We start from the raw sequence: 72,089 nt of genomic DNA on the forward strand, positions 1-72,089 counted from the left end.
TCTCCCGATAAAAATGGTACCTCACATGTGTGGGTAGGCCTAGCGCCCGCGACAGGAAACGCCCCAAAGCGCAACGTGGACACATCCACATTTTTGGAAGAAAACAGAGGTGTTTTTTGCGAAGTGCCTACCTGTAGATTTTGGCCTCTAGCTCAGCCGGCACCTAGGGAAACCTACCAAACCTGTGCATTTCTGAAAACTAGAGACCTAGGGGAATCCAAGGAGGGGTGACTTGCTGGGCTCGGACCACGTTCTGTTACCCAGAATCCTTTGCAAACCTCAAAATTTGGCTAAATAAACACATGTTCCTCACATTTCTGTTGCAGAAAGTTCTGGAATCTGAGAGGAGTCACAAATTTCCTTCCACCCAGCGTTCCCCCAAGTCTCTCGATAAAAATGATACCTCACTTGTGTGGGTAGGCCTAGCGCCCGCGACAGGAAACACCCCAAAGCGCAACGTTGACACATCCAAAATTTTGGAAGAAAACAGAGGTGTTTTTTGCGAAGTGCCTACCTGTAGATTTTGGCCTCTAGCTCAGCCGGCACCTAGGGAAACCTACCAAACCTGTGCATTTCTGAAAACTAGAGACCTAGGGGAATCCAAGATGGGGTGACTTGCGGGGCTCGGACCAGGTTCTGTTACCCAGAATCCTTTGCAAACCTCAAAATTTGGCTAAAAAAACACATGGTCCTCACATTTCTGTGGCAGAAAGTTCTGGAATCTGAGAGGAGCCACAAATTTCCTTCCACCCAGCGTTCCCCCAAGTCTCCCGATAAAAATGATACCTCACTTGTGTGGGTAGGCCTAGCGCCCGCGACAGGAAACACCCCAAAGTGCAACGTGGACACATCCAATTTTGGAAGAAAACAGAGGTGTTTTTTGCGAAGTGCCTACCTGTAGATTTTGGCCTCTAGCTCAGCCGGCACCTAGGGAAACCTACCAAACCTGTGCATTTCTGAAAACTAGAGACCTAGGGGAATCCAAGATGGGGTGACTTGCGGGGCTCGGACCAGGTTCTGTTACCCAGAATCCTTTGCAAACCTCAAAATTTTGCTAAAAAAACACATGTTCCTCATATTTCTGTGGCAGAAAGTTCTGGAATCTGAGAGGAGCCACAAATTTCCTTCCACCCAGCGTTCCCCCAAGTCTCCCGATAAAAATGACACCTCACTTGTGGGGGTAGGCCTAGCGCCCGCGACAGGAAACGCCCCAAAGCGCAACGTGGACACATCTACTTTTTTTAAAGAAAACAGAGGGGTTTTTTGCGAAGTGCCTACCTGTAGATTTTGGCCTCTAGCTCAGCCGGCACCTAGGGAAACCTACCAAACCTGTGCATTTCTGAAAACTAGACACCTAGGGGAATCCAAGATGGGGTGACTTGCGGGGCTCGGACCAGGTTCTGTTACCCAGAATCCTTTGCAAACCTCAAAATTTGGCTAAAAAAACACATGTTCCTCATATTTCTGTGGCAGAAAGTTCTGGAATCTGAGAGGAGCCACAAATTTCCTTCCACCCAGCGTTCCCCCAAGTCTCCCGATAAAAATGATACCTCACTTGTGTGGGTAGGCCTAGCGCCCGCGACAGGAAATGCCCCAACGCGCAACATGGACACATCCAAATTTTGGGAAGAAAACAGAGGTGTTTTTTGCGAAGTGCCTACCTGTAGATTTTGGCCTCTAGCTCAGCCGGCACCTAGGGAAACCTACCAAACCTGTGCATTTCTGAAAACTAGAGACCTAGGGGAATCCAAGATGGGGTGACTTGCGGGGCTCGGACCAGGTTCTGTTACCCACAATCCTTTGCAAACCTCAAAATTTGGCTAAAAAAACACATGGTCCTCACATTTCTGTGGCAGAAAGTTCTGGAATCTGAGAGGAGCCACAAATGTCCTTCCACCCAGCGTTCCCCCAAGTCTCCCGATAAAAATGATACCTCACTTGTGTGGGTAGGCCTAGCGCCCGCGACAGGAAACACCCCAAAGCGCAACGTGGACACATCCAAAATTTTGGAAGAAAACAGAGGTGTTTTTTGCGAAGTGCCTACCTGTAGATTTTGGCCTCTAGCTCAGCCGGCACCTAGGGAAACCTACCAAACTCGTGCATTTCTGAAAACTAGAGACCTAGGGGAATCCAAAGAGGGGTGACTTGCGGGGCTCGGACCAGTTTCTGTTACCCAGAATCCTTTGCAAACCTCAAAATTTGGCTAAAAAAACACATGTTCCTCACATTTATGTGGCAGAAAGTTCTGGAATCTGAGAGGAGCCACAAATTTCCTTCCACCCAGCGTTCCCCCAAGTCTCCCGATAAAAATGATACCTCACTTGTGTGGGTAGGCCTAGCGCCAGCGACAGGAAACACCCCAAAGCGCAACGTGGACACATCCAAAATTTGGGAAGAAAACAGAGGTGTTTTTTGCGAAGTGCCTACCTGTAGATTTTGGCCTCTAGCTCAGCCGGCACCTAGGGAAACCTACCAAACCTGTGCATTTCTGAAAACTAGAGACCTAGGGGAATCCAAGATGGGGTGACTTGCGGGGCTCGGACCAGGTTCTGTTACCCAGAATCCTTTGCAAACCTCAAAATTTGGCTAAAAAAACACATGGCCCTCACATTTCTGTGGCAGAAAGTTCTGGAATCTGAGAGGAGCCACAAATTTCCTTCCACCCAGCGTTCCCCCAAGTCTCCCGATAAAAATGATACCTCACTTGTGTGGGTAGGCCTAGCGCCCGCGACAGGAAACGCCCCAAAGCGCAACGTGGACACATCCACATTTTTGGAAGAAAACAGAGGTGTTTTTTGCGAAGTGCCTACCTGTAGATTTTGGCCTCTAGCTCAGCCGCCACCTAGGGAAACCTACCAAACCTGTGCATTTCTGAAAACTAGAGACCTAGGGGAATCCAAGGAGGGCTGACTTGCTGGGCTCGGACCACGTTCTGTTACCCAGAATCCTTTGCAAACCTCAAAATTTGGCTAAAAAAACACATGTTCCTCACATTTCTGTTGCAGAAAGTTCTGGAATCTGAGAGGAGTCACAAATTTCCTTCCACCCAGCGTTCCCCCAAGTCTCCCGATAAAAATGATACCTCACTTGTGTGGGTAGGCCTAGCGCCCGCGACAGGAAACACCCCAAAGCGCAATGTTGACACATCCAAAATTTTGGAAGAAAACAGAGGTGTTTTTTGCGAAGTGCCTACCTGTAGATTTTGGCCTCTAGCTCAGCCGGCACCTAGGGAAACCTACCAAACCTGTGCATTTCTGAAAACTAGAGACCTAGGGGAATCCAAGATGGGGTGACTTGCGGGGCTCGGACCAGGTTCTGTTACCCAGAATCCTTTGCAAACCTCAAAATTTGGCTAAAAAAACACATGGTCCTCACATTTCTGTGGCAGAAAGTTCTGGAATCTGAGAGGAGCCACAAATTTCCTTCCACCCAGCGTTCCCCCAAGTCTCCCGATAAAAATGATACCTCACTTGTGTGGGTAGGCCTAGCGCCCGCGACAGGAAACACCCCAAAGTGCAACGTGGACACATCCAAAATTTTGGAAGAAAACAGAGGTGTTTTTTGCGAAGTGCCTACCTGTAGATTTTGGCCTCTAGCTCAGCCGGCACCTAGGGAAACCTACCAAACCTGTGCATTTCTGAAAACTAGAGACCTAGGGGAATCCAAGATGGGGTGACTTGCGGGGCTCGGACCAGGTTCTGTTACCCAGAATCCTTTGCAAACCTCAAAATTTGGCTAAAAAAACACATGTTCCTCATATTTCTGTGGCAGAAAGTTCTGGAATCTGAGAGGAGCCACAAATTTCCTTCCACCCAGCGTTCCCCCAAGTCTCCCGATAAAAATGATACCTCACTTGTGGGGGTAGGCCTAGCGACCGCGACAGGAAACGCCCCAAAGCGCAACGTGGACACATCTACTTTTTTTAAAGAAAACAGAGGGGTTTTTTGCGAAGTGCCTACCTGTAGATTTTGGCCTCTAGCTCAGCCGGCACCTAGGGAAACCTACCAAACCTGTGCATTTCTGAAAACTAGACACCTAGGGGAATCCAAGATGGGGTGACTTGCGGGGCTCGGACCAGGTTCTGTTACCCAGAATCCTTTGCAAACCTCAAAATTTGGCTAAAAAAACACATGTTCCTCACATTTCTGTGGCAGAAAGTTCTGGAATCTGAGAGGAGCCACAAATTTCCTTCCACCCAGTGTTCCCCCAAGTCTCCCGATAAAAATGATACCTCACTTCTGTAGGTAGGCCTAGCGCCAGCGACAGGAAACGCCCCAAAGCGCAACGTGGACACATCCAAATTTTTGGAAGAAAACAGAGGTGTTTTTTGCAAAGTGCCTACCTGTAGATTGTGGCCTCTAGCTCAGCCGGCACCTAGGGAAACCTACCAAACCTGTGCATTTCTGAAAACTAGAGACCTAGGGGAATCCAAGATGGGGTGACTTGCGGGGCTCGGACCAGGTTCTGTTACCCAGAATCCTTTGCAAACCTCAAAATTTGGCTAAAAAAACACATGTTCCTCATATTTCTGTGGCAGAAAGTTCTGGAATCTGAGAGGAGCCACAAATTTCCTTCCACCCAGCGTTTCCCCAAGTCTCCCGATAAAAATGATACCTTACTTGTGTGGGTAGGCCTAGCGCCCGCGACAGGAAACGCCCCAAAGCGCAACGTGGACACATCTACATTTTTGAAAGAAAACAGAGGGTTTTTTTGCGAAGTGCCTACCTGTAGATTTTGGCCTCTAGCTCAGCCGCCACCTAGGGAAACCTACCAAACCTGTGCATTTCTGAAAACTAGAGACCTAGGGGAATCCAAGATGGGGTGACTTGCGGGGCTCGGACCAGGTTCTGTTACCCAGAATCCTTTGCAAACCTCAAAATTTGGCTAAAAAAACACATGGTCCTCACATTTCTGTGGCAGAAAGTTCTGGAATCTGAGAGGAGCCACAAATGTCCTTCCTCCCAGCGTTCCCCCAAGTCTCCCGATAAAAATGATGCCTCACTTGTGTGGGTAGGCCTAGCGCCCGCGACAGGAAACGCCCCAAAGAGCAACGTGGACACATCCACATTTTTGGAAGAAAACAGAGGTGTTTTTTGCGAAGTGCCTACCTGTAGATTTTGGCCTCTAGCTCAGCCGGCACCTAGGGAAACCTACCAAACCTGTGCATTTCTGAAAACTAGAGACCTAGGGGAATCCAAGGAGGGGTGACTTGCTGGGCTCCCGACCACGTTCTGTTACCCAGAATCCTTTGCAAACCTCAAAATTTGGCTAAAAAAACACATGGTCCTCACATTTCTGTGGCAGAAAGTTCTGGAATCTGAGAGGAGCCACAAATGTCCTTCCTCCCAGCGTTCCCCCAAGTCTCCCGATAAAAATGATGCCTCACTTGTGTGGGTAGGCCTAGCGCCCGCGACAGGAAACGCCCCAAAGCGCAACGTGGACACATCCACATTTTTGGAAGAAAACAGAGGTGTTTTTTGCGAAGTGCCTACCTGTAGTTTTTGCCCTCTAGCTCAGCCGGCACCTAGGGAAACCTACCAAACCTGTGCATTTCTGAAAACTAGAGACCTAGGGGAATCCAAGATGGGGTGACTTGCGGGGCTCAGACCAGGTTCTGTTACCCAGAATCCTTTGCAAACCTCAAAATTTGGCTAAAAAAACACATGGTCCTCACATTTCTGTGGCAGAGAGTTCTGGAATCTGAGAGGAGCCACAAATTTCCTTCCACCCAGCGTTCCCCCAAGTCTCCCGATAAAAATGATACCTCACTTGTGTGGGTAGGCCTAGTGCCCGCGACAGGAAACGCCCCAAAGCGCAACGTGGACACATCCACATTTTTGGAAGAAAACAGAGGTGTTTTTTGCGAAGTGCCTACCTGTAGATTTTGGCCTCTAGCTCAGCCGGCACCTAGGGAAACCTACCAAACCTGTGCATTTCTGAAAACTAGAGACCTAAGGGAATCCAAAGAGGGGTGACTTGCGGGGCTCGGACCAGTTTCTGTTACCCAGAATCCTTTGCAAACCTCAAAATTTGGCTAAAAAAACACATGTTCCTCACATTTCTGTGGCAGAAAGTTCTGGAATCTGAGAGGAGCCACAAATTTCCTTCCACCCAGCGTTCCCCCAAGTCTCCCGATAAAAATGATACCTCACTTGTGTGGGTAGGCCTAGCGCCCGCGACAGGAAACACCCCAAAGCGCAACGTGGACACATCCAAAATTTTGGAAGAAAACAGAGGTGTTTTTTGCGAAGTGCCTACCTGTAGATTTTGGCCTCTAGCTCAGCCGGCACCTAGGGAAACCTACCAAACCTGTGCATTTCTGAAAACTAGAGACCTAGGGGAATCCAAGATGGGGTGACTTGCGGGGCTCGGACCAGGTTCTGTTACCCAGAATCCTTTGCAAACCTCAAAATTTGGCTAAAAAAACACATGGTCCTCACATTTCTGTGGCAGAAAGTTCTGGAATCTGAGAGGAGCCACAAATTTCCTTCCACCCAGCGTTCCCCCAAGTCTCCCGATAAAAATGGTACCTCACATGTGTGGGTAGGCCTAGCGCCCGCGACAGGAAACGCCCCAAAGCGCAACGTGGACACATCCACATTTTTGGAAGAAAACAGAGGTGTTTTTTGCGAAGTGCCTACCTGTAGATTTTGGCCTCTAGCTCAGCCGGCACCTAGGGAAACCTACCAAACCTGTGCATTTCTGAAAACTAGAGACCTAGGGGAATCCAAGGAGGGGTGACTTGCTGGGCTCGGACCACGTTCTGTTACCCAGAATCCTTTGCAAACCTCAAAATTTGGCTAAATAAACACATGTTCCTCACATTTCTGTTGCAGAAAGTTCTGGAATCTGAGAGGAGTCACAAATTTCCTTCCACCCAGCGTTCCCCCAAGTCTCTCGATAAAAATGATACCTCACTTGTGTGGGTAGGCCTAGCGCCCGCGACAGGAAACACCCCAAAGCGCAACGTTGACACATCCAAAATTTTGGAAGAAAACAGAGGTGTTTTTTGCGAAGTGCCTACCTGTAGATTTTGGCCTCTAGCTCAGCCGGCACCTAGGGAAACCTACCAAACCTGTGCATTTCTGAAAACTAGAGACCTAGGGGAATCCAAGATGGGGTGACTTGCGGGGCTCGGACCAGGTTCTGTTACCCAGAATCCTTTGCAAACCTCAAAATTTGGCTAAAAAAACACATGGTCCTCACATTTCTGTGGCAGAAAGTTCTGGAATCTGAGAGGAGCCACAAATTTCCTTCCACCCAGCGTTCCCCCAAGTCTCCCGATAAAAATGATACCTCACTTGTGTGGGTAGGCCTAGCGCCCGCGACAGGAAACACCCCAAAGTGCAACGTGGACACATCCAATTTTGGAAGAAAACAGAGGTGTTTTTTGCGAAGTGCCTACCTGTAGATTTTGGCCTCTAGCTCAGCCGGCACCTAGGGAAACCTACCAAACCTGTGCATTTCTGAAAACTAGAGACCTAGGGGAATCCAAGATGGGGTGACTTGCGGGGCTCGGACCAGGTTCTGTTACCCAGAATCCTTTGCAAACCTCAAAATTTTGCTAAAAAAACACATGTTCCTCATATTTCTGTGGCAGAAAGTTCTGGAATCTGAGAGGAGCCACAAATTTCCTTCCACCCAGCGTTCCCCCAAGTCTCCCGATAAAAATGACACCTCACTTGTGGGGGTAGGCCTAGCGCCCGCGACAGGAAACGCCCCAAAGCGCAACGTGGACACATCTACTTTTTTTAAAGAAAACAGAGGGGTTTTTTGCGAAGTGCCTACCTGTAGATTTTGGCCTCTAGCTCAGCCGGCACCTAGGGAAACCTACCAAACCTGTGCATTTCTGAAAACTAGACACCTAGGGGAATCCAAGATGGGGTGACTTGCGGGGCTCGGACCAGGTTCTGTTACCCAGAATCCTTTGCAAACCTCAAAATTTGGCTAAAAAAACACATGTTCCTCACATTTCTGTGGCAGAAAGATCTGGAATCTGAGAGGAGCCACAAATTTCCTTCCACCCAGTGTTCCCCCAAGTCTCCCGATAAAAATGATACCTCACTTCTGTAGGTAGGCCTAGCGCCCGCGACAGGAAACGCCCCAAAGCGCAACGTGGACACATCCAAATTTTTTGAAGAAAACAGAGGTGTTTTTTGCAAAGTGCCTACCTGTAGATTTTGGCCTCTAGCTCAGCCGGCACCTAGGGAAACCTACCAAACCTGTGCATTTCTGAAAACTAGAGACCTAGGGTAATCCAAGATGGGGTGACTTGCGGGGCTCGGACCAGGTTCTGTTACCCAGAATCCATTGCAAACCTCAAAATTTGGCTAAAAAAACACATGTTCCTCATATTTCTGTGGCAGAAAGTTCTGGAATCTGAGAGGAGCCACAAATTTCCTTCCACCCAGCGTTTCCCCAAGTCTCCCGATAAAAATGATACCTCACTTGTGTGGGTAGGCCTAGCGCCCGCGACAGGAAACGCCCCAAAGCGCAACGTGGACACATCTACATTTTTGAAAGAAAACAGAGGGTTTTTTTGCGAAGTGCCTATCTGTAGATTTTGGCCTCTAGCTCAGCCGCCACCTAGGGAAACCTACCAAACCTGTGCATTTCTGAAAACTAGAGACCTAGGGGAATCCACGATGGGGTGACTTGTGGGGCTCGGACCAGGTTCTGTTACCCAGAATCCTTTGCAAACCTCAAAATTTGGCTAAAAAAACACATGGTCCTCACATTTCTGTGGCAGAAAGTTCTGGAATCTGAGAGGAGCCACAAATGTCCTTCCTCCCAGCGTTCCCCCAAGTCTCCCGATAAAAATGATGCCTCACTTGTGTGGGTAGGCCTAGCGCCCGCGACAGGAAACGCCCCAAAGTGCAACGTGGACACATCCACATTTTTGGAAGAAAACAGAGGTGTTTTTTGCGAAGTGCCTACCTGTAGATTTTGCCCTCTAGCTCAGCCGGCACCTAGGGAAACCTACCAAACCTGTACATTTCTGAAAACTAGAGACCTAGGGGAATCCAAGATGGGGTGACTTGCGGGGCTCGGACCAGGTTCTGTTACCCAGAATCCTTTGCAAACCTCAAAATTTGGCTAAAAAAATACATGTTCCTCACATTTCTGTGGCAGAAAGTTCTGGAATCTGGGAGGAGCAACAAATTTCCTTCCACCCAGCGTTCCCCCAAGTCTCCCGATAAAAATGATACCTCACTTGTGGGGGTAGGCCTAGCGCTCGCGACAGGAAACGCCCCAAAGCGCAACGTGGACACATCTACTTTTTTTAAAGAAAACAGAGGGGTTTTTTGCGAAGTGCCTACCTGTAGATTTTGGCCTCTAGCTCAGCCGGCACCTAGGGAAACCTACCAAACCTGTGCATTTCTGAAAACTAGAGACCTAGGGGAATCCAAGATGGGGTGACTTGCGGGGCTCAGACCAGGTTCTGTTACCCAGAATCCTTTGCAAACCTCAAAATTTGGCTAAAAAAACACATGGTCCTCACATTTCTGTGGCAGAGAGTTCTGGAATCTGAGAGGAGCCACAAATTTCCTTCCACCCAGCGTTCCCCCAAGTCTCCCGATAAAAATGATACCTCACTTGTGTGGGTAGGCCTAGTGCCCGCGACAGGAAACGCCCCAAAGCGCAACGTGGACACATCCACATTTTTGGAAGAAAACAGAGGTGTTTTATGCGAAGTGCCTACCTGTAGATTTTGGCCTCTAGCTCAGCCGGCACCTAGGGAAACCTACCAAACCTGTGCATTTCTGAAAACTAGAGACCTAGGGGAATCCAAAGAGGGGTGACTTGCGGGGCTCGGACCAGGTTCTGTTACCCAGAATCCTTTGCAAACCTCAAAATTTGGCTAAAAAAACACATGTTCCTCACATTTCTGTGGCAGAAAGTTCTGGAATCTGAGAGGAGCCACAAATTTCCTTCCACCCAGCGTTCCCCCAAGTCTCCCGATAAAAATGATACCTCACTTGTGTGGGTAGGCCTAGCGCCCGCGACAGGAAACACCCCAAAGCGCAACGTGGACACATCCAAAATTTTGGAAGAAAACAGAGGTGTTTTTTGCGAAGTGCCTACCTGTAGATTTTGGCCTCTAGCTCAGCCGGCACCTAGGGAAACCTACCAAACCTGTGCATTTCTGAAAACTAGAGACCTAGGGGAATCCAAGATGGGGTGACTTGCGGGGCTCGGACCAGGTTCTGTTACCCAGAATCCTTTGCAAACCTCAAAATTTGGCTAAAAAAACACATGGTCCTCACATTTCTGTGGCAGAAAGTTCTGGAATCTGAGAGGAGCCACAAATTTCCTTCCACCCAGCGTTCCCCCAAGTCTCCCGATAAAAATGATACCTCTCTTGTGTGGGTAGGCCTAGCGCCCGCGACAGGAAGTGCCCCAACGCGCAACATGGACACATCCAAATTTTGGGAAGAAAACAGAGGTGTTTTTTGCGAAGTGCCTACCTGTAGATTTTGGCCTCTAGCTCAGCCGGCACCTAGGGAAACCTACCAAACCTGTGCATTTCTGAAAGCTAGAGACCTAGGGGAATCCAAGATGGGGTGACTTGCGGGGCTCGGACCAGGTTCTGTTACCCAGAATCCTTTGCAAACCTCAAAATTTGGCTAAAAAAACACATGTTCCTCATATTTCTGTGGCAGAAAGTTCTGGAATCTGAGAGGAGCCACAAATTTCCTTCCACCCAGCGTTCCCCCAAGTCTCCCGATAAAAATGATACCTCACTTGTGTGGGTAGGCCTAGCGCCCGCGACAGGAAATGCCCCAACGCGCAACATGGACACATCCAAATTTTGGGAAGAAAACAGAGGTGTTTTTTGCGAAGTGCCTACCTGTAGATTTTGGCCTCTAGCTCAGCCGGCACCTAGGGAAACCTACCAAACCTGTGCATTTCTGAAAACTAGAGACCTAGGGGAATTCAAGATGGGGTGACTTGCGGGGCTCGGACCAGGTTCTGTTACCCAGAATCCTTTGCAAACCTCAAAATTTGGCTAAAAAAACACATGTTCCTCACATTTCTGTGGCAGAAAGTTCTGGAATCTGAGAGGAGCCACAAATTTCCTTCCACCCAGCGTTCCCCCAAGTCTCCCGATCAAAATGATACCTCACTTGTGTGGTTAGGCCTAGCGCCCGCGACAGGAAACACCCCAAAGCGAAACGTGGACACATCCAAAATTTTGGAAGAAAACAGAGGTGTTTTTTGCGAAGTGCCTACCTGTAGATTTTGGCCTCTATCTCAGCCGGCACCTAGGGAAACCTACCAAACCTGTGCATTTCTGAAAACTAGAGACCTAGGGGAATCCAAGATGGGGTGACTTGCGGGGCTCGGACCAGGTTCTGTTACCCAGAATCCTTTGCAAACCTCAAAATTTGGCTAAAAAAACACATGTTCCTCATATTTCTGTGGCAGAAAGTTCTGGAATCTGAGAGGAGCCACAAATTTCCTTAGACCCAGCGTTCCCCCAAGTCTCCCGATAAAAATGATACCTCACTTGTGTGGGTAGGCCTAGCGCCCGCAACAGGAAACGCCCCAAAGCGCAACGTGGACACATCTACATTTTTGAAAGAAAACAGAGGGTTTTTGTGCAAAGTGCCTACCTGTAGATTTTGGCCTCTAGCTCAGCCGCCACCTAGGGAAACCTACCAAACCTGTGCATTTCTGAAAACTAGAGACCTAGGGGAATCCAAGATGGGGTGACTTGCGGGGCTCGGACCAGGTTCTGTTACCCACAATCCTTTGCAAACCTCAAAATTTGGCTAAAAAAACACATGGTCCTCACATTTCTGTGGCAGAAAGTTCTGGAATCTGAGAGGAGCCACAAATGTCCTTCCTCCCAGCGTTCCCCCAAGTCTCCCAATAAAAATGATGCCTCACTTGTGTGGGTAGGCCTAGCGCCCGCGACAGGAAACGCCCCAAAGCGCAACGTGGACACATCCACATTTTTGGAAGAAAACAGAGGTGTTTTTTGCGAAGTGCCTACCTGTAGATTTTGGCCTCTAGCTCAGCCGGCACCTAGGGAAACCTACCAAACCTGTGCATTTCTGAAAACTAGAGACCTAGGGAAATCCAAGGAGGGGTGACTTGCTGGGCTCGGACCACGTTCTGTTACCCAGAATCCTTTGCAAACCTCAAAATTTGGCTAAAAAAACACATGTTCCTCACATTTCTGTTGCAGAAAGTTCTGGAATCTGAGAGGAGTCACAAATTTCCTTCCACCCAGCGTTCCCCCAAGTCTCCCGATAAAAATGATACCTCACTTGTGTGGGTAGGCCTAGCGCCCGCAACAGGAAACACCCCAAAGCGCAACGTGGACACATCCAAAATTTTGGAAGAAAACAGAGGTGTTTTTTGCGAAGTGCCTACCTGTAGATTTTGGCCTCTAGCTCAGCCGGCACCTAGGGAAACCTACCAAACCTGTGCATTTCTGAAAACTAGAGACCTAGGGGAATCCAAGATGGGGTGACTTGCGGGGCTCGGACCAGGTTCTGTTACCCAGAATCCTTTGCAAACCTCAAAATTTGGCTAAAAAAACACATGTTCCTCACATTTCTGTGGCAGAAAGTTCTGGAATCTGAGAGGAGCCACAAATTTCCTTCCACCCAGCGTTCCCCCAAGTCTCCCGATCAAAATGATACCTCACTTGTGTGGGTAGGCCTAGCGCCCGCGACAGGAAACACCCCAAAGCGCAACGTGGACACATCCAAAATTTTGGAAGAAAACAGAGGTGTTTTTTGCGAAGTGCCTACCTGTAGATTTTGGCCTCTATCTCAGCCGGCACCTAGGGAAACCTACCAAACCTGTGCATTTCTGAAAACTAGAGACCTAGGGGAATCCAAGATGGGGTGACTTGCGGGGCTCGGACCAGGTTCTGTTACCCAGAATCCTTTGCAAACCTCAAAATTTGGCTAAAAAAACACATGTTCCTCATATTTCTGTGGCAGAAAGTTCTGGAATCTGAGAGGAGCCACAAATTTCCTTCCACCCAGCGTTCCCCCAAGTCTCCCGATAAAAATGATACCTCACTTGTGTGGGTAGGCCTAGCGCCCGCAACAGGAAACGCCCCAAAGCGCAACGTGGACACATCTACATTTTTGAAAGAAAACAGAGGGTTTTTTTGCAAAGTGCCTACCTGTAGATTTTGGCCTCTAGCTCAGCCGCCACCTAGGGAAACCTACCAAACCTGTGCATTTCTGAAAACTAGAGACCTAGGGAAATCCAAGGAGGGGTGACTTGCTGGGCTCGGACCACGTTCTGTTACCCAGAATCCTTTGCAAACCTCAAAATTTGGCTAAAAAAACACATGTTCCTCACATTTCTGTTGCAGAAAGTTCTGGAATCTGAGAGGAGTCACAAATTTCCTTCCACCCAGCGTTCCCCCAAGTCTCCCGATAAAAATGATACCTCACTTGTGTGGGTAGGCCTAGCGCCCGCAACAGGAAACGCCCCAAAGCGCAACGTGGACACATCTACATTTTTGAAAGAAAACAGAGGGTTTTTGTGCAAAGTGCCTACCTGTAGATTTTGGCCTCTAGCTCAGCCGCCACCTAGGGAAACCTACCAAACCTGTGCATTTCTGAAAACTAGAGACCTAGGGGAATCCAAGATGGGGTGACTTGCGGGGCTCGGACCAGGTTCTGTTACCCACAATCCTTTGCAAACCTCAAAATTTGGCTAAAAAAACACATGGTCCTCACATTTCTGTGGCAGAAAGTTCTGGAATCTGAGAGGAGCCACAAATGTCCTTCCTCCCAGCGTTCCCCCAAGTCTCCCAATAAAAATGATGCCTCACTTGTGTGGGTAGGCCTAGCGCCCGCGACAGGAAACGCCCCAAAGCGCAACGTGGACACATCCACATTTTTGGAAGAAAACAGAGGTGTTTTTTGCGAAGTGCCTACCTGTAGATTTTGGCCTCTAGCTCAGCCGGCACCTAGGGAAACCTACCAAACCTGTGCATTTCTGAAAACTAGAGACCTAGGGAAATCCAAGGAGGGGTGACTTGCTGGGCTCGGACCACGTTCTGTTACCCAGAATCCTTTGCAAACCTCAAAATTTGGCTAAAAAAACACATGTTCCTCACATTTCTGTTGCAGAAAGTTCTGGAATCTGAGAGGAGTCACAAATTTCCTTCCACCCAGCGTTCCCCCAAGTCTCCCGATAAAAATGATACCTCACTTGTGTGGGTAGGCCTAGCGCCCGCAACAGGAAACACCCCAAAGCGCAACGTGGACACATCCAAAATTTTGGAAGAAAACAGAGGTGTTTTTTGCGAAGTGCCTACCTGTAGATTTTGGCCTCTAGCTCAGCCGGCACCTAGGGAAACCTACCAAACCTGTGCATTTCTGAAAACTAGAGACCTAGGGGAATCCAAGATGGGGTGACTTGCGGGGCTCGGACCAGGTTCTGTTACCCAGAATCCTTTGCAAACCTCAAAATTTGGCTAAAAAAACACATGTTCCTCACATTTCTGTGGCAGAAAGTTCTGGAATCTGAGAGGAGCCACAAATTTCCTTCCACCCAGCGTTCCCCCAAGTCTCCCGATCAAAATGATACCTCACTTGTGTGGGTAGGCCTAGCGCCCGCGACAGGAAACACCCCAAAGCGCAACGTGGACACATCCAAACTTTTGGAAGAAAACAGAGGTGTTTTTTGCGAAGTGCCTACCTGTAGATTTTGGCCTCTATCTCAGCCGGCACCTAGGGAAACCTACCAAACCTGTGCATTTCTGAAAACTAGAGACCTAGGGGAATCCAAGATGGGGTGACTTGCGGGGCTCGGACCAGGTTCTGTTACCCAGAATCCTTTGCAAACCTCAAAATTTGGCTAAAAAAACACATGTTCCTCATATTTCTGTGGCAGAAAGTTCTGGAATCTGAGAGGAGCCACAAATTTCCTTCCACCCAGCGTTCCCCCAAGTCTCCCGATAAAAATGATACCTCACTTGTGTGGGTAGGCCTAGCGCCCGCAACAGGAAACGCCCCAAAGCGCAACGTGGACACATCTACATTTTTGAAAGAAAACAGAGGGTTTTTTTGCAAAGTGCCTACCTGTAGATTTTGGCCTCTAGCTCAGCCGGCACCTAGGGAAACCTACCAAACCTGTGCATTTCTGAAAACTAGAGACCTAGGGAAATCCAAGGAGGGGTGACTTGCTGGGCTCGGACCACGTTCTGTTACCCAGAATCCTTTGCAAACCTCAAAATTTGGCTAAAAAAACACATGGTCCTCACATTTCTGTTGCAGAAAGTTCTGGAATCTGAGAGGAGTCACAAATTTCCTTCCACCCAGCGTTCCCCCAAGTCTCCCGATAAAAATGATACCTCACTTGTGTGGGTAGGCCTAGCGCCCGCAACAGGAAACACCCCAAAGCGCAACGTGGACACATCCAAAATTTTGGAAGAAAACAGAGGTGTTTTTTGCGAAGTGCCTACCTGTAGATTTTGGCCTCTAGCTCAGCCGGCACCTAGGGAAACCTACCAAACCTGTGCATTTCTGAAAACTAGAGACCTAGGGGAATCCAAGATGGGGTGACTTGCGGGGCTCGGACCAGGTTCTGTTACCCAGAATCCTTTGCAAACCTCAAAATTTGGCTAAAAAAACACATGTTCCTCACATTTCTGTGGCAGAAAGTTCTGGAATCTGAGAGGAGCCACAAATTTCCTTCCACCCAGCGTTCCCCCAAGTCTCCCGATCAAAATGATACCTCACTTGTGTGGGTAGGCCTAGCGCCCGCGACAGGAAACACCCCAAAGCGCAACGTGGACACATCCAAAATTTTGGAAGAAAACAGAGGTGTTTTTTGCGAAGTGCCTACCTGTAGATTTTGGCCTCTATCTCAGCCGGCACCTAGGGAAACCTACCAAACCTGTGCATTTCTGAAAACTAGAGACCTAGGGGAATCCAAGATGGGGTGACTTGCGGGGCTCGGACCAGGTTCTGTTACCCAGAATCCTTTGCAAACCTCAAAATTTGGCTAAAAAAACACATGTTCCTCATATTTCTGTGGCAGAAAGTTCTGGAATCTGAGAGGAGCCACAAATTTCCTTCCACCCAGCGTTCCCCCAAGTCTCCCGATAAAAATGATACCTCACTTGTGTGGGTAGGCCTAGCGCCCGCAACAGGAAACGCCCCAAAGCGCAACGTGGACACATCTACATTTTTGAAAGAAAACAGAGGGTTTTTTTGCAAAGTGCCTACCTGTAGATTTTGGCCTCTAGCTCAGCCGCCACCTAGGGAAACCTACCAAACCTGTGCATTTCTGAAAACTAGAGACCTAGGGGAATCCAAGATGGGGTGACTTGCGGGGCTCGGACCAGGTTCTGTTACCCACAATCCTTTGCAAACCTCAAAATTTGGCTAAAAAAACACATGGTCCTCACATTTCTGTGGCAGAAAGTTCTGGAATCTGAGAGGAGCCACAAATGTCCTTCCTCCCAGCGTTCCCCCAAGTCTCCCAATAAAAATGATGCCTCACTTGTGTGGGTAGGCCTAGCGCCCGCGACAGGAAACGCCCCAAAGCGCAACGTGGACACATCCACATTTTTGGAAGAAAACAGAGGTGTTTTTTGCGAAGTGCCTACCTGTAGATTTTGGCCTCTAGCTCAGCCGGCACCTAGGGAAACCTACCAAACCTGTGCATTTCTGAAAACTAGAGACCTAGGGAAATCCAAGGAGGGGTGACTTGCTGGGCTCGGACCACGTTCTGTTACCCAGAATCCTTTGCAAACCTCAAAATTTGGCTAAAAAAACACATGTTCCTCACATTTCTGTTGCAGAAAGTTCTGGAATCTGAGAGGAGTCACAAATTTCCTTCCACCCAGCGTTCCCCCAAGTCTCCCGATAAAAATGATACCTCACTTGTGTGGGTAGGCCTAGCGCCCGCGACAGGAAACACCCCAAAGTGCAACGTGGACACATCCAAAATTTTGGAAGAAAACAGAGGTGTTTTTTGCGAAGTGCCTACCTGTAGATTTTGGCCTCTAGCTCAGCCGGCACCTAGGGAAACCTACCAAACCTGTGCATTTCTGAAAACTAGAGACCTAGGGGAATCCAAGATGGGGTGACTTGCGGGGCTCGGACCAGGTTCTGTTACCCAGAATCCTTTGCAAACCTCAAAATTTGGCTAAAAAAACACATGTTCCTCATATTTCTGTGGCAGAATGTTCTGGAATCTGAGAGGAGCCACAAATTTCCTTCCACCCAGCGTTCCCCCAAGTCTCCCGATAAAAATGACACCTCACTTGTGGGGGTAGGCCTAGCGCCCGCGACAGGAAACGCCCCAAAGCGCAACGTGGACACATCTACTTTTTTTAAAGAAAACAGAGGGGTTTTTTGCGAAGTGCCTACCTGTAGATTTTGGCCTCTAGCTCAGCCGGCACCTAGGGAAACCTACCAAACCTGTGCATTTCTGAAAACTAGACACCTAGGGGAATCCAAGATGGGGTGACTTGCAGGCTCGGACCAGGTTCTGTTACCCAGAATCCTTTGCAAACCTCAAAATTTGGCTAAAAAAACACATGTTCCTCACATTTCTGTGGCAGAAAGTTCTGGAATCTGAGAGGAGCCACAAATTTCCTTCCACCCAGTGTTCCCCCAAGTCTCCCGATAAAAATGATACCTCACTTCTGTAAGTAGGCCTAGCGCCCGCGACAGGAAACGCCCCAAAGCGCAACGTGGACACATCCAAATTTTTTGAAGAAAACAGAAGTGTTTTTTGCAAAGTGCCTACCTGTAGATTTTGGCCTTTAGCTCAGCCGGCACCTAGGGAAACCTACCAAACCTGTGCATTTCTGAAAGCTAGAGACCTAGGGGAATCCAAGATGGGGTGACTTGCGGGGCTCGGACCAGGTTCTGTTACCCAGAATCCTTTGCAAACCTCAAAATTTGGCTAAAAAAACACATGTTCCTCATATTTCTGTGGCAGAAAGTTCTGGAATCTGAGAGGAGCCACAAATTTCCTTCCACCCAGCGTTCCCCCAAGTCTCCCGATAAAAATGATACCTCACTTGTGTGGGTAGGCCTAGCGCCCGCGTCAGGAAACGCCCCAAAGCGCAACGTGGACACATCTACATTTTTGAAAGAAAACAGAGGTTTTTTTTGCGAAGTGCCTACCTGTAGATTTTGGCCTCTAGCTCAGCCGCCACCTAGGGAAACCTACCAAACCTGTGCATTTCTGAAAACTAGAGACCTAGGGGAATCCAAGATGGGGTGACTTGCGGGGCTCGGACCAGGTTCTGTTACCCAGAATCCTTTGCAAACCTCAAAATTTGGCTAAAAAAACACATGGTCCTCCCATTTCTGTGGCAGAAAGTTCTGGAATCTGAGAGGAGTCACAAATTTCCTTCCACCCAGCGTTCCCCCAAGTCTCCTGATAAAAATGATACCTCACTTGTGTGGGTAGGCCTAGCGCCCGCGACAGGAAACACCCCAAAGCGCAACGTGGACACATCCAAAATTTTGGAAGAAAACAGAGGTGTTTTTTGCGAAGTGCCTACCTGTAGATTTTGGCCTCTAGCTCAGCCGGCACCTAGGGAAACCTACCAAACCTGTGCATTTCTGAAAACTAGAGACCTAGGGGAATCCAAGATGGGGTGACTTGCGGGGCTCGGACCAGGTTCTGTTACCCAGAATCCTTTGCAAACCTCAAAATTTGGCTAAAAAAAAACATGTTCCTCATATTTCTGTGGCAGAAAGTTCTGGAATCTGAGAGGAGCCACAAATTTCCTTCCACCCAGCGTTCCCCCAAGTCTCCCGATAAAAATGATACCTCACTTGTGTGGGTAGGCCTAGCGCCCGCGACAGGAAATGCCCCAACGCGCAACATGGACACTTCCAAATTTTGGGAAGAAAACAGGTGTTTTTTGCGAAGTGCCTACCTGTAGATTTTGGCCTCTAGCTCAGCCGGCACCTAGGGAAACCTACCAAACCTGTGCATTTCTGAAAACTAGAGACCTAGGGGAATCCAAGATGGGGTGACTTGCGGGGCTCGGACCAGGTTCTGTTACCCAGAATCCTTTGCAAACCTCAAAATTTGGCTAAAAAAACACATGTTCCTCACATTTCTGTGGCAGAAAGTTCTGGAATCTGAGAGGAGCCACAAATTTCCTTCCACCCAGCGTTCCCCCAAGTCTCCCGATCAAAATGATACCTCACTTGTGTGGGTAGGCCTAGCGCCCGCGACAGGAAACACCCCAAAGCGCAACGTGGACACATCCAAAATTTTGGAAGAAAACAGAGGTGTTTTTTGCGAAGTGCCTACCTGTAGATTTTGGCCTCTATCTCAGCCGGCACCTAGGGAAACCTACCAAACCTGTGCATTTCTGAAAACTAGAGACCTAGGGGAATCCAAGATGGGGTGACTTGCGGGGCTCGGACCAGGTTCTGTTACCCAGAATCCTTTGCAAACCTCAAAATTTGGCTAAAAAAACACATGTTCCTCATATTTCTGTGGCAGAAAGTTCTGGAATCTGAGAGGAGCCACAAATTTCCTTCCACCCAGCGTTCCCCCAAGTCTCCCGATAAAAATGATACCTCACTTGTGTGGGTAGGCCTAGCGCCCGCAACAGGAAACGCCCCAAAGCGCAACGTGGACACATCTACATTTTTGAAAGAAAACAGAGGGTTTTTTTGCAAAGTGCCTACCTGTAGATTTTGGCCTCTAGCTCAGCCGCCACCTAGGGAAACCTACCAAACCTGTGCATTTCTGAAAACTAGAGACCTAGGGGAATCCAAGATGGGGTGACTTGCGGGGCTCGGACCAGGTTCTGTTACCCACAATCCTTTGCAAACCTCAAAATTTGGCTAAAAAAACACATGGTCCTCACATTTCTGTGGCAGAAAGTTCTGGAATCTGAGAGGAGCCACAAATGTCCTTCCTCCCAGCGTTCCCCCAAGTCTCCCAATAAAAATGATGCCTCACTTGTGTGGGTAGGCCTAGCGCCCGCGACAGGAAACGCCCCAAAGCGCAACGTGGACACATCCACATTTTTGGAAGAAAACAGAGGTGTTTTTTGCGAAGTGCCTACCTGTAGATTTTGGCCTCTAGCTCAGCCGGCACCTAGGGAAACCTACCAAACCTGTGCATTTCTGAAAACTAGAGACCTAGGGAAATCCAAGGAGGGGTGACTTGCTGGGCTCGGACCACGTTCTGTTACCCAGAATCCTTTGCAAACCTCAAAATTTGGCTAAAAAAACACATGTTCCTCACATTTCTGTTGCAGAAAGTTCTGGAATCTGAGAGGAGTCACAAATTTCCTTCCACCCAGCGTTCCCCCAAGTCTCCCGATAAAAATGATACCTCACTTGTGTGGGTAGGCCTAGCGCCCGCGACAGGAAACACCCCAAAGTGCAACGTGGACACATCCAAAATTTTGGAAGAAAACAGAGGTGTTTTTTGCGAAGTGCCTACCTGTAGATTTTGGCCTCTAGCTCAGCCGGCACCTAGGGAAACCTACCAAACCTGTGCATTTCTGAAAACTAGAGACCTAGGGGAATCCAAGATGGGGTGACTTGCGGGGCTCGGACCAGGTTCTGTTACCCAGAATCCTTTGCAAACCTCAAAATTTGGCTAAAAAAACACATGTTCCTCATATTTCTGTGGCAGAATGTTCTGGAATCTGAGAGGAGCCACAAATTTCCTTCCACCCAGCGTTCCCCCAAGTCTCCCGATAAAAATGACACCTCACTTGTGGGGGTAGGCCTAGCGCCCGCGACAGGAAACGCCCCAAAGCGCAACGTGGACACATCTACTTTTTTTAAAGAAAACAGAGGGGTTTTTTGCGAAGTGCCTACCTGTAGATTTTGGCCTCTAGCTCAGCCGGCACCTAGGGAAACCTACCAAACCTGTGCATTTCTGAAAACTAGACACCTAGGGGAATCCAAGATGGGGTGACTTGCGGGGCTCGGACCAGGTTCTGTTACCCAGAATCCTTTGCAAACCTCAAAATTTGGCTAAAAAAACACATGTTCCTCACATTTCTGTGGCAGAAAGTTCTGGAATCTGAGAGGAGCCACAAATTTCCTTCCACCCAGTGTTCCCCCAAGTCTCCCGATAAAAATGATACCTCACTTCTGTAAGTAGGCCTAGCGCCCGCGACAGGAAACGCCCCAAAGCGCAACGTGGACACATCCAAATTTTTTGAAGAAAACAGAAGTGTTTTTTGCAAAGTGCCTACCTGTAGATTTTGGCCTTTAGCTCAGCCGGCACCTAGGGAAACCTACCAAACCTGTGCATTTCTGAAAGCTAGAGACCTAGGGGAATCCAAGATGGGGTGACTTGCGGGGCTCGGACCAGGTTCTGTTACCCAGAATCCTTTGCAAACCTCAAAATTTGGCTAAAAAAACACATGTTCCTCATATTTCTGTGGCAGAAAGTTCTGGAATCTGAGAGGAGCCACAAATTTCCTTCCACCCAGCGTTCCCCCAAGTCTCCCGATAAAAATGATACCTCACTTGTGTGGGTAGGCCTAGCGCCCGCGTCAGGAAACGCCCCAAAGCGCAACGTGGACACATCTACATTTTTGAAAGAAAACAGAGGTTTTTTTTGCGAAGTGCCTACCTGTAGATTTTGGCCTCTAGCTCAGCCGCCACCTAGGGAAACCTACCAAACCTGTGCATTTCTGAAAACTAGAGACCTAGGGGAATCCAAGATGGGGTGACTTGCGGGGCTCGGACCAGGTTCTGTTACCCAGAATCCTTTGCAAACCTCAAAATTTGGCTAAAAAAACACATGGTCCTCCCATTTCTGTGGCAGAAAGTTCTGGAATCTGAGAGGAGCCACAAATGTCCTTCCTCCCAGCGTTCCCCCAAGTCTCCCGATAAAAATGATGCCTCACTTGTGTGGGTAGGCCTAGCGCCCGCGACAGGAAACGCCCCAAAGCGCAACGTGGACACATCCACATTTTTGGAAGAAAACAGAGGTGTTTTTTGCGAAGTGCCTACCTGTAGATTTTGGCCTCTAGCTCAGCCGGCACCTAGGGAAACCTACCAAACCTGTGCATTTCTGAAAACTAGAGACCTAGGGGAATCCAAGGAGAGGTGACTTGCTGGGCTCGGACCACGTTCTGTTACCCAGAATCCTTTGCAAACCTCAAAATTTGGCTAAAAAAACACATGTTCCTCACATTTCTGTTGCAGAAAGTTCTGGAATCTGAGAGGAGTCACAAATTTCCTTCCACCCAGCGTTCCCCAAGTCTCCCGATAAAAATGATACCTCACTTGTGTGGGTAGGCCTAGCGCCCGCGACAGGAAACACCCCAAAGCGCAACGTGGACACATCCAAAATTTTGGAAGAAAACAGAGGTGTTTTTTGCGAAGTGCCTACCTGTAGATTTTGGCCTCTAGCTCAGCCGGCACCTAGGGAAACCTACCAAACCCGTGCATTTCTGAAAACTAGAGACCTAGGGGAATCCAAGATGGGGTGACTTGCGGGGCTCGGACCAGGTTCTGTTACCCAGAATCCTTTGCAAACCTCAAAATTTGGCTAAAAAAAACATGGTCCTCACATTTCTGTGGCAGAAAGTTCTGGAATCTGAGAGGAGCCACAAATTTCCTTCCACCCAGCGTTCCCCCAAGTCTCCCGATAAAAATGATACCTCACTTGTGTGGGTAGGCCTAGCGCCCGCGACAGGAAACACCCCAAAGCGCAACGTGGACACATCCAAAATTTTGGAAGAAAACAGAGGTGTTTTTTGCGAAGTGCCTACCTGTAGATTTTGGCCTCTAGCTCAGCCGGCACCTAGGGAAACCTACCAAACCTGTGCATTTCTGAAAACTAGAGACCTAGGGGAATCCAAGATGGGGTGACTTGCGGGGCTCGGACCAGGTTCTGTTACCCAGAATCCTTTGCAAACCTCAAAATTTGGCTAAAAAAATACATGTTCCTCATATTTCTGTGGCAGAAAGTTCTGGAATCTGAGAGGAGCCACAAATTTCCTTCCACCCAGCGTTCCCCCAAGTCTCCCGATAAAAATGATACCTCACTTGTGGGGGTAGGCCTAGCGCCCGCGACAGGAAACGCCCCAAAGCGCAACGTGGACACATCTACTTTTTTTAAAGAAAACAGAGGGGTTTTTTGCGAAGTGCCTACCTGTAGATTTTGGCCTCTAGCTCAGCCGGCACCTAGGGAAACCTACCAATCCTGTGCATTTCTGAAAACTAGAGACCTAGGGGAATCCAAGATGGGGTGACTTGCGGGGCTCAGACCAGGTTCTGTTACCCAGAATCCTTTGCAAACCTCAAAATTTGGCTAAAAAAACACATGGTCCTCACATTTCTGTGGCAGAGAGTTCTGGAATCTGAGAGGAGCCACAAATTTCCTTCCACCCAGCGTTCCCCCAAGTCTCCCGATAAAAATGATACCTCACTTGTGTGGGTAGGCCTAGTGCCCGCGACAGGAAATGCCCCAAAGCGCAACGTGGACACATCCACATTTTTGGAAGAAAACAGAGGTGTTTTTTGCGAAGTGCCTACCTGTAGATTTTGGCCTCTAGCTCAGCCGGCACCTAGGGAAACCTACCAAACCTGTGCATTTCTGAAAACTAGAGACCTAGGGGAATCCATAGAGGGGTGACTTGCGGGGCTCGGACCAGGTTCTGTTACCCAGAATCCTTTGCAAACCTCAAAATTTGGCTAAAAAAACACATGTTCCTCACATTTCTGTGGCAGAAAGTTCTGGAATCTGAGAGGAGCCACAAATTTCCTTCCACCCAGCGTTCCCCCAAGTCTCCCGATAAAAATGATACCTCACTTGTGTGGGTAGGCCTAGCGCCCGCGACAGGAAACACCCCAAAGCGCAACGTGGACACATCCAAAATTTTGGAAGAAAACAGAGGTGTTTTTTGCGAAGGGCCTACCTGTAGATTTTGGCCTCTAGCTCAGCCGGCACCTAGGGAAACCTACCAAACCTGTGCATTTCTGAAAACTAGAGACCTAGGGGAATCCAAGATGGGGTGACTAGCGGGGCTCGGACCAGGTTCTGTTACCCAGAATCCTTTGCAAACCTCAAAATTTGGCTAAAAAAAACATGGTCCTCACATTTCTGTGGCAGAAAGTTCTGGAATCTGAGAGGAGCCACAAATTTCCTTCCACCCAGCGTTCCCCCAAGTCTCCCGATAAAAATGATACCTCACTTGTGTGGGTAGGCCTAGCGCCCGCGACAGGAAACACCCCAAAGCGCAACGTGGACACATCCAAAATTTTGGAAGAAAACAGAGGTGTTTTTTGCGAAGTGCCTACCTGTAGATTTTGGCCTCTAGCTCAGCCGGCACCTAGGGAAACCTACCAAACCTGTGCATTTCTGAAAACTAGAGACCTAGGGGAATCCAAGATGGGGTGACTTGCGGGGCTCGGACCAGGTTCTGTTACCCAGAATCCTTTGCAAACCTCAAAATTTGGCTAAAAAAACACATGGTCCTCACATTTCTGTGGCAGAAAGTTCTGGAATCTGAGAGGAGCCACAAATTTCCTTCCACCCAGCGTTCCCCCAAGTCTCCCGATAAAAATGATACCTCACTTGTGTGGGTAGGCCTAGCGCCCGCAACAGGAAATGCCCCAACGCGCAACATGGACACATCCAAATTTTGGGAAGAAAACAGAGGTGTTTTTTGCGAAGTGCCTACCTGTAGATTTTGGCCTCTAGCTCAGCCGGCACCTAGGGAAACCTACCAAACCTGTGCATTTCTGAAAACTAGAGACCTAGGGGAATCCAAGATGGGGTGACTTGCGGGGCTCGGACCAGGTTCTGTTACCCAGAATCCTTTGCAAACCTCAAAATTTGGCTAAAAAAACACATGGTCCTCACATTTCTGTGGCAGAAAGTTCTGGAATCTGAGAGGAGCCACAAATTTCCTTCCACCCAGCGTTCCCCCAAGTCTCCCGCTAAAAATGATACCTCACTTGTGTGGGTAGGCCTAGCGCCCACGACAGGAAATGCCCCAAAGCGCAACATGGACACATCCAAATTTTGTGAAGAAAACAGAGGTGTTTTTTGCGAAGTGCCTACCTGTAGATTTTGGCCTCTAGCTCAGCCGGCACCTAGGGAAACCTACCAAACCTGTGAATTTCTGAAAACTAGAAACCTAGGGGAATCCAAGATGGGGTGACTTGCGGGGCTCGGACCAGGTTCTGTTACCCAGAATCCTTTGCAAACCTCAAAATTTGGCTAAAAAAACGCATGTTCCTCATATTTCTGTGGCAGAAAGTTCTGGAATCTGAGAGGAGCCACAAATTTCCTTCCACCCAGCGTTCCCCCAAGTCTCCCGATAAAAATGATACCTCACTTGTGTGGGTAGGCCTAGCGCCCGCGACAGGAAACGCCCCAAAGCGCAATGTGGACACATCTACATTTTTGAAAGAAAACAGAGGGGTTTTTTGCGAAGTGCCTACCTGTAGATTTTGGCCTCTAGCTCAGCCGGCACCTAGGGAAACCTACCAAACCTGTGCATTTCTGAAAACTAGAGACCTAGGGGAATCCAAGATGGGGTGACTTGCGGGGCTCGGACCAGGTTCTGTTACCCAGAATCCTTTGCAAACCTCAAAATTTGGCTAAAAAAACACATGTTCCTCACATTTCTGTGGCAGAAAGTTCTGGAATCTGAGAGGAGCCACAAATTTCCTTCCACCCAGTGTTCCCCCAAGTCTCCCGATAAAAATGATACCTCACTTGTGTAGGTAGGCCTAGCGCCCGCGACAGGAAACGCCCCAAAGCGCAACGTGGACACATCCAAATTTTTGGAAGAAAACAGAGGTGTTTTTTGCAAAGTGCCTACCTGTAGATTTTGGCCTCTAGCTCAGCCGGCACCTAGGGAAACCTACCAAACCTGTGCATTTCTGAAAACTAGAGACCTAGGGGAATCCAAGGAGGGGTGACTTGCGGGGCTCGGACCAGGTTCTGTTACCCAGAATCCTTTGCAAACCTCAAAATTTGGCTAAAAAAACACATGGTTCTCACATTTCTGTGGCAGAAAGTTCTGGAATCTGAGAGGAGCCACAAATTTCCTTCCACCCAGCGTTCCCCCAAGTCTCCCGATAAAAATGATGCCTCACTTGTGTGGGTAGGCCTAGCGCCCGCGACAGGAAACACCCAAAAGCGCAACGTGGACACATCCAAAATTGTGGAAGAAAACAGAGGTGTTTTTTGCGAAGTGCCTACCTGTAGATTTTGGCCTCTAGCTCAGCCGGCACCTTGGGAAACCTACCAAACCTGTGCATTTCTGAAAACTAGAGGCCTAGGGGAATCCAAGATGGGGTGACTTGCGGGGCTCGGACCAGGTTCTGTTACCCAGAATCCTTTGCAAACCTCAAAATTTGGCTAAAAAAACACATGTTCCTCACATTTCTGTGGCAGAAAGTTCTGGAATCTGAGAGGAGCCACAAATTTCCTTCCACCCATCGTTCCCCCAAGTCTCCCGATAAAAATGATACCTCACTTGTGTGGGTAGGCCTAGCGCCCGCGACAGGAAACACCCCAAAGCGCAACGTGGACACATCCAAAATTTTGGAAGAAAACAGAGGTGTTTTTTGCGAATTGGCTACCTGTAGATTTTGGCCTCTAGCTCCGCCGGCACCTAGGGAAACCTACCAAACCTGTGCATTTCTGAAAACTAGAGACCTAGGGGAATCCAAGATGGGGTGACTTGCGGGGCTCGGACCAGGTTCTGTTACCCAGAATCCTTTGCAAACCTCAAAATTTGGCTAAAAAAACACATGTTCCTCACATTTCTGTGGCAGAAAGTTCTGGAATCTGAGAGGAGCCACAAATTTCCTTCCACCCAGTGTTCCCCCAAGTCTCCCGATAAAAATGATACCTCACTTCTATAGGTAGGCCTAGTGCCAGCGACAGGAAACGCCCCAAAGCGCAACATGGACACATCCAAATTTTGGGAAGAAAACAGAGGTGTTTTTTGCGAAGTGCCTACCTGTAGATTTTGGCCTCTAGCTCAGCCGGCACCTAGGGAAACCTACCAAACCTGTGCATTTCTGAAAACTAGAGACCTAGGGGAATCCAAGATGGGGTGACTTGCGGGGCTCGGACCAGGTTCTGTTACCCAGAATCCTTTGCAAACCTCAAAATTTGGCTAAAAAAACACATTTTCCTCATATTTCTGTGGCAGAAAGTTCTGGAATCTGAGAGGAGCCACAAATTTCCTTCCACCCAGCGTTCCCCCAAGTCTCCCGATAAAAATGATACCTCACTTGTGTGGGTAGGCCTAGCGCCCGCGACAGGAAACGCCCCAAAGCGCAACGTGGACACATCTACATTTTTGAAAGAAAACAGAGGGTTTTTTTGCGAAGTGCCTACCTGTAGATTTTGGCCTCTAGCTCAGCCGCCACCTAGGGAAACCTACCAAACCTGTGCATTTCTGAAAACTAGAGACCTAGGGGAATCCAAGATGGGGTGACTTGCGGGGCTCGGACCAGGTTCTGTTACCCAGAATCCTTTGCAAACCTCACAATTTGGCTAAAAAAACACATGGTCCTCACATTTCTGTGGCAGAAAGTTCTGGAATCTGAGAGGAGCCACAAATTTCCTTCCACCCAGCGTTCCCCCAAGTCTCCCGATAAAAATGATACCTCACTTGTGTGGGTAGGCCTAGCGCCCGCGACAGGAAATGCCCCAACGCGCAACATGGACACATCCAAATTTTGGGAAGAAAACAGAGGTGTTTTTTGCGAAGTGCCTACCTGTAGATTTTGGCCTCTAGCTCAGCCGGCACCTAGGGAAACCGACCAAGCCTGTGCATTTCTGAACACTAGAGACCTAGGGGAATCCAAGATGGGGTGACTTGCGGGGCTCGGACCAGGTTCTGTTACCCAGAATCCTTTGCAAACCTCAAAATTTGGCTAAAAAAACACATGTTCCTCATATGTCTGTGGCAGAAAGTTCTGGAATCTGAGAGGAGCCACGAATTTCCTTCCACCCAGCGTTCCCCCAAGTCTCCCGATAAAAATGATACCTCACTTGTGTGGGTAGGCCTAGCGCCCGCGACAGGAAACGCCCCAAAGCGCAACGTGGACACATCTACATTTTTGAAAGAAAACAGAGGGTTTTTTTGCGAAGTGCCTACCTGTAGATTTTGGCCTCTAGCTCAGCCGCCACCTAGGGAAACCTACCAAACCTGTGCATTTCTGAAAACTAGAGACCTAGGGGAATCCAAGATGGGGTGACTTGCGGGGCTCGGACCAGGTTCTGTTACCCAGAATCCTTTGCAAACCTCACAATTTGGCTAAAAAAACACATGGTCCTCACATTTCTGTGGCAGAAAGTTCTGGAATCTGAGAGGAGCCACAAATGTCCTTCCTCCCAGCGTTCCCCCAAGTCTCCCGATAAAAATGATGCCTCACTTGTGTGGGTAGGCCTAGCGCCCGCGACAGGAAACGCCCCAAAGCGCAACGTGGACACATCCACATTTTTGGAAGAAAACAGAGGTGTTTTTTGCGAAGTGCCTACCTGTAGATTTTGGCCTCTAGCTCAGCCGGCACCTAGGGAAACCTACCAAACCTGTGCATTTCTGAAAACTAGAGACCTAGGGGAATCCAAGGAGGGGTGACCTGCTGGGCTCGGACCACGTTCTGTTACCCAGAATCCTTTGCAAACCTCAAAATTTGGCTAAAAAAACACATGTTCCTCACATTTCTGTTGCAGAAAGTTCTGGAATCTGAGAGGAGTCACAAATTTCCTTCCACCCAGCGTTCCCCCAAGTCTCCCGATAAAAATGATACCTCACTTGTGTGGGTAGGCCTAGCGCCCGCGACAGGAAACACCCCAAAGCGCAACGTGGACACATCCAAAATTTTGGAAGAAAACAGAGGTGTTTTTTGCGAAGTGCCTACCTGTAGATTTTGGCCTCTAGCTCAGCCGGCACCTAGGGAAACCTACCAAACCTGTGCATTTCTGAAAACTAGAGACCTAGGGGAATCCAAGATGGGGTGACTTGCGGGGCTCGGACCAGGTTCTGTTACCCAGATTCCTTTGCAAACCTCAAGATTTGGCTAAAAAAACACATGGTCCTCACATTTCTGTGGCTGAAAGTTCTGGAATCTGAGAGGAGCCACAAATTTCCTTCCACCCAGCGTTCCCCCAAGTCTCCCGATAAAAATGATACCTCACTTGTGTGGGTAGGCCTAGCGCCCGCGACAGGAAACACCCCAAAGCGCAATGTGGACACATCCAAAATTTTGGAAGAAAACAGAGGTGTTTTTTGCGAAGGGCCTACCTGTAGATTTTGGCCTCTAGCTCAGCCGGCACCTAGGGAAACCTACCAAACCTGTGCATTTCTGAAAACTAGAGACCTAGGGGAATCCAAGATGGGGTGACTTGTGGGGCTCGGACCAGGTTCTGTTACCCAGAATCCTTTGCAAACCTCAAAATTTGGCTAAAAAAACACATGTTCCTCATATTTCTGTGGCAGAAAGTTCTGGAATCTGAGAGGAGCCACAAATTTCCTTCCACCCAGCGTTCCCCCAAGTCTCCCGATAAAAATGATACCTCACTTGTGTAGGTAGGCCTAGCGCCCGCGACAGGAAACGCCCCAAAGCGCAACGTGGACACATCTACATTTTTGAAAGAAAACAGAAGGTTTTTTTGCGAAGTGCCTACCTGTAGATTTTGGCCTCTAGCTCAGCCGGCACCTAGGGAAACCTACCAAACCTGTGCATTTCTGAAAACTAGAGACCTAGGGGAATCCAAGATGGGGTGACTTGCGGGGCTCGGACCAGGTTCTGTTACCCAGAATCCTTTGCAAACCTCAAAATTTGGCTAAAAAAACACATGTTCCTCACATTTCTGTGGCAGAAAGTTCTGGAATCTGAGAGGAGCCACAAATTTCCTTCCACCCAGTGTTCCCCCAAGTCTCCCGATAAAAATGATACCTCACTTGTGTAGGTAGGCCTAGCGCCCGCGACAGGAAACGCCCCAAAGCGCAACGTGGACACATCCAAATTTTTGGAAGAAAACAGAGGTGTTTTTTGCAAAGTGCATACCTGTAGATTTTGGCCTCTAGCTCAGCCGGCACCTAGGGAAACCTACCAAACCTGTGCATTTCTGAAAACTAGAGACCTAGGGGAATCCAAGGAGGGGTGACTTGCGGGGCTCGGACCAGGTTCTGTTACCCAGAATCCTTTGCAAACCTCAAAATTTGGCTAAAAAAACACATGGTTCTCACATTTCTGTGGCAGAAAGTTCTGGAATCTGAGAGGAGCCACAAATTTCCTTCCACCCAGCGTTCCCCCAAGTCTCCCGATAAAAATGATGCCTCACTTGTGTGGGTAGGCCTAGCGCCCGCGACAGGAAACACCCAAAAGCGCAACGTGGACACATCCAAAATTGTGGAAGAAAACAGAGGTGTTTTTTGCGAAGTGCCTACCTGTAGATTTTGGCCTCTAGCTCCGCCGGCACCTAGGGAAACCTACCAAACCTGTGCATTTCTGAAAACTAGAGACCTAGGGGAATCCAAGATGGGGTGACTTGCGGGGCTCGGACCAGGTTCTGTTACCCAGAATCCTTTGCAAACCTCAAAATTTGGCTAAAAAAACACATGGTCCTCACATTTCTGTGGCAGAAAGTTCTGGAATCTGAGAGGAGCCACAAATTTCCTTCCACCCAGTGTTCCCCCAAGTCTCCCGATAAAAATGATACCTCACTTCTGTAGGTAGGCCTAGTGCCAGCGACAGGAAACGCCCCAAAGCGCAACATGGACACATCCAAATTTTGGGAAGAAAACAGAGGTGTTTTTTGCGAAGTGCCTACCTGTAGATTTTGGCCTCTAGCTCAGCCGGCACCTAGGGAAACCTACCAAACCTGTGCATTTCTGAAAACTAGAGACCTAGGGGAATCCAAGATGGGGTGACTTGCGGGGCTCGGACCAGGTTCTGTTACCCAGAATCCTTTGCAAACCTCAAAATTTGGCTAAAAAAACACATTTTCCTCATATTTCTGTGGCAGAAAGTTCTGGAATCTGAGAGGAGCCACAAATTTCCTTCCACCCAGCGTTCCCCCAAGTCTCCCGATAAAAATGATACCTCACTTGTGTGGGTAGGCCTAGCGCCCGCGACAGGAAACGCCCCAAAGCGCAACGTGGACACATCTACATTTTTGAAAGAAAACAGAGGGTTTTTTTGCGAAGTGCCTACCTGTAGATTTTGGCCTCTAGCTCAGCCGCCACCTAGGGAAACCTACCAAACCTGTGCATTTCTGAAAACTAGAGACCTAGGGGAATCCAAGATGGGGTGACTTGCGGGGCTCGGACCAGGTTCTGTTACCCAGAATCCTTTGCAAACCTCACAATTTGGCTAAAAAAACACATGGTCCTCACATTTCTGTGGCAGAAAGTTCTGGAATCTGAGAGGAGCCACAAATTTCCTTCCACCCAGCGTTCCCCCAAGTCTCCCGATAAAAATGATACCTCACTTGTGTGGGTAGGCCTAGCGCCCGCGACAGGAAATGCCCCAACGCGCAACATGGACACATCCAAATTTTGGGAAGAAAACAGAGGTGTTTTTTGCGAAGTGCCTACCTGTAGATTTTGGCCTCTAGCTCAGCCGGCACCTAGGGAAACCGACCAAGCCTGTGCATTTCTGAACACTAGAGACCTAGGGGAATCCAAGATGGGGTGACTTGCGGGGCTCGGACCAGGTTCTGTTACCCAGAATCCTTTGCAAACCTCAAAATTTGGCTAAAAAAACACATGTTCCTCATATGTCTGTGGCAGAAAGTTCTGGAATCTGAGAGGAGCCACGAATTTCCTTCCACCCAGCGTTCCCCCAAGTCTCCCGATAAAAATGATACCTCACTTGTGTGGGTAGGCCTAGCGCCCGCGACAGGAAACGCCCCAAAGCGCAACGTGGACACATCTACATTTTTGAAAGAAAACAGAGGGTTTTTTTGCGAAGTGCCTACCTGTAGATTTTGGCCTCTAGCTCAGCCGCCACCTAGGGAAACCTACCAAACCTGTGCATTTCTGAAAACTAGAGACCTAGGGGAATCCAAGATGGGGTGACTTGCGGGGCTCGGACCAGGTTCTGTTACCCAGAATCCTTTGCAAACCTCACAATTTGGCTAAAAAAACACATGGTCCTCACATTTCTGTGGCAGAAAGTTCTGGAATCTGAGAGGAGCCACAAATGTCCTTCCTCCCAGCGTTCCCCCAAGTCTCCCGATAAAAATGATGCCTCACTTGTGTGGGTAGGCCTAGCGCCCGCGACAGGAAACGCCCCAAAGCGCAACGTGGACACATCCACATTTTTGGAAGAAAACAGAGGTGTTTTTTGCGAAGTGCCTACCTGTAGATTTTGGCCTCTAGCTCAGCCGGCACCTAGGGAAACCTACCAAACCTGTGCATTTCTGAAAACTAGAGACCTAGGGGAATCCAAGGAGGGGTGACCTGCTGGGCTCGGACCACGTTCTGTTACCCAGAATCCTTTGCAAACCTCAAAATTTGGCTAAAAAAACACATGTTCCTCACATTTCTGTTGCAGAAAGTTCTGGAATCTGAGAGGAGTCACAAATTTCCTTCCACCCAGCGTTCCCCCAAGTCTCCCGATAAAAATGATACCTCACTTGTGTGGGTAGGCCTAGCGCCCGCGACAGGAAACACCCCAAAGCGCAACGTGGACACATCCAAAATTTTGGAAGAAAACAGAGGTGTTTTTTGCGAAGTGCCTACCTGTAGATTTTGGCCTCTAGCTCAGCCGGCACCTAGGGAAACCTACCAAACCTGTGCATTTCTGAAAACTAGAGACCTAGGGGAATCCAAGATGGGGTGACTTGCGGGGCTCGGACCAGGTTCTGTTACCCAGAATCCTTTGCAAACCTCAAAATTTGGCTAAAAAAACACATGGTCCTCACATTTCTGTGGCAGAAAGTTCTGGAATCTGAGAGGAGCCACAAATTTCCTTCCACCCAGCGTTCCCCCAAGTCTCCCGATAAAAATGATACCTCACTTGTGTGGGTAGGCCTAGCGCCCGCGACAGGAAACACCCCAAAGCGCAACGTGGACACATCCAAAATTTTGGAAGAAAACAGAGGTGTTTTTTGCGAAGGGCCTACCTGTAGATTTTGGCCTCTAGCTCAGCCGGCACCTAGGGAAACCTACCAAACCTGTGCATTTCTGAAAACTAGAGACCTAGGGGAATCCAAGATGGGGTGACTTGTGGGGCTCGGACCAGGTTCTGTTACCCAGAATCCTTTGCAAACCTCAAAATTTGGCTAAAAAAACACATGTTCCTCATATTTCTGTGGCAGAAAGTTCTGGAATCTGAGAGGAGCCACAAATTTCCTTCCACCCAGCGTTCCCCCAAGTCTCCCGATAAAAATGATACCTCACTTGTGTAGGTAGGCCTAGCGCCCGCGACAGGAAACGCCCCAAAGCGCAACGTGGACACATCTACATTTTTGAAAGAAAACAGAGGTTTTTTTTGTGAAGTGCCTACCTGTAGATTTTGGCCTCTAGCTCAGCCGCCACCTAGGGAAACCTACCAAACCTGTGCATTTCTGAAAACTAGAGACCTAGGGGAATCCAAGATGGGGTGACTTGCGGGGCTCGGACCAGGTTCTGTTACCCAGAATCCTTTGCAAACCTCACAATTTGGCTAAAAAAACACATGGTCCTCACATTTCTGTGGCAGAAAGTTCTGGAATCTGAGAGGAGCCACAAATGTCCTTCCTCCCAGCGTTCCCCCAAGTCTCCCGATAAAAATGATGCCTCACTTGTGTGGGTAGGCCTAGCGCCCGCGACAGGAAACGCCCCAAAGCGCAACGTGGACACATCCACATTTTTGGAAGAAAACAGAGGTGTTTTTTGCGAAGTGCCTACCTGTAGATTTTGGCCTCTAGCTCAGCCGGCACCTAGGGAAACCTACCAAACCTGTGCATTTCTGAAAACTAGAGACCTAGGGGAATCCAAGGAGGGGTGACCTGCTGGGCTCGGACCACGTTCTGTTACCCAGAATCCTTTGCAAACCTCAAAATTTGGCTAAAAAAACACATGTTCCTCACATTTCTGTTGCAGAAAGTTCTGGAATCTGAGAGGAGTCACAAATTTCCTTCCACCCAGCGTTCCCCCAAGTCTCCCGATAAAAATGATACCTCACTTGTGTGGGTAGGCCTAGCGCCCGCGACAGGAAACACCCCAAAGCGCAACGTGGACACATCCAAAATTTTGGAAGAAAACAGAGGTGTTTTTTGCGAAGTGCCTACCTGTAGAATTTGGCCTCTAGCTCAGCCGGCACCTAGGGAAACCTACCAAACCTGTGCATTTCTGAAAACTAGAGACCTAGGGGAATCCAAGGAGGGGTGACTTGCGGGGCTCGGACCAGGTTCTGTTACCCAGAATCCTTTGCAAACCTCAAAATTTGGCTAAAAAAACACATGTTCCTCACATTTCTATGGCAGAAAGTTCTGGAATCTGAGAGGAGCCACAAATTTCCTTCCACCCAGCGTTCCCCCAAGTCTCCCGATAAAAATGATACCTCACTTGTGTGGGTAGGCCTAGCGCCCGCGACAGGAAACACCCCAAAGCGCAACGTGGACACATCCAAAATTTTGGAAGAAAACAGAGGTGTTTTTTGCGAAGGGCCTACCTGTAGATTTTGGCCTCTAGCTCAGCCGGCACCTAGGGAAACCTACCAAACCTGTGCATTTCTGAAAACTAGAGACCTAGGGGAATCCAAGATGGGGTGACTTGCGGGGCTCGGACCAGGTTCTGTTACCCAGAATCCTTTGCAAACCTCAAAATTTGGCTAAAAAAACACATGTTCCTCACATTTCTGTTGCAGAAAGTTCTGGAATCTGAGAGGAGTCACAAATTTCCTTCCACCCAGCGTTCCCCCAAGTCTCCCGATAAAAATGATACCTCACTTGTGTGGGTAGGCCTAGCGCCCGCGACAGGAAACACCCCAAAGCGCAACGTTGACACATCCAAAATTTTGGAAGAAAACAGAGGTGTTTTTTGCGAAGTGCCTACCTGTAGATTTTGGCCTCTAGCTCAGCCGGCACCTAGGGAAACCTACCAAACCTGTGCATTTCTGAAAACTAGAGACCTAGGGGAATCCAAGATGGGGTGACTTGCGGGGCTCGGACCAGGTTCTGTTACCCAGAATCCTTTGCAAACCTCAAAATTTGGCTAAAAAAACACATGGTCCTCACATTTCTGTGGCAGAAAGTTCTGGAATCTGAGAGGAGCCACAAATTTCCTTCCACCCAGCGTTCCCCCAAGTCTCCCGATAAAAATGATACCTCACTTGTGTGGGTAGGCCTAGCGCCCGCGACAGGAAACACCCCAAAGTGCAACGTGGACACATCCAATTTTGGAAGAAAACAGAGGTGTTTTTTGCGAAGTGCCTACCTGTAGATTTTGGCCTCTAGCTCAGCCGGCACCTAGGGAAACCTACCAAACCTGTGCATTTCTGAAAACTAGAGACCTAGGGGAATCCAAGATGGGGTGACTTGCGGGGCTCGGACCAGGTTCTGTTACCCAGAATCCTTTGCAAACCTCAAAATTTGGCTAAAAAAACACATGTTCCTCATATTTCTGTGGCAGAAAGTTCTGGAATCTGAGAGGAGCCACAAATTTCCTTCCACCCAGCGTTCCCCCAAGTCTCCCGATAAAAATGATACCTCACTTGTGGGGGTAGGCCTAGCGCCCGCGACAGGAAACGCCCCAAAGCACAACGTGGACACATCTACTTTTTTTAAAGAAAACAGAGGGGTTTTTTGCGAAGTGCCTACCTGTAGATTTTGGCCTCTAGCTCAGCCGGCACCTAGGGAAACCTACCAAACCTGTGCATTTCTGAAAACTAGACACCTAGGGGAATCCAAGATGGGGTGACTTGCGGGGCTCGGACCAGGTTATGTTACCCAGAATCCTTTGCAAACCTCAAAATTTGGCTAAAAAAACACATGTTCCTCACATTTCTGTGGCAGAAAGATCTGGAATCTGAGAGGAGCCACAAATTTCCTTCCACCCAGTGTTCCCCCAAGTCTCCCGATAAAAATGATACCTCACTTCTGTAGGTAGGCCTAGCGCCCGCGACAGGAAACGCCCCAAAGCGCAACGTGGACACATCCAAATTTTTGGAAGAAAACAGAGGTGTTTTTTGCAAAGTGCCTACCTGTAGATTTTGGCCTCTAGCTCAGCCGGCACCTAGGGAAACCTACCAAACCTGTGCATTTCTGAAAACTAGAGACCTAGGGGAATCCAAGATGGGGTGACTTGCGGGGCTCGGACCAGGTTCTGTTACCCAGAATCCATTGCAAACCTCAAAATTTGGCTAAAAAAAACACATGTTCCTCATATTTCTGTGGCAGAAAGTTCTGGAATCTGAGAGGAGCCACAAATTTCCTTCCACCCAGCGTTTCCCCAAGTCTCCCGATAAAAATGATACCTCACTTGTGTGGGTAGGCCTAGCGCCCGCGACAGGAAACGCCCCAAAGCGCAACGTGGACACATCTACATTTTTGAAAGAAAACAGAGGGTTTTTTTGCGAAGTGCCTATCTGTAGATTTTGGCCTCTAGCTCAGCCGCCACCTAGGGAAACCTACCAAACCTGTGCATTTCTGAAAACTAGAGACCTAGGGGAATCCACGATGGGGTGACTTGTGGGGCTCGGACCAGGTTCTGTTACCCAGAATCCTTTGCAAACCTCAAAATTTGGCTAAAAAAACACATGGTCCTCACATTTCTGTGGCAGAAAGTTCTGGAATCTGAGAGGAGCCACAAATGTCCTTCCTCCCAGCGTTCCCCCAAGTCTCCCGATAAAAATGGTGCCTCACTTGTGTGGGTAGGCCTAGCGCCCGCGACAGGAAACGCCCCAAAGTGCAACGTGGACACATCCACATTTTTGGAAGAAAACAGAGGTGTTTTTTGCGAAGTGCCTACCTGTAGATTTTGCCCTCTAGCTCAGCCGGCACCTAGGGAAACCTACCAAACCTGTACATTTCTGAAAACTAGAGACCTAGGGGAATCCAAGATGGGGTGACTTGCGGGGCTCGGACCAGGTTCTGTTACCCAGAATCCTTTGCAAACCTCAAAATTTGGCTAAAAAAATACATGTTCCTCACATTTCTGTGGCAGAAAGTTCTGGAATCTGGGAGGAGCAACAAATTTCCTTCCACCCAGCGTTCCCCCAAGTCTCCCGATAAAAATGATGCCTCACTTGTGGGGGTAGGCCTAGCGCTCGCGCCAGGAAACGCCCCAAAGCGCAACGTGGACACATCTACTTTTTTTAAAGAAAACAGAGGGTTTTTTTGCGAAGTGCCTACCTGTAGATTTTGGCCTCTAGCTCAGCCGGCACCTAGGGAAACCTACCAAACCTGTGCATTTCTTAAAACTAGAGACCTAGGGGAATCCAAGATGGGGTGACTTGCGGGGCTCAGACCAGGTTCTGTTACCCAGAATCCTTTGCAAACCTCAAAATTTGGCTAAAAAAACACATGGTCCTCACATTTCTGTGGCAGAGAGTTCTGGAATCTGAGAGGAGCCACAAATTTCCTTCCACCCAGCGTTCCCCCAAGTCTCCCGATAAAAATGATACCTCACTTGTGTGGGTAGGCCTAGTGCCCGCGACAGGAAACGCCCCAAAGCGCAACGTGGACACATCCACATTTTTGGAAGAAAACAGAGGTGTTTTATGCGAAGTGCCTACCTGTAGATTTTGGCCTCTAGCTCAGCCGGCACCTAGGGAAACCTACCAAACCTGTGCATTTCTGAAAACTAGAGACCTAGGGGAATCCAAAGAGGGGTGACTTGCGGGGCTCGGACCAGGTTCTGTTACCCAGAATCCTTTGCAAACCTCAAAATTTGGCTAAAAAAACACATGTTCCTCACATTTCTGTGGCAGAAAGTTCTGGAATCTGAGAGGAGCCACAAATTTCCTTCCACCCAGCGTTCCCCCAAGTCTCCCGATAAAAATGATACCTCACTTGTGTGGGTAGGCCTAGCGCCCGCGACAGGAAACACCCCAAAGCGCAACGTGGACACATCCAAAATCTTGGAAGAAAACAGAGGTGTTTTTTGCGAAGTGCCTACCTGTAGATTTTGGCCCCTAGCTCAGCCGGCACCTAGGGAAACCTACCAAACCTGTGCATTTCTGAAAACTAGAGACCTAGGGGAATCCAAGATGGGGTGACTTGCGGGGCTCGGACCAGGTTCTGTTACCCAGAATCCTTTGCAAACCTCAAAATTTGGCTAAAAAAACACATGGTCCTCACATTTCTGTGGCAGAAAGTTCTGGAATCTGAGAGGAGCCACAAATTTCCTTCCACCCAGCGTTCCCCCAAGTCTCCCGATAAAAATGATACCTCACTTGTGTGGGTAGGCCTAGCGCCCGCGACAGGAAGTGCCCCAACGCGCAACATGGACACATCCAAATTTTGGGAAGAAAACAGAGGTGTTTTTTGCGAAGTGCCTACCTGTAGATTTTGGCCTCTAGCTCAGCCGGCACCTAGGGAAACCTACCAAACCTGTGCATTTCTGAAAACTAGAGACCTAGGGGAATCCAAGATGGGGTGACTTGCGGGGCTCGGACCAGGTTCTGTTACCCAGAATCCTTTGCAAACCTCAAAATTTGGCTAAAAAAACACATGTTCCTCACATTTCTGTGGCAGAAAGTTCTGGAATCTGAGAGGAGCCACAAATTTCCTTCCACCCAGCGTTCCCCCAAGTCTCCCGATCAAAATGATACCTCACTTGTGTGGGTAGGCCTAGCGCCCGCGACAGGAAACACCCCAAAGCGCAACGTGGACACATCCAAAATTTTGGAAGAAAACAGAGGTGTTTTTTGCGAAGTGCCTACCTGTAGATTTTGGCCTCTATCTCAGCCGGCACCTAGGGAAACCTACCAAACCTGTGCATTTCTGAAAACTAGAGACCTAGGGGAATCCAAGATGGGGTGACTTGCGGGGCTCGGACCAGGTTCTGTTACCCAGAATCCTTTGCAAACCTCAAAATTTGGCTAAAAAAACACATGTTCCTCATATTTCTGTGGCAGAAAGTTCTGGAATCTGAGAGGAGCCACAAATTTCCTTCCACCCAGCGTTCCCCCAAGTCTCCCGATAAAAATGATACCTCACTTGTGTGGGTAGGCCTAGCGCCCGCGACAGGAAACGCCCCAAAGCGCAACGTGGACACATCTACATTTTTGAAAGAAAACAGAGGGTTTTTTTGCAAAGTGCCTACCTGTAGATTTTGGCCTCTAGCTCAGCCGCCACCTAGGGAAACCTACCAAACCTGTGCATTTCTGAAAACTAGAGACCTAGGGGAATCCAAGATGGGGTGACTTGCGGGGCTCGGACCAGGTTCTGTTACCCACAATCCTTTGCAAACCTCAAAATTTGGCTAAAAAAACACATGGTCCTCACATTTCTGTGGCAGAAAGTTCTGGAATCTGAGAGGAGCCACAAATGTCCTTCCTCCCAGCGTTCCCCCAAGTTTCCCAATAAAAATGATGCCTCACTTGTGTGGGTAGGCCTAGCGCCCGCGACAGGAAACGCCCCAAAGCGCAACGTGGACACATCCACATTTTTGGAAGAAAACAGAGGTGTTTTTTGCGAAGTGCCGACCTGTAGATTTTGGCCTCTAGCTCAGCCGGCACCTAGGGAAACCTACCAAACCTGTGCATTTCTGAAAACTAGAGACCTAGGGAAATCCAAGGAGGGGTGACTTGCTGGGCTCGGACCACGTTCTGTTACCCAGAATCCTTTGCAAACCTCAAAATGTGGCTAAAAAAAACACATGGTCCTCACATTTCTGTTGCAGAAAGTTCTGGAATCTGAGAGGAGTCACAAATTTCCTTCCACCCAGCGTTCCCCCAAGTCTCCTGATAAAAATGATACCTCACTTGTGTGGGTAGGCCTAGCGCCCGCGACAGGAAACACCCCAAAGCGCAACGTGGACACATCCAAAATTTTGGAAGAAAACAGAGGTGTTTTTTGCGAAGTGCCTACCTGTAGATTTTGGCCTCTAGCTCAGCCGGCACCTAGGGAAACCTACCAAACCTGTGCATTTCTGAAAACTAGAGACCTAGGGGAATCCAAGATGGGGTGACTTGCGGGGCTCGGACCAGGTTCTGTTACCCAGAATCCTTTGCAAACCTCAAAATTTGGCTAAAAAAACACATGTTCCTCATATTTCTGTGGCAGAAAGTTCTGGAATCTGAGAGGAGCCACAAATTTCCTTCCACCCAGCGTTCCCCCAAGTCTCCCGATAAAAATGATACCTCACTTGTGTGGGTAGGCCTAGCGCCCGCGACAGGAAACACCCCAAAGCGCAACGTGGACACATCCAAAATTTTGGAAGAAAACAGAGGTGTTTTTTGCGAAGGGCCTACCTGTAGATTTTGGCCTCTAGCTCAGCCGGCACCTAGGGAAACCTACCAAACCTGTGCATTTCTGAAAACTAGAGACCTAGGGGAATCCAAGATGGGGTGACTTGCGGGGCTCGGACCAGGTTCTGTTACCCAGAATCCTTTGCAAACCTCAAAATTTGGCTAAAAAAACACATGTTCCTCACATTTCTGTGGCAGAAAGTTCTGGAATCTGAGAGGAGCCACAAATTTCCTTCCACCCAGTGTTCCCCCAAGTCTCCCGATAAAAATGATACCTCACTTCTGTAGGTAGGCCTAGTGCCAGCGACAGGAAACGCCCCAAAGCGCAACATGGACACATCCAAATTTTGGGAAGAAAACAGAGGTGTTTTTTGCGAAGTGCCTACCTGTAGATTTTGGCCTCTAGCTCAGCCGGCACCTAGGGAAACCTACCAAACCTGTGCATTTCTGAAAACTAGAGACCTAGGGGAATCCAAGATGGGGTGACTTGCGGGGCTCGGACCAGGTTCTGTTACCCAGAATCCTTTGCAAACCTCAAAATTTGGCTAAAAAAACACATTTTCCTCATATTTCTGTGGCAGAAAGTTCTGGAATCTGAGAGGAGCCACAAATTTCCTTCCACCCAGCGTTCCCCCAAGTCTCCCGATAAAAATGATACCTCACTTGTGTGGGTAGGCCTAGCGCCCGCGACAGGAAACGCCCCAAAGCGCAACGTGGACACATCTACATTTTTGAAAGAAAACAGAGGGTTTTTTTGCGAAGTGCCTACCTGTAGATTTTGGCCTCTAGCTCAGCCGCCACCTAGGGAAACCTACCAAACCTGTGCATTTCTGAAAACTAGAGACCTAGGGGAATCCAAGATGGGGTGACTTGCGGGGCTCGGACCAGGTTCTGTTACCCAGAATCCTTTGCAAACCTCACAATTTGGCTAAAAAAACACATGGTCCTCACATTTCTGTGGCAGAAAGTTCTGGAATCTGAGAGGAGCCACAAATTTCCTTCCACCCAGCGTTCCCCCAAGTCTCCCGATAAAAATGATACCTCACTTGTGTGGGTAGGCCTAGCGCCCGCGACAGGAAATGCCCCAACGCGCAACATGGACACATCCAAATTTTGGGAAGAAAACAGAGGTGTTTTTTGCGAAGTGCCTACCTGTAGATTTTGGCCTCTAGCTCAGCCGGCACCTAGGGAAACCGACCAAGCCTGTGCATTTCTGAACACTAGAGACCTAGGGGAATCCAAGATGGGGTGACTTGCGGGGCTCGGACCAGGTTCTGTTACCCAGAATCCTTTGCAAACCTCAAAATTTGGCTAAAAAAACACATGTTCCTCATATGTCTGTGGCAGAAAGTTCTGGAATCTGAGAGGAGCCACGAATTTCCTTCCACCCAGCGTTCCCCCAAGTCTCCCGATAAAAATGATACCTCACTTGTGTGGGTAGGCCTAGCGCCCGCGACAGGAAACGCCCCAAAGCGCAACGTGGACACATCTACATTTTTGAAAGAAAACAGAGGGTTTTTTTGCGAAGTGCCTACCTGTAGATTTTGGCCTCTAGCTCAGCCGCCACCTAGGGAAACCTACCAAACCTGTGCATTTCTGAAAACTAGAGACCTAGGGGAATCCAAGATGGGGTGACTTGCGGGGCTCGGACCAGGTTCTGTTACCCAGAATCCTTTGCAAACCTCACAATTTGGCTAAAAAAACACATGGTCCTCACATTTCTGTGGCAGAAAGTTCTGGAATCTGAGAGGAGCCACAAATGTCCTTCCTCCCAGCGTTCCCCCAAGTCTCCCGATAAAAATGATGCCTCACTTGTGTGGGTAGGCCTAGCGCCCGCGACAGGAAACGCCCCAAAGCGCAACGTGGACACATCCACATTTTTGGAAGAAAACAGAGGTGTTTTTTGCGAAGTGCCTACCTGTAGATTTTGGCCTCTAGCTCAGCCGGCACCTAGGGAAACCTACCAAACCTGTGCATTTCTGAAAACTAGAGACCTAGGGGAATCCAAGGAGGGGTGACCTGCTGGGCTCGGACCACGTTCTGTTACCCAGAATCCTTTGCAAACCTCAAAATTTGGCTAAAAAAACACATGTTCCTCACATTTCTGTTGCAGAAAGTTCTGGAATCTGAGAGGAGTCACAAATTTCCTTCCACCCAGCGTTCCCCCAAGTCTCCCGATAAAAATGATACCTCACTTGTGTGGGTAGGCCTAGCGCCCGCGACAGGAAACACCCCAAAGCGCAACGTGGACACATCCAAAATTTTGGAAGAAAACAGAGGTGTTTTTTGCGAAGTGCCTACCTGTAGATTTTGGCCTCTAGCTCAGCCGGCACCTAGGGAAACCTACCAAACCTGTGCATTTCTGAAAACTAGAGACCTAGGGGAATCCAAGATGGGGTGACTTGCGGGGCTCGGACCAGGTTCTGTTACCCAGAATCCTTTGCAAACCTCAAAATTTGGCTAAAAAAACACATGGTCCTCACATTTCTGTGGCAGAAAGTTCTGGAATCTGAGAGGAGCCACAAATTTCCTTCCACCCAGCGTTCCCCCAAGTCTCCCGATAAAAATGATACCTCACTTGTGTGGGTAGGCCTAGCGCCCGCGACAGGAAACACCCCAAAGCGCAATGTGGACACATCCAAAATTTTGGAAGAAAACAGAGGTGTTTTTTGCGAAGGGCCTACCTGTAGATTTTGGCCTCTAGCTCAGCCGGCACCTAGGGAAACCTACCAAACCTGTGCATTTCTGAAAACTAGAGACCTAGGGGAATCCAAGATGGGGTGACTTGTGGGGCTCGGACCAGGTTCTGTTACCCAGAATCCTTTGCAAACCTCAAAATTTGGCTAAAAAAACACATGTTCCTCATATTTCTGTGGCAGAAAGTTCTGGAATCTGAGAGGAGCCACAAATTTCCTTCCACCCAGCGTTCCCCCAAGTCTCCCGATAAAAATGATACCTCACTTGTGTAGGTAGGCCTAGCGCCCGCGACAGGAAACGCCCCAAAGCGCAACGTGGACACATCTACATTTTTGAAAGAAAACAGAAGGTTTTTTTGCGAAGTGCCTACCTGTAGATTTTGGCCTCTAGCTCAGCCGGCACCTAGGGAAACCTACCAAACCTGTGCATTTCTGAAAACTAGAGACCTAGGGGAATCCAAGATGGGGTGACTTGCGGGGCTCGGACCAGGTTCTGTTACCCAGAATCCTTTGCAAACCTCAAAATTTGGCTAAAAAAACACATGTTCCTCACATTTCTGTGGCAGAAAGTTCTGGAATCTGAGAGGAGCCACAAATTTCCTTCCACCCAGTGTTCCCCCAAGTCTCCCGATAAAAATGATACCTCACTTGTGTAGGTAGGCCTAGCGCCCGCGACAGGAAACGCCCCAAAGCGCAACGTGGACACATCCAAATTTTTGGAAGAAAACAGAGGTGTTTTTTGCAAAGTGCATACCTGTAGATTTTGGCCTCTAGCTCAGCCGGCACCTAGGGAAACCTACCAAACCTGTGCATTTCTGAAAACTAGAGACCTAGGGGAATCCAAGGAGGGGTGACTTGCGGGGCTCGGACCAGGTTCTGTTACCCAGAATCCTTTGCAAACCTCAAAATTTGGCTAAAAAAACACATGGTTCTCACATTTCTGTGGCAGAAAGTTCTGGAATCTGAGAGGAGCCACAAATTTCCTTCCACCCAGCGTTCCCCCAAGTCTCCCGATAAAAATGATGCCTCACTTGTGTGGGTAGGCCTAGCGCCCGCGACAGGAAACACCCAAAAGCGCAACGTGGACACATCCAAAATTGTGGAAGAAAACAGAGGTGTTTTTTGCGAAGTGCCTACCTGTAGATTTTGGCCTCTAGCTCAGCCGGCACCTTGGGAAACCTACCAAACCTGTGCATTTCTGAAAACTAGAGGCCTAGGGGAATCCAAGATGGGGTGACTTGCGGGGCTCGGACCAGGTTCTGTTACCCAGAATCCTTTGCAAACCTCAAAATTTGGCTAAAAAAACACATGTTCCTCACATTTCTGTGGCAGAAAGTTCTGGAATCTGAGAGGAGCCACAAATTTCCTTCCACCCATCGTTCCCCCAAGTCTCCCGATAAAAATGATACCTCACTTGTGTGGGTAGGCCTAGCGCCCGCGACAGGAAACACCCCAAAGCGCAACGTGGACACATCCAAAATTTTGGAAGAAAACAGAGGTGTTTTTTGCGAATTGGCTACCTGTAGATTTTGGCCTCTAGCTCCGCCGGCACCTAGGGAAACCTACCAAACCTGTGCATTTCTGAAAACTAGAGACCTAGGGGAATCCAAGATGGGGTGACTTGCGGGGCTCGGACCAGGTTCTGTTACCCAGAATCCTTTGCAAACCTCAAAATTTGGCTAAAAAAACACATGGTCCTCACATTTCTGTGGCAGAAAGTTCTGGAATCTGAGAGGAGCCACAAATTTCCTTCCACCCAGTGTTCCCCCAAGTCTCCCGATAAAAATGATACCTCACTTCTGTAGGTAGGCCTAGTGCCAGCGACAGGAAACGCCCCAAAGCGCAACATGGACACATCCAAATTTTGGGAAGAAAACAGAGGTGTTTTTTGCGAAGTGCCTACCTGTAGATTTTGGCCTCTAGCTCAGCCGGCACCTAGGGAAACCTACCAAACCTGTGCATTTCTGAAAACTAGAGACCTAGGGGAATCCAAGATGGGGTGACTTGCGGGGCTCGGACCAGGTTCTGTTACCCAGAATCCTTTGCAAACCTCAAAATTTGGCTAAAAAAACACATTTTCCTCATATTTCTGTGGCAGAAAGTTCTGGAATCTGAGAGGAGCCACAAATTTCCTTCCACCCAGCGTTCCCCCAAGTCTCCCGATAAAAATGATACCTCACTTGTGTGGGTAGGCCTAGCGCCCGCGACAGGAAACGCCCCAAAGCGCAACGTGGACACATCTACATTTTTGAAAGAAAACAGAGGGTTTTTTTGCGAAGTGCCTACCTGTAGATTTTGGCCTCTAGCTCAGCCGCCACCTAGGGAAACCTACCAAACCTGTGCATTTCTGAAAACTAGAGACCTAGGGGAATCCAAGATGGGGTGACTTGCGGGGCTCGGACCAGGTTCTGTTACCCAGAATCCTTTGCAAACCTCACAATTTGGCTAAAAAAACACATGGTCCTCACATTTCTGTGGCAGAAAGTTCTGGAATCTGAGAGGAGCCACAAATTTCCTTCCACCCAGCGTTCCCCCAAGTCTCCCGATAAAAATGATACCTCACTTGTGTGGGTAGGCCTAGCGCCCGCGACAGGAAATGCCCCAACGCGCAACATGGACACATCCAAATTTTGGGAAGAAAACAGAGGTGTTTTTTGCGAAGTGCCTACCTGTAGATTTTGGCCTCTAGCTCAGCCGGCACCTAGGGAAACCGACCAAGCCTGTGCATTTCTGAACACTAGAGACCTAGGGGAATCCAAGATGGGGTGACTTGCGGGGCTCGGACCAGGTTCTGTTACCCAGAATCCTTTGCAAACCTCAAAATTTGGCTAAAAAAACACATGTTCCTCATATGTCTGTGGCAGAAAGTTCTGGAATCTGAGAGGAGCCACGAATTTCCTTCCACCCAGCGTTCCCCCAAGTCTCCCGATAAAAATGATACCTCACTTGTGTGGGTAGGCCTAGCGCCCGCGACAGGAAACGCCCCAAAGCGCAACGTGGACACATCCAAAATTTTGGAAGAAAACAGAGGTGTTTTTTGCGAAGGGCCTACCTGTAGATTTTGGCCTCTAGCTCAGCCGGCACCTAGGGAAACCTACCAAACCTGTGCATTTCTGAAAACTAGAGACCTAGGGGAATCCAAGATGGGGTGACTTGTGGGGCTCGGACCAGGTTCTGTTACCCAGAATCCTTTGCAAACCTCAAAATTTGGCTAAAAAAACACATGTTCCTCATATTTCTGTGGCAGAAAGTTCTGGAATCTGAGAGGAGCCACAAATTTCCTTCCACCCAGCGTTCCCCCAAGTCTCCCGATAAAAATGATACCTCACTTGTGTAGGTAGGCCTAGCGCCCGCGACAGGAAACGCCCCAAAGCGCAACGTGGACACATCTACATTTTTGAAAGAAAACAGAGGTTTTTTTTGTGAAGTGCCTACCTGTAGATTTTGGCCTCTAGCTCAGCCGCCACCTAGGGAAACCTACCAAACCTGTGCATTTCTGAAAACTAGAGACCTAGGGGAATCCAAGATGGGGTGACTTGCGGGGCTCGGACCAGGTTCTGTTACCCAGAATCCTTTGCAAACCTCACAATTTGGCTAAAAAAACACATGGTCCTCACATTTCTGTGGCAGAAAGTTCTGGAATCTGAGAGGAGCCACAAATGTCCTTCCTCCCAGCGTTCCCCCAAGTCTCCCGATAAAAATGATGCCTCACTTGTGTGGGTAGGCCTAGCGCCCGCGACAGGAAACGCCCCAAAGCGCAACGTGGACACATCCACATTTTTGGAAGAAAACAGAGGTGTTTTTTGCGAAGTGCCTACCTGTAGATTTTGGCCTCTAGCTCAGCCGGCACCTAGGGAAACCTACCAAACCTGTGCATTTCTGAAAACTAGAGACCTAGGGGAATCCAAGGAGGGGTGACCTGCTGGGCTCGGACCACGTTCTGTTACCCAGAATCCTTTGCAAACCTCAAAATTTGGCTAAAAAAACACATGTTCCTCACATTTCTGTTGCAGAAAGTTCTGGAATCTGAGAGGAGTCACAAATTTCCTTCCACCCAGCGTTCCCCCAAGTCTCCCGATAAAAATGATACCTCACTTGTGTGGGTAGGCCTAGCGCCCGCGACAGGAAACACCCCAAAGCGCAACGTGGACACATCCAAAATTTTGGAAGAAAACAGAGGTGTTTTTTGCGAAGTGCCTACCTGTAGAATTTGGCCTCTAGCTCAGCCGGCACCTAGGGAAACCTACCAAACCTGTGCATTTCTGAAAACTAGAGACCTAGGGGAATCCAAGGAGGGGTGACTTGCGGGGCTCGGACCAGGTTCTGTTACCCAGAATCCTTTGCAAACCTCAAAATTTGGCTAAAAAAACACATGTTCCTCACATTTCTATGGCAGAAAGTTCTGGAATCTGAGAGGAGCCACAAATTTCCTTCCACCCAGCGTTCCCCCAAGTCTCCCGATAAAAATGATACCTCACTTGTGTGGGTAGGCCTAGCGCCCGCGACAGGAAACACCCCAAAGCGCAACGTGGACACATCCAAAATTTTGGAAGAAAACAGAGGTGTTTTTTGCGAAGGGCCTACCTGTAGATTTTGGCCTCTAGCTCAGCCGGCACCTAGGGAAACCTACCAAACCTGTGCATTTCTGAAAACTAGAGACCTAGGGGAATCCAAGATGGGGTGACTTGCGGGGCTCGGACCAGGTTCTGTTACCCAGAATCCTTTGCAAACCTCAAAATTTGGCTAAAAAAACACATGTTCCTCACATTTCTGTTGCAGAAAGTTCTGGAATCTGAGAGGAGTCACAAATTTCCTTCCACCCAGCGTTCCCCCAAGTCTCCCGATAAAAATGATACCTCACTTGTGTGGGTAGGCCTAGCGCCCGCGACAGGAAACACCCCAAAGCGCAACGTTGACACATCCAAAATTTTGGAAGAAAACAGAGGTGTTTTTTGCGAAGTGCCTACCTGTAGATTTTGGCCTCTAGCTCAGCCGGCACCTAGGGAAACCTACCAAACCTGTGCATTTCTGAAAACTAGAGACCTAGGGGAATCCAAGATGGGGTGACTTGCGGGGCTCGGACCAGGTTCTGTTACCCAGAATCCTTTGCAAACCTCAAAATTTGGCTAAAAAAACACATGGTCCTCACATTTCTGTGGCAGAAAGTTCTGGAATCTGAGAGGAGCCACAAATTTCCTTCCACCCAGCGTTCCCCCAAGTCTCCCGATAAAAATGATACCTCACTTGTGTGGGTAGGCCTAGCGCCCGCGACAGGAAACACCCCAAAGTGCAACGTGGACACATCCAATTTTGGAAGAAAACAGAGGTGTTTTTTGCGAAGTGCCTACCTGTAGATTTTGGCCTCTAGCTCAGCCGGCACCTAGGGAAACCTACCAAACCTGTGCATTTCTGAAAACTAGAGACCTAGGGGAATCCAAGATGGGGTGACTTGCGGGGCTCGGACCAGGTTCTGTTACCCAGAATCCTTTGCAAACCTCAAAATTTGGCTAAAAAAACACATGTTCCTCATATTTCTGTGGCAGAAAGTTCTGGAATCTGAGAGGAGCCACAAATTTCCTTCCACCCAGCGTTCCCCCAAGTCTCCCGATAAAAATGATACCTCACTTGTGGGGGTAGGCCTAGCGCCCGCGACAGGAAACGCCCCAAAGCACAACGTGGACACATCTACTTTTTTTAAAGAAAACAGAGGGGTTTTTTGCGAAGTGCCTACCTGTAGATTTTGGCCTCTAGCTCAGCCGGCACCTAGGGAAACCTACCAAACCTGTGCATTTCTGAAAACTAGACACCTAGGGGAATCCAAGATGGGGTGACTTGCGGGGCTCGGACCAGGTTATGTTACCCAGAATCCTTTGCAAACCTCAAAATTTGGCTAAAAAAACACATGTTCCTCACATTTCTGTGGCAGAAAGATCTGGAATCTGAGAGGAGCCACAAATTTCCTTCCACCCAGTGTTCCCCCAAGTCTCCCGATAAAAATGATACCTCACTTCTGTAGGTAGGCCTAGCGCCCGCGACAGGAAACGCCCCAAAGCGCAACGTGGACACATCCAAATTTTTGGAAGAAAACAGAGGTGTTTTTTGCAAAGTGCCTACCTGTAGATTTTGGCCTCTAGCTCAGCCGGCACCTAGGGAAACCTACCAAACCTGTGCATTTCTGAAAACTAGAGACCTAGGGGAATCCAAGATGGGGTGACTTGCGGGGCTCGGACCAGGTTCTGTTACCCAGAATCCATTGCAAACCTCAAAATTTGGCTAAAAAAACACATGTTCCTCATATTTCTGTGGCAGAAAGTTCTGGAATCTGAGAGGAGCCACAAATTTCCTTCCACCCAGCGTTTCCCCAAGTCTCCCGATAAAAATGATACCTCACTTGTGTGGGTAGGCCTAGCGCCCGCGACAGGAAACGCCCCAAAGCGCAACGTGGACACATCTACATTTTTGAAAGAAAACAGAGGGTTTTTTTGCGAAGTGCCTATCTGTAGATTTTGGCCTCTAGCTCAGCCGCCACCTAGGGAAACCTACCAAACCTGTGCATTTCTGAAAACTAGAGACCTAGGGGAATCCACGATGGGGTGACTTGTGGGGCTCGGACCAGGTTCTGTTACCCAGAATCCTTTGCAAACCTCAAAATTTGGCTAAAAAAACACATGGTCCTCACATTTCTGTGGCAGAAAGTTCTGGAATCTGAGAGGAGCCACAAATGTCCTTCCTCCCAGCGTTCCCCCAAGTCTCCCGATAAAAATGGTGCCTCACTTGTGTGGGTAGGCCTAGCGCCCGCGACAGGAAACGCCCCAAAGTGCAACGTGGACACATCCACATTTTTGGAAGAAAACAGAGGTGTTTTTTGCGAAGTGCCTACCTGTAGATTTTGCCCTCTAGCTCAGCCGGCACCTAGGGAAACCTACCAAACCTGTACATTTCTGAAAACTAGAGACCTAGGGGAATCCAAGATGGGGTGACTTGCGGGGCTCGGACCAGGTTCTGTTACCCAGAATCCTTTGCAAACCTCAAAATTTGGCTAAAAAAATACATGTTCCTCACATTTCTGTGGCAGAAAGTTCTGGAATCTGGGAGGAGCAACAAATTTCCTTCCACCCAGCGTTCCCCCAAGTCTCCCGATAAAAATGATACCTCACTTGTGGGGGTAGGCCTAGCGCTCGCGCCAGGAAACGCCCCAAAGCGCAACGTGGACACATCTACTTTTTTTAAAGAAAACAGAGGGGTTTTTTGCGAAGTGCCTACCTGTAGATTTTGGCCTCTAGCTCAGCCGGCACCTAGGGAAACCTACCAAACCTGTGCATTTCTTAAAACTAGAGACCTAGGGGAATCCAAGATGGGGTGACTTGCGGGGCTCAGACCAGGTTCTGTTACCCAGAATCCTTTGCAAACCTCAAAATTTGGCTAAAAAAACACATGGTCCTCACATTTCTGTGGCAGAGAGTTCTGGAATCTGAGAGGAGCCACAAATTTCCTTCCACCCAGCGTTCCCCCAAGTCTCCCGATAAAAATGATACCTCACTTGTGTGGGTAGGCCTAGTGCCCGCGACAGGAAACGCCCCAAAGCGCAACGTGGACACATCCACATTTTTGGAAGAAAACAGAGGTGTTTTATGCGAAGTGCCTACCTGTAGATTTTGGCCTCTAGCTCAGCCGGCACCTAGGGAAACCTACCAAACCTGTGCATTTCTGAAAACTAGAGACCTAGGGGAATCCAAAGAGGGGTGACTTGCGGGGCTCGGACCAGGTTCTGTTACCCAGAATCCTTTGCAAACCTCAAAATTTGGCTAAAAAAACACATGTTCCTCACATTTCTGTGGCAGAAAGTTCTGGAATCTGAGAGGAGCCACAAATTTCCTTCCACCCAGCGTTCCCCCAAGTCTCCCGATAAAAATGATACCTCACTTGTGTGGGTAGGCCTAGCGCCCGCGACAGGAAACACCCCAAAGCGCAACGTGGACACATCCAAAATCTTGGAAGAAAACAGAGGTGTTTTTTGCGAAGTGCCTACCTGTAGATTTTGGCCCCTAGCTCAGCCGGCACCTAGGGAAACCTACCAAACCTGTGCATTTCTGAAAACTAGAGACCTAGGGGAATCCAAGATGGGGTGACTTGCGGGGCTCGGACCAGGTTCTGTTACCCAGAATCCTTTGCAAACCTCAAAATTTGGCTAAAAAAACACATGGTCCTCACATTTCTGTGGCAGAAAGTTCTGGAATCTGAGAGGAGCCACAAATTTCCTTCCACCCAGCGTTCCCCCAAGTCTCCCGATAAAAATGATACCTCACTTGTGTGGGTAGGCCTAGCGCCCGCGACAGGAAGTGCCCCAACGCGCAACATGGACACATCCAAATTTTGGGAAGAAAACAGAGGTGTTTTTTGCGAAGTGCCTACCTGTAGATTTTGGCCTCTAGCTCAGCCGGCACCTAGGGAAACCTACCAAACCTGTGCATTTCTGAAAACTAGAGACCTAGGGGAATCCAAGATGGGGTGACTTGCGGGGCTCGGACCAGGTTCTGTTACCCAGAATCCTTTGCAAACCTCAAAATTTGGCTAAAAAAACACATGTTCCTCATATTTCTGTGGCAGAAAGTTCTGGAATCTGAGAGGAGCCACAAATTTCCTTCCACCCAGCGTTCCCCCAAGTCTCCCGATAAAAATGATACCTCACTTGTGTGGGTAGGCCTAGCGCCCGCGACAGGAAATGCCCCAACACGCAACATGGACACATCCAAATTTTGGGAAGAAAACAGAGGAGTTTTTTGCGAAGTGCCTACCTGTAGATTTTGGCCTCTAGCTCAGCCGGCACCTAGGGAAACCTACCAAACCTGTGCATTTCTGAAAACTAGAGACCTAGGGGAATCCAAGATGGGGTGACTTGCGGGGCTCGGACCAGGTTCTGTTACCCAGAATCCTTTGCAAACCTCAAAATTTGGCTAAAAAAACACATGTTCCTCACATTTCTGTGGCAGAAAGTTCTGGAATCTGAGAGGAGCCACAAATTTCCTTCCACCCAGCGTTCCCCCAAGTCTCCCGATCAAAATGATACCTCACTTGTGTGGGTAGGCCTAGCGCCCGCGACAGGAAACACCCCAAAGCGCAACGTGGACACATCCAAAATTTTGGAAGAAAACAGAGGTGTTTTTTGCGAAGTGCCTACCTGTAGATTTTGGCCTCTATCTCAGCCGGCACCTAGGGAAAGCTACCAAACCTGTGCATTTCTGAAAACTAGAGACCTAGGGGAATCCAAGATGGGGTGACTTGCGGGGCTCGGACCAGGTTCTGTTACCCAGAATCCTTTGCAAACCTCAAAATTTGGCTAAAAAAACACATGTTCCTCATATTTCTGTGGCAGAAAGTTCTGGAATCTGAGAGGAGCCACAAATTTCCTTCCACCCAGCGTTCCCCCAAGTCTCCCGATAAAAATGATACCTCACTTGTGTGGGTAGGCCTAGCGCCCGCGACAGGAAACGCCCCAAAGCGCAACGTGGACACATCTACATTTTTGAAAGAAAACAGAGGGTTTTTTTGCAAAGTGCCTACCTGTAGATTTTGGCCTCTAGCTCAGCCGCCACCTAGGGAAACCTACCAAACCTGTGCATTTCTGAAAACTAGAGACCTAGGGGAATCCAAGATGGGGTGACTTGCGGGGCTCGGACCAGGTTCTGTTACCCACAATCCTTTGCAAACCTCAAAATTTGGCTAAAAAAACACATGGTCCTCACATTTCTGTGGCAGAAAGTTCTGGAATCTGAGAGGAGCCACAAATGTCCTTCCTCCCAGCGTTCCCCCAAGTTTCCTAATAAAAATGATGCCTCACTTGTGTGGGTAGGCCTAGCGCCCGCGACAGGAAACGCCCCAAAGCGCAACGTGGACACATCCACATTTTTGGAAGAAAACAGAGGTGTTTTTTGCGAAGTGCCGACCTGTAGATTTTGGCCTCTAGCTCAGCCGGCACCTAGGGAAACCTACCAAACCTGTGCATTTCTGAAAACTAGAGACCTAGGGAAATCCAAGGAGGGGTGACTTGCTGGGCTCGGACCACGTTCTGTTACCCAGAATCCTTTGCAAACCTCAAAATGTGGCTAAAAAAACACATGGTCCTCACATTTCTGTTGCAGAAAGTTCTGGAATCTGAGAGGAGTCACAAATTTCCTTCCACCCAGCGTTCCCCCAAGTCTCCTGATAAAAATGATACCTCACTTGTGTGGGTAGGCCTAGCGCCCGCGACAGGAAACACCCCAAAGCGCAACGTGGACACATCCAAAATTTTGGAAGAAAACAGAGGTGTTTTTTGCGAAGTGCCTACCTGTAGATTTTGGCCTCTAGCTCAGCCGGCACCTAGGGAAACCTACCAAACCTGTGCATTTCTGAAAACTAGAGACCTAGGGGAATCCAAGATGGGGTGACTTGCGGGGCTCGGACCAGGTTCTGTTACCCAGAATCCTTTGCAAACCTCAAAATTTGGCTAAAAAAACACATGTTCCTCATATTTCTGTGGCAGAAAGTTCTGGAATCTGAGAGGAGCCACAAATTTCCTTCCACCCAGCGTTCCCCCAAGTCTCCCGATAAAAATGATACCTCACTTGTGTGGGTAGGCCTAGCGCCCGCGACAGGAAACACCCCAAAGCGCAACGTGGACACATCCAAAATTTTGGAAGAAAACAGAGGTGTTTTTTGCGAAGGGCCTACCTGTAGATTTTGGCCTCTAGCTCAGCCGGCACCTAGGGAAACCTACCAAACCTGTGCATTTCTGAAAACTAGAGACCTAGGGGAATCCAAGATGGGGTGACTTGCGGGGCTCGGACCAGGTTCTGTTACCCAGAATCCTTTGCAAACCTCAAAATTTGGCTAAAAAAACACATGTTCCTCACATTTCTGTGGCAGAAAGTTCTGGAATCTGAGAGGAGCCACAAATTTCCTTCCACCCAGCGTTCCCCCAAGTCTCCCGATCAAAATGATACCTCACTTGTGTGGGTAGGCCTAGCGCCCGCGACAGGAAACACCCCAAAGCGCAACGTGGACACATCCAAAATTTTGGAAGAAAACAGAGGTGTTTTTTGCGAAGTGCCTACCTGTAGATTTTGGCCTCTATCTCAGCCGGCACCTAGGGAAACCTACCAAACCTGTGCATTTCTGAAAACTAGAGACCTAGGGGAATCCAAGATGGGGTGACTTGCGGGGCTCGGACCAGGTTCTGTTACCCAGAATCCTTTGCAAACCTCAAAATTTGGCTAAAAAAACACATGTTCCTCATATTTCTGTGGCAGAAAGTTCTGGAATCTGAGAGGAGCCACAAATTTCCTTCCACCCAGCGTTCCCCCAAGTCTCCCGATAAAAATGATACCTCACTTGTGTGGGTAGGCCTAGCGCCCGCAACAGGAAACGCCCCAAAGCGCAACGTGGACACATCTACATTTTTGAAAGAAAACAGAGGGTTTTTTTGCAAAGTGCCTACCTGTAGATTTTGGCCTCTAGCTCAGCCGCCACCTAGGGAAACCTACCAAACCTGTGCATTTCTGAAAACTAGAGACCTAGGGGAATCCAAGATGGGGTGACTTGCGGGGCTCGGACCAGGTTCTGTTACCCACAATCCTTTGCAAACCTCAAAATTTGGCTAAAAAAACACATGGTCCTCACATTTCTGTGGCAGAAAGTTCTGGAATCTGAGAGGAGCCACAAATGTCCTTCCTCCCAGCGTTTCCCCAAGTCTCCCAATAAAAATGATGCCTCACTTGTGTGGGTAGGCCTAGCGCCCGCGACAGGAAACGCCCCAAAGCGCAATGTGGACACATCCACATTTTTGGAAGAAAACAGAGGTGTTTTTTGCGAAGTGCCTACCTGTAGATTTTGGCCTCTAGCTCAGCCGGCACCTAGGGAAACCTACCAAACCTGTGCATTTCTGAAAACTAGAGACCTAGGGAAATCCAAGGAGGGGTGACTTGCTGGGCTCGGACCACGTTCTGTTACCCAGAATCCTTTGCAAACCTCAAAATTTGGCTAAAAAAACACATGTTCCTCACATTTCTGTTGCAGAAAGTTCTGGAATCTGAGAGGAGTCACAAATTTCCTTCCACCCAGCGTTCCCCCAAGTCTCCCGATAAAAATGATACCTCACTTGTGTGGGTAGGCCTAGCGCCCGCGACAGGAAACACCCCAAAGCGCAACGTGGACACATCCAAAATTTTGGAAGAAAACAGAGGTGTTTTTTGCGAAGTGCCTACCTGTAGATTTTGGCCTCTAGCTCAGCCGGCACCTAGGGAAACCTACCAAACCTGTGCATTTCTGAAAACTAGAGACCTAGGGGAATCCAAGATGGGGTGACTTGCGGGGCTCGGACCAGGTTCTGTTACCCAGAATCCTTTGCAAACCTCAAAATTTGGCTAAAAAAACACATGGTCCTCACATTTCTGTGGCAGAAAGTTCTGGAATCTGAGAGGAGCCACAAATTTCCTTCCACCCAGCGTTCCCCCAAGTCTCCCGATAAAAATGATACCTCACTTGTGTGGGTAGGCCTAGCGCCCGCGACAGGAAGTGCCCCAACGCGCAACATGGACACATCCAAATTTTGGGAAGAAAACAGAGGTGTTTTTTGCGAAGTGCCTACCTGTAGATTTTGGCCTCTAGCTCAGCCGGCACCTAGGGAAACCTACCAAACCTGTGCATTTCTGAAAACTAGAGACCTAGGGGAATCCAAGATGGGGTGACTTGCGGGGCTCGGACCAGGTTCTGTTACCCAGAATCCTTTGCAAACCTCAAAATTTGGCTAAAAAAACACATGTTCCTCATATTTCTGTGGCAGAAAGTTCTGGAATCTGAGAGGAGCCACAAATTTCCTTCCACCCAGCGTTCCCCCAAGTCTCCCGATAAAAATGATACCTCACTTGTGTGGGTAGGCCTAGCGCCCGCGACAGGAAATGCCCCAACACGCAACATGGACACATCCAAATTTTGGGAAGAAAACAGAGGTGTTTTTTGCGAAGTGCCTACCTGTAGATTTTGGCCTCTAGCTCAGCCGGCACCTAGGGAAACCTACCAAACCTGTGCATTTCTGAAAACTAGAGACCTAGGGGAATCCAAGATGGGGTGACTTGCGGGGCTCGGACCAGGTTCTGTTACCCAGAATCCTTTGCAAACCTCAAAATTTGGCTAAAAAAACACATGTTCCTCACATTTCTGTGGCAGAAAGTTCTGGAATCTGAGAGGAGCCACAAATTTCCTTCCACCCAGCGTTCCCCCAAGTCTCCCGATCAAAATGATACCTCACTTGTGGGGGTAGGCCTAGCGCCCGCGACAGGAAACGCCCCAAAGCACAACGTGGACACATCTACTTTTTTTAAAGAAAACAGAGGGGTTTTTTGCGAAGTGCCTACCTGTAGATTTTGGCCTCTAGCTCAGCCGGCACCTAGGGAAACCTACCAAACCTGTGCATTTCTGAAAACTAGACACCTAGGGGAATCCAAGATGGGGTGACTTGCGGGGCTCGGACCAGGTTATGTTACCCAGAATCCTTTGCAAACCTCAAAATTTGGCTAAAAAAACACATGTTCCTCACATTTCTGTGGCAGAAAGATCTGGAATCTGAGAGGAGTCACAAATTTCCTTCCACCCACTGTTCCCCCAAGTCTCCCGATAAAAATGATACCTCACTTCTGTAGGTAGGCCTAGCGCCCGCGACAGGAAACGCCCCAAAGCGCAACGTGGACACATCCAAATTTTTGGAAGAAAACAGAGGTGTTTTTTGCAAAGTGCCTACCTGTAGATTTTGGCCTCTAGCTCAGCCGGCACCTAGGGAAACCTACCAAACCTGTGCATTTCTGAAAACTAGAGACCTAGGGGAATCCAAGATGGGGTGACTTGCGGGGCTCGGACCAGGTTCTGTTACCCAGAATCCATTGCAAACCTCAAAATTTGGCTAAAAAAACACATGTTCCTCATATTTCTGTGGCAGAAAGTTCTGGAATCTGAGAGGAGCCACAAATTTCCTTCCACCCAGCGTTTCCCCAAGTCTCCCGATAAAAATGATACCTCACTTGTGTGGGTAGGCCTAGCGCCCGCGACAGGAAACGCCCCAAAGCGCAACGTGGACACATCTACATTTTTGAAAGAAAACAGAGGGTTTTTTTGCGAAGTGCCTATCTGTAGATTTTGGCCTCTAGCTCAGCCGCCACCTAGGGAAACCTACCAAACCTGTGCATTTCTGAAAACTAGAGACCTAGGGGAATCCACGATGGGGTGACTTGTGGGGCTCGGACCAGGTTCTGTTACCCAGAATCCTTTGCAAACCTCAACATTTGGCTAAAAAAACACATGGTCCTCACATTTCTGTGGCAGAAAGTTCTGGAATCTGAGAGGAGCCACAAATGTCCTTCCTCCCAGCGTTCCCCCAAGTCTCCCGATAAAAATGGTGCCTCACTTGTGTGGGTAGGCCTAGCGCCCGCGACAGGAAACGCCCCAAAGTGCAACGTGGACACATCCACATTTTTGGAAGAAAACAGAGGTGTTTTTTGCGAAGTGCCTACCTGTAGATTTTGCCCTCTAGCTCAGCCGGCACCTAGGGAAACCTACCAAACCTGTACATTTCTGAAAACTAGAGACCTAGGGGAATCCAAGATGGGGTGACTTGCGGGGCTCGGACCAGGTTCTGTTACCCAGAATCCTTTGCAAACCTCAAAATTTGGCTAAAAAAATACATGTTCCTCACATTTCTGTGGCAGAAAGTTCTGGAATCTGGGAGGAGCAACAAATTTCCTTCCACCCAGCGTTCCCCCAAGTCTCCCGATAAAAATGATACCTCACTTGTGGGGGTAGGCCTAGCGCTCGCGCCAGGAAACGCCCCAAAGCGCAACGTGGACACATCTACTTTTTTTAAAGAAAACAGAGGGTTTTTTTGCGAAGTGCCTACCTGTAGATTTTGGCCTCTAGCTCAGCCGGCACCTAGGGAAACCTACCAAACCTGTGCATTTCTTAAAACTAGAGACCTAGGGGAATCCAAGATGGGGTGACTTGCGGGGCTCAGACCAGGTTCTGTTACCCAGAATCCTTTGCAAACCTCAAAATTTGGCTAAAAAAACACATGGTCCTCACATTTCTGTGGCAGAGAGTTCTGGAATCTGAGAGGAGCCACAAATTTCCTTCCACCCAGCGTTCCCCCAAGTCTCCCGATAAAAATGATACCTCACTTGTGTGGGTAGGCCTAGTGCCCGCGACAGGAAACGCCCCAAAGCGCAACGTGGACACATCCACATTTTTGGAAGAAAACAGAGGTGTTTTATGCGAAGTGCCTACCTGTAGATTTTGGCCTCTAGCTCAGCCGGCACCTAGGGAAACCTACCAAACCTGTGCATTTCTGAAAACTAGAGACCTAGGGGAATCCAAAGAGGGGTGACTTGCGGGGCTCGGACCAGGTTCTGTTACCCAGAATCCTTTGCAAACCTCAAAATTTGGCTAAAAAAACACATGTTCCTCACATTTCTGTGGCAGAAAGTTCTGGAATCTGAGAGGAGCCACAAATTTCCTTCCACCCAGCGTTCCCCCAAGTCTCCCGATAAAAATGATACCTCACTTGTGTGGGTAGGCCTAGCGCCCGCGACAGGAAACACCCCAAAGCGCAACGTGGACACATCCAAAATCTTGGAAGAAAACAGAGGTGTTTTTTGCGAAGTGCCTACCTGTAGATTTTGGCCCCTAGCTCAGCCGGCACCTAGGGAAACCTACCAAACCTGTGCATTTCTGAAAACTAGAGACCTAGGGGAATCCAAGATGGGGTGACTTGCGGGGCTCGGACCAGGTTCTGTTACCCAGAATCCTTTGCAAACCTCAAAATTTGGCTAAAAAAACACATGGTCCTCACATTTCTGTGGCAGAAAGTTCTGGAATCTGAGAGGAGCCACAAATTTCCTTCCACCCAGCGTTCCCCCAAGTCTCCCGATAAAAATGATACCTCACTTGTGTGGGTAGGCCTAGCGCCCGCGACAGGAAGTGCCCCAACGCGCAACATGGACACATCCAAATTTTGGGAAGAAAACAGAGGTGTTTTTTGCGAAGTGCCTACCTGTAGATTTTGGCCTCTAGCTCAGCCGGCACCTAGGGAAACCTACCAAACCTGTGCATTTCTGAAAACTAGAGACCTAGGGGAATCCAAGATGGGGTGACTTGCGGGGCTCGGACCAGGTTCTGTTACCCAGAATCCTTTGCAAACCTCAAAATTTGGCTAAAAAAACACATGTTCCTCACATTTCTGTGGCAGAAAGTTCTGGAATCTGAGAGGAGCCACAAATTTCCTTCCACCCAGCGTTCCCCCAAGTCTCCCGATCAAAATGATACCTCACTTGTGTGGGTAGGCCTAGCGCCCGCGACAGGAAACACCCCAAAGCGCAACGTGGACACATCCAAAATTTTGGAAGAAAACAGAGGTGTTTTTTGCGAAGTGCCTACCTGTAGATTTTGGCCTCTATCTCAGCCGGCACCTAGGGAAACCTACCAAACCTGTGCATTTCTGAAAACTAGAGACCTAGGGGAATCCAAGATGGGGTGACTTGCGGGGCTCGGACCAGGTTCTGTTACCCAGAATCCTTTGCAAACCTCAAAATTTGGCTAAAAAAACACATGTTCCTCATATTTCTGTGGCAGAAAGTTCTGGAATCTGAGAGGAGCCACAAATTTCCTTCCACCCAGCGTTCCCCCAAGTCTCCCGATAAAAATGATACCTCACTTGTGTGGGTAGGCCTAGCGCCCGCGACAGGAAACGCCCCAAAGCGCAACGTGGACACATCTACATTTTTGAAAGAAAACAGAGGGTTTTTTTGCAAAGTGCCTACCTGTAGATTTTGGCCTCTAGCTCAGCCGCCACCTAGGGAAACCTACCAAACCTGTGCATTTCTGAAAACTAGAGACCTAGGGGAATCCAAGATGGGGTGACTTGCGGGGCTCGGACCAGGTTCTGTTACCCACAATCCTTTGCAAACCTCAAAATTTGGCTAAAAAAACACATGGTCCTCACATTTCTGTGGCAGAAAGTTCTGGAATCTGAGAGGAGCCACAAATGTCCTTCCTCCCAGCGTTCCCCCAAGTTTCCCAATAAAAATGATGCCTCACTTGTGTGGGTAGGCCTAGCGCCCGCGACAGGAAACGCCCCAAAGCGCAACGTGGACACATCCACATTTTTGGAAGAAAACAGAGGTGTTTTTTGCGAAGTGCCGACCTGTAGATTTTGGCCTCTAGCTCAGCCGGCACCTAGGGAAACCTACCAAACCTGTGCATTTCTGAAAACTAGAGACCTAGGGAAATCCAAGGAGGGGTGACTTGCTGGGCTCGGACCACGTTCTGTTACCCAGAATCCTTTGCAAACCTCAAAATGTGGCTAAAAAAACACATGGTCCTCACATTTCTGTTGCAGAAAGTTCTGGAATCTGAGAGGAGTCACAAATTTCCTTCCACCCAGCGTTCCCCCAAGTCTCCTGATAAAAATGATACCTCACTTGTGTGGGTAGGCCTAGCGCCCGCGACAGGAAACACCCCAAAGCGCAACGTGGACACATCCAAAATTTTGGAAGAAAACAGAGGTGTTTTTTGCGAAGTGCCTACCTGTAGATTTTGGCCTCTAGCTCAGCCGGCACCTAGGGAAACCTACCAAACCTGTGCATTTCTGAAAACTAGAGACCTAGGGGAATCCAAGATGGGGTGACTTGCGGGGCTCGGACCAGGTTCTGTTACCCAGAATCCTTTGCAAACCTCAAAATTTGGCTAAAAAAACACATGTTCCTCATATTTCTGTGGCAGAAAGTTCTGGAATCTGAGAGGAGCCACAAATTTCCTTCCACCCAGCGTTCCCCCAAGTCTCCCGATAAAAATGATACCTCACTTGTGTGGGTAGGCCTAGCGCCCGCGACAGGAAACACCCCAAAGCGCAACGTGGACACATCCAAAATTTTGGAAGAAAACAGAGGTGTTTTTTGCGAAGGGCCTACCTGTAGATTTTGGCCTCTAGCTCAGCCGGCACCTAGGGAAACCTACCAAACCTGTGCATTTCTGAAAACTAGAGACCTAGGGGAATCCAAGATGGGGTGACTTGCGGGGCTCGGACCAGGTTCTGTTACCCAGAATCCTTTGCAAACCTCAAAATTTGGCTAAAAAAACACATGTTCCTCACATTTCTGTGGCAGAAAGTTCTGGAATCTGAGAGGAGCCACAAATTTCCTTCCACCCAGTGTTCCCCCAAGTCTCCCGATAAAAATGATACCTCACTTCTGTAGGTAGGCCTAGTGCCAGCGACAGGAAACGCCCCAAAGCGCAACATGGACACATCCAAATTTTGGGAAGAAAACAGAGGTGTTTTTTGCGAAGTGCCTACCTGTAGATTTTGGCCTCTAGCTCAGCCGGCACCTAGGGAAACCTACCAAACCTGTGCATTTCTGAAAACTAGAGACCTAGGGGAATCCAAGATGGGGTGACTTGCGGGGCTCGGACCAGGTTCTGTTACCCAGAATCCTTTGCAAACCTCAAAATTTGGCTAAAAAAACACATTTTCCTCATATTTCTGTGGCAGAAAGTTCTGGAATCTGAGAGGAGCCACAAATTTCCTTCCACCCAGCGTTCCCCCAAGTCTCCCGATAAAAATGATACCTCACTTGTGTGGGTAGGCCTAGCGCCCGCGACAGGAAACGCCCCAAAGCGCAACGTGGACACATCTACATTTTTGAAAGAAAACAGAGGGTTTTTTTGCGAAGTGCCTACCTGTAGATTTTGGCCTCTAGCTCAGCCGCCACCTAGGGAAACCTACCAAACCTGTGCATTTCTGAAAACTAGAGACCTAGGGGAATCCAAGATGGGGTGACTTGCGGGGCTCGGACCAGGTTCTGTTACCCAGAATCCTTTGCAAACCTCACAATTTGGCTAAAAAAACACATGGTCCTCACATTTCTGTGGCAGAAAGTTCTGGAATCTGAGAGGAGCCACAAATTTCCTTCCACCCAGCGTTCCCCCAAGTCTCCCGATAAAAATGATACCTCACTTGTGTGGGTAGGCCTAGCGCCCGCGACAGGAAATGCCCCAACGCGCAACATGGACACATCCAAATTTTGGGAAGAAAACAGAGGTGTTTTTTGCGAAGTGCCTACCTGTAGATTTTGGCCTCTAGCTCAGCCGGCACCTAGGGAAACCGACCAAGCCTGTGCATTTCTGAACACTAGAGACCTAGGGGAATCCAAGATGGGGTGACTTGCGGGGCTCGGACCAGGTTCTGTTACCCAGAATCCTTTGCAAACCTCAAAATTTGGCTAAAAAAACACATGTTCCTCATATGTCTGTGGCAGAAAGTTCTGGAATCTGAGAGGAGCCACGAATTTCCTTCCACCCAGCGTTCCCCCAAGTCTCCCGATAAAAATGATACCTCACTTGTGTGGGTAGGCCTAGCGCCCGCGACAGGAAACGCCCCAAAGCGCAACGTGGACACATCTACATTTTTGAAAGAAAACAGAGGGTTTTTTTGCGAAGTGCCTACCTGTAGATTTTGGCCTCTAGCTCAGCCGCCACCTAGGGAAACCTACCAAACCTGTGCATTTCTGAAAACTAGAGACCTAGGGGAATCCAAGATGGGGTGACTTGCGGGGCTCGGACCAGGTTCTGTTACCCAGAATCCTTTGCAAACCTCACAATTTGGCTAAAAAAACACATGGTCCTCACATTTCTGTGGCAGAAAGTTCTGGAATCTGAGAGGAGCCACAAATGTCCTTCCTCCCAGCGTTCCCCCAAGTCTCCCGATAAAAATGATGCCTCACTTGTGTGGGTAGGCCTAGCGCCCGCGACAGGAAACGCCCCAAAGCGCAACGTGGACACATCCACATTTTTGGAAGAAAACAGAGGTGTTTTTTGCGAAGTGCCTACCTGTAGATTTTGGCCTCTAGCTCAGCCGGCACCTAGGGAAACCTACCAAACCTGTGCATTTCTGAAAACTAGAGACCTAGGGGAATCCAAGGAGGGGTGACCTGCTGGGCTCGGACCACGTTCTGTTACCCAGAATCCTTTGCAAACCTCAAAATTTGGCTAAAAAAACACATGTTCCTCACATTTCTGTTGCAGAAAGTTCTGGAATCTGAGAGGAGTCACAAATTTCCTTCCACCCAGCGTTCCCCCAAGTCTCCCGATAAAAATGATACCTCACTTGTGTGGGTAGGCCTAGCGCCCGCGACAGGAAACACCCCAAAGCGCAACGTGGACACATCCAAAATTTTGGAAGAAAACAGAGGTGTTTTTTGCGAAGTGCCTACCTGTAGATTTTGGCCTCTAGCTCAGCCGGCACCTAGGGAAACCTACCAAACCTGTGCATTTCTGAAAACTAGAGACCTAGGGGAATCCAAGATGGGGTGACTTGCGGGGCTCGGACCAGGTTCTGTTACCCAGAATCCTTTGCAAACCTCAAAATTTGGCTAAAAAAACACATGGTCCTCACATTTCTGTGGCAGAAAGTTCTGGAATCTGAGAGGAGCCACAAATTTCCTTCCACCCAGCGTTCCCCCAAGTCTCCCGATAAAAATGATACCTCACTTGTGTGGGTAGGCCTAGCGCCCGCGACAGGAAACACCCCAAAGCGCAATGTGGACACATCCAAAATTTTGGAAGAAAACAGAGGTGTTTTTTGCGAAGGGCCTACCTGTAGATTTTGGCCTCTAGCTCAGCCGGCACCTAGGGAAACCTACCAAACCTGTGCATTTCTGAAAACTAGAGACCTAGGGGAATCCAAGATGGGGTGACTTGTGGGGCTCGGACCAGGTTCTGTTACCCAGAATCCTTTGCAAACCTCAAAATTTGGCTAAAAAAAACACATGTTCCTCATATTTCTGTGGCAGAAAGTTCTGGAATCTGAGAGGAGCCACAAATTTCCTTCCACCCAGCGTTCCCCCAAGTCTCCCGATAAAAATGATACCTCACTTGTGTAGGTAGGCCTAGCGCCCGCGACAGGAAACGCCCCAAAGCGCAACGTGGACACATCTACATTTTTGAAAGAAAACAGAAGGTTTTTTTGCGAAGTGCCTACCTGTAGATTTTGGCCTCTAGCTCAGCCGGCACCTAGGGAAACCTACCAAACCTGTGCATTTCTGAAAACTAGAGACCTAGGGGAATCCAAGATGGGGTGACTTGCGGGGCTCGGACCAGGTTCTGTTACCCAGAATCCTTTGCAAACCTCAAAATTTGGCTAAAAAAACACATGTTCCTCACATTTCTGTGGCAGAAAGTTCTGGAATCTGAGAGGAGCCACAAATTTCCTTCCACCCAGTGTTCCCCCAAGTCTCCCGATAAAAATGATACCTCACTTGTGTAGGTAGGCCTAGCGCCCGCGACAGGAAACGCCCCAAAGCGCAACGTGGACACATCCAAATTTTTGGAAGAAAACAGAGGTGTTTTTTGCAAAGTGCATACCTGTAGATTTTGGCCTCTAGCTCAGCCGGCACCTAGGGAAACCTACCAAACCTGTGCATTTCTGAAAACTAGAGACCTAGGGGAATCCAAGGAGGGGTGACTTGCGGGGCTCGGACCAGGTTCTGTTACCCAGAATCCTTTGCAAACCTCAAAATTTGGCTAAAAAAACACATGGTTCTCACATTTCTGTGGCAGAAAGTTCTGGAATCTGAGAGGAGCCACAAATTTCCTTCCACCCAGCGTTCCCCCAAGTCTCCCGATAAAAATGATGCCTCACTTGTGTGGGTAGGCCTAGCGCCCGCGACAGGAAACACCCAAAAGCGCAACGTGGACACATCCAAAATTGTGGAAGAAAACAGAGGTGTTTTTTGCGAAGTGCCTACCTGTAGATTTTGGCCTCTAGCTCAGCCGGCACCTTGGGAAACCTACCAAACCTGTGCATTTCTGAAAACTAGAGGCCTAGGGGAATCCAAGATGGGGTGACTTGCGGGGCTCGGACCAGGTTCTGTTACCCAGAATCCTTTGCAAACCTCAAAATTTGGCTAAAAAAACACATGTTCCTCACATTTCTGTGGCAGAAAGTTCTGGAATCTGAGAGGAGCCACAAATTTCCTTCCACCCATCGTTCCCCCAAGTCTCCCGATAAAAATGATACCTCACTTGTGTGGGTAGGCCTAGCGCCCGCGACAGGAAACACCCCAAAGCGCAACGTGGACACATCCAAAATTTTGGAAGAAAACAGAGGTGTTTTTTGCGAATTGGCTACCTGTAGATTTTGGCCTCTAGCTCCGCCGGCACCTAGGGAAACCTACCAAACCTGTGCATTTCTGAAAACTAGAGACCTAGGGGAATCCAAGATGGGGTGACTTGCGGGGCTCGGACCAGGTTCTGTTACCCAGAATCCTTTGCAAACCTCAAAATTTGGCTAAAAAAACACATGGTCCTCACATTTCTGTGGCAGAAAGTTCTGGAATCTGAGAGGAGCCACAAATTTCCTTCCACCCAGTGTTCCCCCAAGTCTCCCGATAAAAATGATACCTCACTTCTGTAGGTAGGCCTAGTGCCAGCGACAGGAAACGCCCCAAAGCGCAACATGGACACATCCAAATTTTGGGAAGAAAACAGAGGTGTTTTTTGCGAAGTGCCTACCTGTAGATTTTGGCCTCTAGCTCAGCCGGCACCTAGGGAAACCTACCAAACCTGTGCATTTCTGAAAACTAGAGACCTAGGGGAATCCAAGATGGGGTGACTTGCGGGGCTCGGACCAGGTTCTGTTACCCAGAATCCTTTGCAAACCTCAAAATTTGGCTAAAAAAACACATTTTCCTCATATTTCTGTGGCAGAAAGTTCTGGAATCTGAGAGGAGCCACAAATTTCCTTCCACCCAGCGTTCCCCCAAGTCTCCCGATAAAAATGATACCTCACTTGTGTGGGTAGGCCTAGCGCCCGCGACAGGAAACGCCCCAAAGCGCAACGTGGACACATCTACATTTTTGAAAGAAAACAGAGGTTTTTTTTGCGAAGTGCCTACCTGTAGATTTTGGCCTCTAGCTCAGCCGCCACCTAGGGAAACCTACCAAACCTGTGCATTTCTGAAAACTAGAGACCTAGGGGAATCCAAGATGGGGTGACTTGCGGGGCTCGGACCAGGTTCTGTTACCCAGAATCCTTTGCAAACCTCACAATTTGGCTAAAAAAACACATGGTCCTCACATTTCTGTGGCAGAAAGTTCTGGAATCTGAGAGGAGCCACAAATTTCCTTCCACCCAGCGTTCCCCCAAGTCTCCCGATAAAAATGATACCTCACTTGTGTGGGTAGGCCTAGCGCCCGCGACAGGAAATGCCCCAACGCGCAACATGGACACATCCAAATTTTGGGAAGAAAACAGAGGTGTTTTTTGCGAAGTGCCTACCTGTAGATTTTGGCCTCTAGCTCAGCCGGCACCTAGGGAAACCGACCAAGCCTGTGCATTTCTGAACACTAGAGACCTAGGGGAATCCAAGATGGGGTGACTTGCGGGGCTCGGATCAGGTTCTGTTACCCAGAATCCTTTGCAAACCTCAAAATTTGGCTAAAAAAACACATGTTCCTCATATGTCTGTGGCAGAAAGTTCTGGAATCTGAGAGGAGCCACGAATTTCCTTCCACCCAGCGTTCCCCCAAGTCTCCCGATAAAAATGATACCTCACTTGTGTGGGTAGGCCTAGCGCCCGCGACAGGAAACGCCCCAAAGCGCAACGTGGACACATCTACATTTTTGAAAGAAAACAGAGGGTTTTTTTGGGAAGTGCCTACCTGTAGATTTTGGCCTCTAGCTCAGCCGCCACCTAGGGAAACCTACCAAACCTGTGCATTTCTGAAAACTAGAGACCTAGGGGAATCCAAGATGGGGTGACTTGCGGGGCTCGGACCAGGTTCTGTTACCCAGAATCCTTTGCAAACCTCACAATTTGGCTAAAAAAACACATGGTCCTCACATTTCTGTGGCAGAAAGTTCTGGAATCTGAGAGGAGCCACAAATGTCCTTCCTCCCAGCGTTCCCCCAAGTCTCCCGATAAAAATGATGCCTCACTTGTGTGGGTAGGCCTAGCGCCCGCGACAGGAAACGCCCCAAAGCGCAACGTGGACACATCCACATTTTTGGAAGAAAACAGAGGTGTTTTTTGCGAAGTGCCTACCTGTAGATTTTGGCCTCTAGCTCAGCCGGCACCTAGGGAAACCTACCAAACCTGTGCATTTCTGAAAACTAGAGACCTAGGGGAATCCAAGGAGGGGTGACCTGCTGGGCTCGGACCACGTTCTGTTACCCAGAATCCTTTGCAAACCTCAAAATTTGGCTAAAAAAACACATGTTCCTCACATTTCTGTTGCAGAAAGTTCTGGAATCTGAGAGGAGTCACAAATTTCCTTCCACCCAGCGTTCCCCCAAGTCTCCCGATAAAAATGATACCTCACTTGTGTGGGTAGGCCTAGCGCCCGCGACAGGAAACACCCCAAAGCGCAACGTGGACACATCCAAAATTTTGGAAGAAAACAGAGGTGTTTTTTGCGAAGTGCCTACCTGTAGATTTTGGCCTCTAGCTCAGCCGGCACCTAGGGAAACCTACCAAACCTGTGCATTTCTGAAAACTAGAGACCTAGGGGAATCCAAGATGGGGTGACTTGCGGGGCTCGGACCAGGTTCTGTTACCCAGAATCCTTTGCAAACCTCAAAATTTGGCTAAAAAAACACATGGTCCTCACATTTCTGTGGCAGAAAGTTCTGGAATCTGAGAGGAGCCACAAATTTCCTTCCACCCAGCGTTCCCCCAAGTCTCCCGATAAAAATGATACCTCACTTGTGTGGGTAGGCCTAGCGCCCGCGACAGGAAACACCCCAAAGCGCAACGTGGACACATCCAAAATTTTGGAAGAAAACAGAGGTGTTTTTTGCGAAGGGCCTACCTGTAGATTTTGGCCTCTAGCTCAGCCGGCACCTAGGGAAACCTACCAAACCTGTGCATTTCTGAAAACTAGAGACCTAGGGGAATCCAAGATGGGGTGACTTGTGGGGCTCGGACCAGGTTCTGTTACCCAGAATCCTTTGCAAACCTCAAAATTTGGCTAAAAAAACACATGTTCCTCATATTTCTGTGGCAGAAAGTTCTGGAATCTGAGAGGAGCCACAAATTTCCTTCCACCCAGCGTTCCCCCAAGTCTCCCGATAAAAATGATACCTCACTTGTGTAGGTAGGCCTAGCGCCCGCGACAGGAAACGCCCCAAAGCGCAACGTGGACACATCTACATTTTTGAAAGAAAACAGAGTTTTTTTTGTGAAGTGCCTACCTGTAGATTTTGGCCTCTAGCTCAGCCGCCACCTAGGGAAACCTACCAAACCTGTGCATTTCTGAAAACTAGAGACCTAGGGGAATCCAAGATGGGGTGACTTGCGGGGCTCGGACCAGGTTCTGTTACCCAGAATCCTTTGCAAACCTCACAATTTGGCTAAAAAAACACATGGTCCTCACATTTCTGTGGCAGAAAGTTCTGGAATCTGAGAGGAGCCACAAATGTCCTTCCTCCCAGCGTTCCCCCAAGTCTCCCGATAAAAATGATGCCTCACTTGTGTGGGTAGGCCTAGCGCCCGCGACAGGAAACGCCCCAAAGCGCAACGTGGACACATCCACATTTTTGGAAGAAAACAGAGGTGTTTTTTGCGAAGTGCCTACCTGTAGATTTTGGCCTCTAGCTCAGCCGGCACCTAGGGAAACCTACCAAACCTGTGCATTTCTGAAAACTAGAGACCTAGGGGAATCCAAGGAGGGGTGACCTGCTGGGCTCGGACCACGTTCTGTTACCCAGAATCCTTTGCAAACCTCAAAATTTGGCTAAAAAAACACATGTTCCTCACATTTCTGTTGCAGAAAGTTCTGGAATCTGAGAGGAGTCACAAATTTCCTTCCACACAGCGTTCCCCCAAGTCTCCCGATAAAAATGATACCTCACTTGTGTGGGTAGGCCTAGCGCCCGCGACAGGAAACACCCCAAAGCGCAACGTGGACACATCCAAAATTTTGGAAGAAAACAGAGGTGTTTTTTGCGAAGTGCCTACCTGTAGAATTTGGCCTCTAGCTCAGCCGGCACCTAGGGAAACCTACCAAACCTGTGCATTTCTGAAAACTAGAGACCTAGGGGAATCCAAGGAGGGGTGACTTGCGGGGCTCGGACCAGGTTCTGTTACCCAGAATCCTTTGCAAACCTCAAAATTTGGCTAAAAAAACACATGTTCCTCACATTTCTATGGCAGAAAGTTCTGGAATCTGAGAGGAGCCACAAATTTCCTTCCACCCAGCGTTCCCCCAAGTCTCCCGATAAAAATGATACCTCACTTGTGTGGGTAGGCCTAGCGCCCGCGACAGGAAACACCCCAAAGCGCAACGTGGACACATCCAAAATTTTGGAAGAAAACAGAGGTGTTTTTTGCGAAGGGCCTACCTGTAGATTTTGGCCTCTAGCTCAGCCGGCACCTAGGGAAACCTACCAAACCTGTGCATTTCTGAAAACTAGAGACCTAGGGGAATCCAAGATGGGGTGACTTGCGGGGCTCGGACCAGGTTCTGTTACCCAGAATCCTTTGCAAACCTCAAAATTTGGCTAAAAAAACACATGTTCCTCACATTTCTGTTGCAGAAAGTTCTGGAATCTGAGAGGAGTCACAAATTTCCTTCCACCCAGCGTTCCCCCAAGTCTCCCGATAAAAATGATACCTCACTTGTGTGGGTAGGCCTAGCGCCCGCGACAGGAAACACCCCAAAGCGCAACGTTGACACATCCAAAATTTTGGAAGAAAACAGAGGTGTTTTTTGCGAAGTGCCTACCTGTAGATTTTGGCCTCTAGCTCAGCCGGCACCTAGGGAAACCTACCAAACCTGTGCATTTCTGAAAACTAGAGACCTAGGGGAATCCAAGATGGGGTGACTTGCGGGGCTCGGACCAGGTTCTGTTACCCAGAATCCTTTGCAAACCTCAAAATTTGGCTAAAAAAACACATGGTCCTCACATTTCTGTGGCAGAAAGTTCTGGAATCTGAGAGGAGCCACAAATTTCCTTCCACCCAGCGTTCCCCCAAGTCTCCCGATAAAAATGATACCTCACTTGTGTGGGTAGGCCTAGCGCCCGCGACAGGAAACACCCCAAAGTGCAACGTGGACACATCCAATTTTGGAAGAAAACAGAGGTGTTTTTTGCGAAGTGCCTACCTGTAGATTTTGGCCTCTAGCTCAGCCGGCACCTAGGGAAACCTACCAAACCTGTGCATTTCTGAAAACTAGAGACCTAGGGGAATCCAAGATGGGGTGACTTGCGGGGCTCGGACCAGGTTCTGTTACCCAGAATCCTTTGCAAACCTCAAAATTTGGCTAAAAAAACACATGTTCCTCATATTTCTGTGGCAGAAAGTTCTGGAATCTGAGAGGAGCCACAAATTTCCTTCCACCCAGCGTTCCCCCAAGTCTCCCGATAAAAATGATACCTCACTTGTGGGGGTAGGCCTAGCGCCCGCGACAGGAAACGCCCCAAAGCACAACGTGGACACATCTACTTTTTTTAAAGAAAACAGAGGGGTTTTTTGCGAAGTGCCTACCTGTAGATTTTGGCCTCTAGCTCAGCCGGCACCTAGGGAAACCTACCAAACCTGTGCATTTCTGAAAACTAGACACCTAGGGGAATCCAAGATGGGGTGACTTGCGGGGCTCGGACCAGGTTATGTTACCCAGAATCCTTTGCAAACCTCAAAATTTGGCTAAAAAAACACATGTTCCTCACATTTCTGTGGCAGAAAGATCTGGAATCTGAGAGGAGCCACAAATTTCCTTCCACCCAGTGTTCCCCCAAGTCTCCCGATAAAAATGATACCTCACTTCTGTAGGTAGGCCTAGCGCCCGCGACAGGAAACGCCCCAAAGCGCAACGTGGACACATCCAAATTTTTGGAAGAAAACAGAGGTGTTTTTTGCAAAGTGCCTACCTGTAGATTTTGGCCTCTAGCTCAGCCGGCACCTAGGGAAACCTACCAAACCTGTGCATTTCTGAAAACTAGAGACCTAGGGGAATCCAAGATGGGGTGACTTGCGGGGCTCGGACCAGGTTCTGTTACCCAGAATCCATTGCAAACCTCAAAATTTGGCTAAAAAAACACATGTTCCTCATATTTCTGTGGCAGAAAGTTCTGGAATCTGAGAGGAGCCACAAATTTCCTTCCACCCAGCGTTTCCCCAAGTCTCCCGATAAAAATGATACCTCACTTGTGTGGGTAGGCCTAGCGCCCGCGACAGGAAACGCCCCAAAGCGCAACGTGGACACATCTACATTTTTGAAAGAAAACAGAGGGTTTTTTTGCGAAGTGCCTATCTGTAGATTTTGGCCTCTAGCTCAGCCGCCACCTAGGGAAACCTACCAAACCTGTGCATTTCTGAAAACTAGAGACCTAGGGGAATCCACGATGGGGTGACTTGTGGGGCTCGGACCAGGTTCTGTTACCCAGAATCCTTTGCAAACCTCAAAATTTGGCTAAAAAAACACATGGTCCTCACATTTCTGTGGCAGAAAGTTCTGGAATCTGAGAGGAGCCACAAATGTCCTTCCTCCCAGCGTTCCCCCAAGTCTCCCGATAAAAATGGTGCCTCACTTGTGTGGGTAGGCCTAGCGCCCGCGACAGGAAACGCCCCAAAGTGCAACGTGGACACATCCACATTTTTGGAAGAAAACAGAGGTGTTTTTTGCGAAGTGCCTACCTGTAGATTTTGCCCTCTAGCTCAGCCGGCACCTAGGGAAACCTACCAAACCTGTACATTTCTGAAAACTAGAGACCTAGGGGAATCCAAGATGGGGTGACTTGCGGGGCTCGGACCAGGTTCTGTTACCCAGAATCCTTTGCAAACCTCAAAATTTGGCTAAAAAAATACATGTTCCTCACATTTCTGTGGCAGAAAGTTCTGGAATCTGGGAGGAGCAACAAATTTCCTTCCACCCAGCGTTCCCCCAAGTCTCCCGATAAAAATGATACCTCACTTGTGGGGGTAGGCCTAGCGCTCGCGCCAGGAAACGCCCCAAAGCGCAACGTGGACACATCTACTTTTTTTAA

Source organism: Pleurodeles waltl, chromosome 5 (assembly GCF_031143425.1).
Source record: "Pleurodeles waltl isolate 20211129_DDA chromosome 5, aPleWal1.hap1.20221129, whole genome shotgun sequence".
NCBI lineage: Eukaryota > Metazoa > Chordata > Amphibia > Caudata > Salamandridae > Pleurodeles > Pleurodeles waltl.